Genomic DNA, 72,089 nt, shown 5'->3' with positions numbered 1-72,089 from the left:
TCCCCCACAGAGTCAGGAGTTTCCACAACCTTTACTTTATTAAAATAAATGAAAACACAAACCAAATACCAGACACTGCTGCCGCTTTCAAGCTGGTTTGAATGTCTGTCTGTTCACTCCCGCCTGTCACCCTGGGCGGCTCCTCCTTTATGGGCAGAGAGGTGAGGGAGCACACCTGATTAGCATCAGGGCTTAATCACCTCTCTGCCACAACTTTATTTGTACATTTTTCAACATATGGACAAAAACAAGCAAAAAACAAAGCACAAAATAAAACAACAACAACTAAAAAAGACTCAGACATGTCTGGTTAAGCAACTGGAAGTTAGATGATAATGTGTTCACAGGGTCACAATGTCCAGATGCATTATCAATCATCCTCCACTTCATCTAGAAAGGTGAGAAATGGCTCCCAGATTGCAAGAAACTTTATTAGAGAACCAGTCCTTTGACATCGAAGTCTTTCCATCCTGACAGCTAAAAGCTGTTTGACAATCCATGTTAGAAAAGGTGGAACTAAGGGAGATTTCCATTCCCTCAACATGAGTCTCTTAACTATTGTCATGCCTAATACCAGAGATTTTTCTACAGATTTGGAGAGGCCATCAGTTAAAAGGGAGCAGCCAAAGATTGCAAGCTCTGTATCTGGCTGGAAAACTCTTTTATAGGCCTTGGAACAAAAGTTTTTGGTCCCAAATTCAGCTAATGAAGGACAAAACCAGAAATTTCTAGATGCTTTTAACAGAGAGAAACACAATAAATCCAACTGCTTGAGCAGCACCACAGCGCTTTACATCGTCAATCAAATTCCCACACCAATTAAGGCGGCCGCCATAGAAGGCGTTCAAATCCATCCGTTGGGAGCAGTTCGGGGTTCAGTGTCTTGCCCAAGGACACGTCGACATGTGTAGATTGGGAATCAAACCTGCAACTTTCCGACTGGGAGATGACCGCTCTACCTAACAGAGCCACAGCCGCAGCGCATGGCGCATCGCTGGTGTATGAGCCCCGATGCTCTTTAGCATGTAGCATGTAGCACGGCGCTACTGGATCCAAAGCATAAAGTAGTGAGCGACATTGGGCTAACTCTGCTTGTATAAATGTCTGCTGGCATTGTACCAACTATCTTTCACCTTGTTTTGATATTTTAACACAACATAATTTACACTCTGCCTTACTTTCGCCATTCTCAATTATTTCTAAAGAATCTCCAAACCACGGACGTCGCTCCTGCGACATAACGTGCATGAGGGCGGGGCCAAAGTAGTCGTCCCTGATAGAATTTGGACCACCTGCTGCGGAGCGCGTGTGCATTCAGAAGGGTGGAGCTACAATTTCGTGTTTAGATTTTAGATTAAATTATTAATATTTCAAAATGTGTATCATTAAGATCTAGCTTCGTTGTCAAAGATGCTTGGTAAAGTAACACGTGATATTTCTAGCTAAATAAACGCGTTTGCTAATTTGTTCATTACACGTTTCCCCAATTTAACAGGATCCATAGTACCTCTGAAAAGTACTTATCATACCAATAATTTATATAATTTATATACTAGTTGTTTTTGGTATATATGTTCTGGCAGGTGCAGTAAATCAGGCTGAAATAATGTGTATCCCCCTATAACTTTATCTTGATGATGAAATTAGTCCTTACTCACAAGTTTTGTGTTGCACAATCAGAAATATCTATAATAGCGATATTCCTATATTTCTATAGTATAATTCTATAGATTTTATGGACTAAGACACATGGTGTTATTACTATAATACTATAGTATTATATCGGACTAAGGTAACCAAAACTCTAGAAGAAATGTCCATTGTTGAGTAATACTTCTATTTATAATAGTTGAAATATGTCATTTATAAAAATTTCGATCTATACGAGGTAATTTCTGTCAAACCTTAATAATTCTATTTAGGGATGTCCCAATCAGATCGGTAGATATCGGATGGGGGCCGATATTGGTGATTTGTGAGTGATCGGGAATCGGCAAATCCAGCCGATCACCCCACCGATCTAAAAAAAAAAAAAATTATTTTTCCACGTCAGCTGCCGTAAAGCGAGCGCCGTTTGCGACCTGCCGTAAACTGACGTTAGCAGCCTAAAGCCATTGAGTGGATACAATGTCAGCAGTCTGAAGGTATTTTAAGGTTGACAACGAAACCAGTCCAGCGACCAGTTGTACTGTTTGCTTCACCACAGTCCTGAGAGGTGGAGCACCAGAGCTTCGTTTAACACAACTCATTTTATAAGACATCTAAAAAGTAAACATGCGGCGGAGTACGCTCAGCAAAGACGATCATCCGTGGAAAAACAGATGACGTAATCGCCCCCCTCTTCCCCCCACCGCGGTCCGCAACGTCACCTTATAACCACAACAACCACGGACTACAAGCTCCGGTCGAGCTGCAGAAGCTAGAAGCAGGCGGAGCGGGGCCATAGACCTATAAAACTAGAGTTATATGAAGTGGTTTATGTGTTATGTGCAGAAGTCTACTTCTAAATTTCTATGTGGTCTGTCTTCTTCTGCGTTTTTGTTTTGTTTGGTGAGTCACAGCGCCCCTAAAGGCCTGGCATGTGTACTACATGCCCTGAAGCCTCGTGTTGAGCCGTGTTTATAGTGAGGTGTGGACGGAAGTTTTTTGGGAGAAGGCCAGGGAGAAAAAAAGATTGTTTTTTCGTTGTATGGATGTACACTCAGTTTACAACAACAACTAAAGAAAAACCGCACCGAAGCAGCAAACTCGGTGCGGCTTTAAAATAAAGGATTTTAAAATAAAGGATAAGTACCCACAGGGGAGCGATATGGTGAAAAAAATAAGCCAGAAGGTTCCTCTAGTTTGAAGGGAGACTGGGATATTCTGAATAAGTTTTTGAGAGAACTATGTTCAGAGTACTTTTGTAAAACAGGTTTTACCACTTTGAAGTGGAATTAAGTGTTTATAATTCACATTGAAATGTAAATGTTTTGTGACAATTCAGGTCAAACCTCTCATACTGCTTTAAGTTAAACTGGAATTTAATACACAAAGAAGTTACATCGCCTAAGAGTATTTATGTTTAAGATTTATTTATTTATTTTTATTATTGTATTTGCACCTTTTTAGGACTTATTTTCAACCAAACCAGCCAAATACACTTTGAAGTGGAAATGGGTTCTTCTGATTGGTTTTACTGAATACTGTTTATGTTGTAGTTTTTTATAGTTTATATGTTAGTCAAACTGATTCACTGGGTTTCATTTTTAATTTATTTTTTTATTTGCCACAAAATCCAGGTGAAGTTGTTTAAGTTAACATAAATAAGAGATACAACACTGCAGAGTGTAATTGGGATTTTTTGTTGTTATGACTGAATAACGTTTAAATAAGTTCTTAAGTCATTCTGAGAAGAATTTTAATTCAATAAGTGAGTTTTACAATACTTTCTAGCTATACAAAGCTTCTGCCAATAGTGCTTTTAGCTTCAGACATCTTAGTTGCTCCAAAAATCGACTATTGAGTATATTTGCAATAGCAATGTAAGTATCGGATCGGGAAAGTATCGGTATCGGCCGATACTCAGTTCTGAAAAATCGGATCGGTATCGGGGGAAAAAAAGTGTGATCGGGACATCCCTAATTGTATTTTATTCTTTCAGCGGAGTCTCAGCTTTCCTCAGCTGGTTATGGTAAGGACCCCCTCATTAAAACAACTTTTGAAAAATGGCCTTTTTTGGTTCTTGTTCCGTTTGTAATTCCAAACATTAGTATTGCCACGGTGAGCAATATTAATATCTGGAGTCTTACTGCTTTACTTCTCTCCCACTCCAACAGGTTCGTCACGCGAGAGCTACAGTGGACCTGTGGTGGCGGTGATCATCTGCGTTGCCATACTTGCCATCTTCATCACCGGCCTGGCCGTTTGCCTCGTGGTGTACATGAGACGGAGAAAGACAAACGTCTCCTAACGTCTCTTCCAAGTGTCTCTGGGATCGAGTGCCACTTACAAAGCCCGTCTGATTTACATCACACAACTCATGAGAAACAATGGTGACAATAGTGATCGTTTGTGGCTTCTGTGTGACATCTGCATGACCCAATCATGGCATCATAACCTGGCGGTCAGCAATGCATGCGACTTAATAATCAACATAAATCATGTAGTTCATTGAAATGGCGACAGGGGCTGAAAAATATGTAAAACAGTGTTTTGTATTAAAAAAAAAACAACAACTATAGGATATTCAGGGTTTTCATGAGAATTATATTGAAACAAAATCCTGATTTATACTTTTGTAAAACGATTAATTTGTGCTCCCTTTTTGGTGGAACAGCTTTTTCAGGGGAAGGGAAAATAATTGTGTAAAAAATCGAAAAATTGGTTTCTGATCACACAGGTACATACGTGTATAGACAAGCCTGAATTAAGATTTTATGGGGAGTTCTCATGTAAGTTTAGATCAACTTTAAAGCACAGTTTTACATTCTCCCAAAAATGTCCATACCAAAGGTTTGAGGTTTTTATCTGTATGCCATGAGAGTTTAGACACATTTCCACTGTTCAGACCAGAATCAGTAGAATTTATTATCCGAGAGAAACAAAATAAAAACATGTAGAGGAAGATGTAGAGAAAAACCAACATGTTAATATGTAATTTCTGTCATTTTTTCCATCATAATAAAAACATGAAATCAAAAGAGATGCATTTCATTTTTTTTAATGTAATTTCAGTTTAATATAATTGAGTGCAACAGAACTTAAAGTACATACCACATCTGCTGTGTGCAGCAATGTTGTCAAAGTAATTGTTGATCTCACCAAAACATGTTTTAAAAATTCAGGAGTTCCAGCGGCTGGAATGAAGACGGTAACGATGACGAAAATGGCTTTCTTAAAGGCCTGGTGTGAAATGATTACACAGAAATTAACATCTGCTGCATTTAAGACAGTTGGGATGATAAAGTTCTTATTATTACCCATCAGTACCTGGTTAATCTGCAAGTGTATATAGTACTTAACTGGTGTTTAGTTTTATAAGTGTATGAATGCTTCTGGAGGTGCACAGTATCAAGCTGGTTAACTTTCGCCGCAAACAAAAATGTGTAAAATGTATAAGAATTAATTAATACAGTTCTGTGGCTTTTTTTTTTGTTTGTTTTTTCACCAAATGAAGATAATGCCTGCACACATATATTTACACAAGAATTCTGTGGCTTGGATGCATGTGTGCAGGTTTACCCTCATATGGACATGGCAACTGTTGTTTAAATAGCTTATAAACCTGTATTAGATTTTCTTCTTTCACACTTCACAATATTATATATATATATATATATATATATATATATATATATATGTGTGAAAATCTTGACAATGGAAGAACATTTGCCCATATTTCAGCCTAAACAAACTAAACTAAACTGACTCACAAACCTGCAGAGAGCAATGCTACAGTTGTTTTCATGTCTGCAGCTTTAACATAGCCAGCTGATTGTCCCCTCCTTATTTTTACTTTGACATGGTGACTAAATTCGATTTTTTTTTGTTGAAATAAACCAAAATACTTGAAAAATCTACCGTAATCTTGAAGCTTGTCATTTCTGAATAAACCATATGTGGATCAAGGATGAGCTACAACCCACAGCCTGGAGATTGTCGTTTCTATTTTCATGAGAATCTGAAGAGGTTCGGCTTGGATTGCAACACATTCTTGTTTGTAGGGACTTTGCCTTCATGTTGTTTATTCCAATTTTTCCCCTTGAACCAATCAAAAGCTTTTCCGGACTGAACTGTAGTCAGTGGGTTTAACCCTTTAGAGCTGTTGCCCAGGGTCTTTGAGGCAGTTGTGTTCATTTGAAAGCAGTTTTTGCAGAGTTCAGCACCCTCAGCGGCAGCACGTCCTCCACCCATTCATTCGGTGACGCTATCATGCGCTCCCACAGCGCCACCTCAAAAGCACTGGAGTCCATCCAGTTCACTGCTGCACCGTAACTTCTGCCTGAAGAGCAAACACAGTCACAAACACTGAAAACCTAGTGGGCTTTTGAAAAGTGTGTGTATTAACACTTTTGTGTTCGACACAAAACTGATGTTGTTGATTTCAGGGGATTAGAGGTTACTTTAATGGCAGTCAGCCTCTTCTTATTCAACATTCTTTGACTGGCGATTCGAATCTCAAATCCAATCTTCAACATTCTCCAAGTTGACATTTCCGATGTCTTTGATAGACTTTGTTTTACGATCATGTGTTCCTGATTTAAATCTGATGGTTTCTTTCTGTTCCCTTTCTCCAGTTTTCTTCAACCGACCAAACACATCAAGGTTTTAACCGGCATTCAAACCCGAGTCCCCGACGCTTAAAGACTTAAACCATGAGCCGCCAGCGTGTTAGTGTTGATTGGTGTCTCTTAATTGAATATATGAGTGATTATTTGTCTCTGTGTGTTTCCAGTGTGATGGACCAGAGGAGGTGTACCCTGCCAGTCACTGTGATTAATCCCAAATCTCTGCAGCCTTTATTTGGATGAATGAAGCACGTATTGAATTAACATTTCTGTGTGTTGCACACTGCATACAGTACAGGCTTCTTCGTACAATCTGGAAACATCCCTGTTTGCTTAGCTGGAGGATTCAGGTTGACCATAGATGTGAGTGTGTGTGTGGATGATGGTTTGTTACTTTGGGCCTTGAGATTCACACAAATAATATAATAAAAGCTGTCGTCTAATAGTACATACAGTAAATACGACAGATGAGCTTTTCTGAGCTTTTCACCAGATGCATCATCTCCAGCTCTCGTCATCTATTCTCACATTGAGTCACAGGATGAAGAGCAAAATGCTGCAACCTCTCCAGCTCCTCCACATGGAGGCTTCATTGTCTTATTAAGATTTTGTATGGTGCTAGCTACATTCCATGCTCACGTAAAACTTTCGCCAAGTGCTCAAATTCTCTGATAATTTCGGGGTGCATCTGAATAGTCCCTCCTACATCCTTTCTTATCCACTTTTCCTTAACCCAATGGATGACGTCACAGGGTTAAGGAAAGGTGTTAAGAGGCTTCCTAAAGGAGTTAGGTAAAGGAGATCATGTTGTTTTGACAATCACACCACACTTCCACTAGGTGATGCAATAATAATCTGATGGCAGCGCAAGCTGTGGTGAAAAAACTCAGAATTTCAGAAAATGAACTACTCAAAGCGCATTTCTAACACTTTCCATTGTGCCTCTAACCGCCGATATAATCTCATATATCACAAGGCTTGAATGTAAATCAAAGGAAAAGAAGAACTAAAGGTAAACAGCTGCCAGGTGAATAAATAACCAATCAAACTGAGAATAAGCTGCACAAAAACTGGACTTTACTGTGTTGGTTTAACAACATCCAGAACATTCCTATTTGGGATCTGAGTTCGAGATTATTTAAAGTTGTTCAAGGCAGATTATTGCTTTGGTAACTTAACATGATCTGCAATGAGTCATTATGAGTTTCTCTGAACGCTCCGATGAGCGGGTCCCTTTAAATGTTGTCGCCGCAAGGAATTGTGGGGCAGCATGAGCTGGCCTCCTTTGGTAAAGGAAGCATCAGTGTTTCCTAGAGTAAAGGAGGTTCTAAAGGAAGCATTGAGCCTCCTTTCCTTAGCTTAGTGAGAATTCCAACGCTCCTTATCAAGGCCGCCACTTAAACACTTCTGGGGGTTAAGGAGAAGTGGATAGTAAAGGAGATAGGAGGGACTATTAGAACACACCCTTCATCTCATCCCTGAAGCCCCTCAAGCTCCCTCGTATTGAAGATGGCTGACATGATGTGATGTCCTGTACCTGTTCCCGCTCCGAGCCTCAGACCTCCCAGCAGGTTGCTCGCCAGTCTGTCTCGGTCCCAGACGGTGAGCTCGACGCAGGCTTCCGTCAGATCGACGTGCCGGATGCCGTCGTACACCATCGTGTGGTTGAACACCGGATCCACCGTCCTGCGCAGCACGCGCGTCTTCTGGCGACTCTTCCTGCTGGTGTCTGGCAGCACAAAACTGATGAGGAGATTAAAACAAAACAAAACAAAACAAAACAAAAAAAAACCACATCAAATGACAATAAGCACATATAAAATTAATCTTCAGATGGATATGGGTGCATACCACTTCACATATGGATCAATGGCGGCCCGGATTGGAGGCAGGTTCTTGCATTCTTTGACCCAAATGTGAATCTCCCCGGTGCTGGGACCTTCTTTACCTGTGGATTTACAGAAATGACAGAGAATATTCAAAATCTGACACTTGATGGGATAAACAATATATTCTATAAAGCTGCTTTATGCTGAATAGCCAGTTTAAGCTTTGATGTATTATAGCTTTGATGTCAAGATGGAATAAAAAACACAATAAAAATTAAGCAATGCAGCACCAATAGTCTGAATAGTGGCAGTTGTTGACATCTCAGCAGAATGTATGTGAATCGATGTGTTATTGCATCTTTAAAATACACCAAAATCACCGATCTCCAGACAGTCAGTACAGCATGAAGAAATGCTGAAATGAGAGTTTACCATCGCGCACAAACTCATGACAATTCCAAAAACAGACTGAAGGAGCTTTCCTGTACATTTGATCGTGTCTGAAGGTGCAATGTGGGGATTTAGCGACATCTAGAGGTGAGTTTGCAGATTGTAACCAAACGATTACTCTCCTGCACACCCTTTCAAGGATGGAAGAGAATCTCTGACAAGAAAACGTGTCAAACATATGAATTATTAGTTTTGTGTAGTTATACTCAAGGAAAACAAAGCCCTGGTTATTATATGTAATTTTAACAGACATTGTTTGAGCAGACCTTCACTGTGGATGATCTGTGGCAGGAAACGTATGGCTAGTCTCATCTCTCCTCGCCCATTGGATGGAGCTAGAGTGGATGTGGCCTTGACACAGAGGAGGCATTGCATAAACAGGTCATCCTCAAAAAAAAAAAACATCATCACCATGTGATAGAATCAGGAAAGAAAAAGAAAGAACAGACTTATATTAACATTGTTTATTTGATAAGGAAACGTGTCTGTGCACCTACCCTTGCTTTCAGGGCTAAGTAGTTCATCTGGGCGTGGTCGAAGTCCCACTTGGACAGATCCACGTCTACCTCACCCAGGAAGCTGTTCCTGCCAAAGGTGTCGTGATGCCAGACGGAGAGAATGAGCGTCTGGGTGCGGAGATACTCCATGCGAACACGATACTGCGAGGACAGAGAGGAGTGGGCTGCTTTTGTTTGTCGTCAGGCAAGCTTTTAGCAGGGGTGGGAAATTGACTGCGTTGGCACGGCATCGGCGCTCTCTTACTCTGAGGATCTCATTGAAGGTCGGATTCAGCGTCTTCTTTTTCACCGAGGTTTTCCTCTTTCCGAGGTTGGCCTTGTCGGGAACCAGGTAGCTCTTGACGTACCTTCAGAAACAGAAGACTTGAGTGTTTTTGTCGAAGCGTGAGACAAGTGGATCCCGATGGTGTGTGAAGTTCCTGAATGGAAGCCGTCCCTGACTGTGTGTGAGAGAGGGCGTTAACACCACTGAAGAAGAAATAATGCTCTATAATAGTTGAAACAGTTATACTTTAATTAACGTTTTAAAATTGACCCTGTGACAGTGAATTGGATAGATTTGGTACAAAAGATGGACAGAAGGAAAATAAAATGGATGTGAGACTGATCTCATTGGAAACAGGTTTACGTTTAAGGCCCCGTTGACAAGACAACGTGTCACGTGACAACACCTGATCTGTTAAAAAGAAAGTGGTGCGTTTACACTGCAGCAGCGGACACACTGACAACGATGTAGTTAGTATGCCGGGCCACAGGAGGGCGCTGTTGCTTGTTTTTGTAATGAAACCACACAGACCTGCGTGCAGAGAACAATATGCTATAAACGTGAATAGAATCGAGAGAACCCAACATTCGTATGGACTGAGCAGAAGGCACTATTTTCATCGCGAGGGGAGGGGGGAGATTTGCGCAGTAAGAGCGCTCCTTCGCCTTCGGCAGTTTCTGCAGGGAGGAATCGCGACCAAGAAAGAATCTTTCCCTCTTGGAAGCTGAGATAAAAACTTTGCGGCTACAGTGGATTAATGTAAACGGACCTTGTAAAAGGCCTGAGTTGATACTCACGGATCAGAGCGACCCCTCTTCGGTTCCACGGCGGCCAGGTCTCCACACTCAGCCACAAAGATGTGAAACTCCCTCAGCCGATGAATGTAATTGATGGAGAACTGGATGTGTCCTTGAACCTCCACATTCCCAAAGTCTCCACTGTACATGGTCATTACACTTCCACTCAGCTGAGTGCAAACAGAGAGGGATCCGTTAATAGAGTGTGACGATAGCCAATATGACAGGATAGATATATGAGGGTTAAATAGGTTTAAGAGGGTTGACCAATCATCATAGGCATGATGCAAAGCGAGAAAATGTAATTAATTCACTTTTTGGTAAATTTCAAATTTTTTTCGGTGAGTATTGTTTGTTAAAACAGAGATCGAAACACTCCTGATTAATGCCAAAAATCTCCATCAGGACTCGATGCAGTGAAAGAGGCAGAAGTGGAGTTAATAGCATCAATGACAGGTCTGCTCTATTCAGTGTCTCAGACTTGTAGCTGTGACATTTTGGTTATTGAGCCAGCATGCACAGAAACAGGACGAACTTGAAATAAAGTCACTGACACAGCACAGAGCTTTTAGGAACCATTTCATATTACAACGGATTTTACCTCGAGTTTCATAGTGTTTCGATAGTTTTTAAAAATGTTTTATCTTTTTTTTTTAACATGAGTAATAAAACATATTTACTTTTACTCCCTACATTTGGAAACAAAAATCTCTATTTTTCTGCTCATAACATTTTTTAAACTCTAAAATGTACAAAAACCATGAAATTAAGAATGATGAAGTTACATTAATAATGGATAATTGCCACAACTTTATATTTTTAAAAAAACATCCCAAAATAAATGTTTTACGTGGAATTCAAAGCGTTTTATACAAACTCCAACTTTTTATTAACGAAATAATTTTGTTTCTGACTGTACTCCTGTCAAGCTGTTATATCTACATTGAGAAATATACTACTATAATAACATCAAATATTGTTTTAGAATGAAATTATATGATCATTATATTATCAATAATATTAATCAAATCTAATAATCATAATAATAATAACCAAAAAAAGTTATCATAATAATGACTTTTTTACAATGAAAAAAGTTATTGTGTATTTTATTTTGTACTTCCAGTTATTTCTCTCTTTTACTTAAGTGAAGAATTTGAATCAGTATTTTTGAAGTTGCAGTAGTTTTCTTTAAGATATTTGTACTTTTAGTTAGCAGCTGACCCTTTTTTTCCAATTTCTCCCAAATAATAATAATGTTGTGATTATAATCACAGAAGTTCAAATGTGCAATATAAATGCACAGTGTCTCTTTTTGGGTACTTTAGTTTAGACCAATGGAATAATCAGAGTGCATAATATTGTGCAGTTGCTGTTAAGGATGTGACAACAGACTGGTTAAACATTTCATTGAGAAAATAATTCCAATTTAGAAGTATTATTAAAGTTACAAATTGCTATTTGGGTCATTTTTGCACTTAACAGATATCATACAAAAGTGTTTATATCCTTTAACATATCTTTCTGTCCTTGTTTGTTTTCATGAGACGCATTCTGTCAGTCCCAGAGACACATTGAAGAAGGTTTCCGTCACATAGAAACGGTTCCTCGGTGCAGAGTGTGAATGAGCCCATGCAGTAGCTGTGTGGAAACGTACAGGAGACACAGGCTTCATGCCAGAGGATCTGTTGATGTTAGTCATTGAACTGCCCATCGGCAGTCGCCTCGGATGGGAAACGTTCTCAAACATGGCATCACTGCCTCCATCGGCATTCTGAAAAACAGACAGCAGGAACGGCGAGCTCCGTGCACAAGGAAGCAGAGCAGGATTCATCCAGCTGGATTTAAAAAAAATAATAATGATGACGTTTTACCTCATTCTGGAGGAACGAAGGCACTGATTTGCTCATTTTCTTCAGGTGGTCTGAGTCAGAATATAAGGACGAGGAGGACGAGGGGATGGATGAAACTGAAGAACAGAAAAGAGTCAGAATCTAAAATTAATCTTAAATATTTGCCAAAATATCAACCTTGTTACCATTACTGATGCGTCTGAGCTCAGAAGCTGGGTCGGGTCGTCTTTCTTGTCCTGGGACAAATTCTAAGAAGTGAATCTCACAAGTTTTTCTTTTCACGTATCATAATAATAATAATAATAATAATAATAATAATAATAATAATGTATTGTAGAGATGGAGACATGCTCACGGGGTGATAAAGGTCCTGTGATGTCCTCCAGGCTTTTCGCCAGATTCTTGGGTCGTATTTCCGCTCGCCACAGAGCTTTCTTCACAGGATTCTGCTCATCCTCCTTTTCACCTGCAAGTTTGGAGGAACATGTTGTGGCTTCTTTTTGTGGAGGTAAATGAAGCTGCAGTGCACGTGGTGAACGTGGTATAGAATCTTTGTTTTTAACTCATAACACCCAATTAAAACCCAGAACTGATGTGTGTACACATGTATTCAGGTTTCACTTATTAGAACGCCTTTTGCTATTCAATTGATAAATATTGGAAATAGCTACAAAAAGAGGATTCCAGGATCGTTTGAAAAAACGCAAAGAACTTTTGACGTTTCCATTGGGGGAAGTGCTGCTAATTTACTTTTTTTTCTTTCAGATGCTTGTTTACAGGTCTGATTGTACCTAAATGAAATGAAAATACTAGTGTTAATAGTGTAAATTAATGCATGAATATGCAAACATGGAGTACGAACAGAGAGAAAAATGTACTTTTATCTAATCAGCTGCACTAAACTTGATGATGAAACTAAATTAATTCACAGATAATTTGTTTTAACAGAATGAAAAGATAATGATAACCAGGTGAGACGTATGGCTCAGTGGATGTCTCAGTGTATTGAAGGAGTTTGTTTGCCGGCCGCCACCTCTCACACACTGAGCGTGTGACTCGGGTATTTGGCTCTAATCTCTCCAAAACTTTTCTCACGCTACAGTCATTACAATGCTTGACTTCCTGTTTCAGTTCAGATACCGAAGCCCCGTTGACAACGTTTCATGTGACAACACCTAATCCGTTAAAAAAAACCTGCAGCAGTGGACACACTGACAACGATGGAGTTAGTATGCCAGGCCACGGGAGGGTGCTGTTGCTTTTTTGTAATGAAACCACACAGACGAGTGTGCAGAGAACAATATGTTATAAACATGAAGAAAATAATCAAGAGAACCCGACCTTCGAATGGACATTCTGTACGGGCTGATGACAAAATCGAATTCTATCAGGGATGAGTCTCAACTATTAAACTACCGATATGGACGATAAAACTAGAATACGGACCGCGAGTCACACCACTATGGGTCGGCCATCTTTGTTTACAGGCACTTGAGCCAAAGGAACTATTTTCAACGAGGGGGGGAGAGATGTGCATGCGCAGTAACAGGCTCCGTAGCCTCCAGCCGTCTCTGCAGGAGCGATTAGTGACCGTGAAAGAATCTTTCCACCTTTGGAGCCGGGATAAAAACTTTGCGGATACAGTGGATCTGCACACTGGTGTCGTGTAAACGGACCCCCCAAAAGGGAAGAAAGTTTTGTAGATACACTAGTATTTGTTGTCGTGTAAACGGGGCCCGAGTCAAGGTTTCAGTTTATCCTCAATTAACTTGCAGAATGGTTGCACGCTAGAAAATACGATGGAGTATCGTCCCCTTGTTTTTGGATGAGAGTTAGTTAGTTTTCATGGCAGCATCACCGATGTCTCAGCTGCTTTAGTGAAACGCCAGCAGTCGTGTGTGTTGGGAGCAATGCTGCTCTAAAACAAACTGCTCAAGTCGTCACACTATTAAAACCAATTTTGTTTCCTTCTTTGTAGTTCCAGTAAAGTTGCAGCTACGAAGGGCCCGACCCACAAACCAAACACGGGCCGCTGACCACAGGTACTCACTCTGTTTGCAGAGTGTTTCCTCTGCCAACACAGATAACCTGCACACGGACACGTAGATAAGGATACTGCCGTATCCAAAACACAGCGACAGTAAAGCGTCTCAAGGTGGTTAACTTCTTCACAGCTGGCGCTTCAAACAGCTTGATGCTTTGTGAACCGAAGCAAAGAGATCGGAGATAAACTATCTAAAGCTTTAATGTCTACTTACTGACTAGAGGTTCAGTTCTATTTTAGTTCTACTTCTTTTACAAACTTAATGATGCAGCTTCATAAAGTTTTTAGAAGAATTTAAAAGAATAATCACAACGATATATTTCAGGTTTTACTAATTGCACGACATTCTTTCTGTGCGAAGACGTACATATATGATGACATTTTTAAATTGGACTCTTCTTGATTTTGAAAATCCATTTGTCTTTATTTCACCGCTATTGATTGTATTTAACCTTTGTGATCTTAGAAAGATTTTTATTGTTTATGCAACTTATTCAGATGTTTTATCTATTTCATTACACACCATTTTGAAAAATTTGGAGAAACTGAAAAGTATTAATCATTTAGTATTAATTATAACAGACTTTATATCAATTGATAGTGTGTTTTCTCAGTGGTTTGATGACATTAAACAAGGATTTCTTGAAATACGGTGGCATGTTCAAGGATAAAAGAGCAATAAGTAGATAAAGGGTATAAATAGCACAATTTTCATTAAAACACAAATCTTTACAACTTAAATAAAAAAATACAATAAGTGTAATTAAGACAAAGACCTTAACACATGTTCTGGTTACAGAGACTTCCTTAAAGTTGTCAAATGCTCAGGTGTCTATTGTTGAAATGGATATATTTACCTTTTAAAATGCCAGATATCAATATAACAATGTCGATGTGGGTTTAGGATCAATTGCTTATAGCTTTAGTTTACTCAAATTTTCTATAAACCATAAAAAACATTGTTTTTATTGTCCATCTACCGAGCATGTGCAGAAGAACTATTTACTACAACTGTGGTGTACAGTAGTAAATAGCAGCAGTGTTTCAAAAAAGTTGGGTTCCCCCCCCGTTTACACGGAGTCGGAGTGTTTTCAAAACGTTTCAGTGGCTCAGAGCGCTGTTGTTGCATAAACGGACCTACAAATTACTACCAACGTTTTCTATTTTCACTTGAAAACGATTTTATGTGAAAGAAGTCTCAGGGGCCTTTCACATTCAGATAGTGCGGGACTCGGTTCACCTTCATTTGGTTCAGGTGGCGTTCACATTCACTTTAGAGACCAGATCAAACCGCCTGGAAAATGTCACGCAATTACAACAGCTGCTGGTTTTGGGGCGCTGTCGCCTGAAACAAACACTGACCAGAGAGGAAGTAAAGAAGAAACACGACTCATTGATTGGTCCGGACCGAAACCATAAGTCTCGCCGCTTTAGCCCATGGTGGCAAGGCTAGTTAGCTTGTGACTAATGGGATCAATGAGAGTCTTCCTCACTAATTCTTCCTCTTTACGTCTTCGTCTCTACGTCTTCCTCTCGACTCCACCTCTGGCTGCGAGATATTTTCCAACTTTTTCTTTTTGTGTCTAATTCGGATTCGCGCGGCTAGCTTGGTTTATTTCCTACCCAGAATGCATTGCGCACTACGTCACGTCCTCTCACCCCACCTGGCAAAAAAGATCGTTTGTAAAGGAAGTGAGACCGAGGTTTTGAAGGGGACCAGAGATCGCTTGTTCGCTCCGGTTGTGGATCTGGATGTGTTCATGTCGCCTGAATGAAACGTTTTTCCCTGAAGAGAACTCTGGTCCGGATCAAACAAGGGAATGTGAACTCGTCCTTATTACCACAAAGAGAAGACACCGTAGATCCCCCATCAGGTCAAAATAATGAGGCGGAAGGAGGAGGGGATGTGTGGAAGTCTTCCACATATAATCAAACACTGGGTCTTAAGATCTCTGTTACTGATTCAATATTTGCTGGTTAATGCAGAAAATGTCCTGATTTTAATTACATTAACCAGCCCAAGTATTTTGGCCGTTTCAGGCATTGTGATGTCAGGGGATTAGTTTTGAGATCTGAATATTCGCCACTTCCCCGCAGCACGGGGCTGCTCTGTGAAGATCCTCCCCGTCAGCCTCTCCATGATTTCCACATTGCATGTCCGCAGACAGTGTGTGGACCGCGGGCGATACATGATTGCATCCATACTACGCTCCTGGTTCACTTCCATGGCGTTCCATAACGTAACGTAACAATCCCGAAAATATCTCCACTTCTGCTACCCAGTGTTCTCCACCTTTCCTAAAGTAGTTTATGTTTCACTTCAGGAGTTCTGAGCCTCTGGATCTTTATTTGCTTTTAAATTGTGATTGTTCAGACGGGGAGATGGAGGATCTCCTCACACAAGCGTCCAGTAGCTCTGGCGCAGGATCAGTCGGTGCGCACAGATCGCACGGTCGACCGCAGAGGGTCGGACCCTAGAGCACAGGGTGGATGACAATTTTGACGTCACACATACTCTGCGTACACAAAGGTTTCACTTTCCCTTAACTGCAGAGAATATAAGGCCCGTCGGCCAAAACCGACCAAGAGGCTCCAACCTGGTCCCACCAAGCGAGGAGGTTATAAAGGACTTATACAAGTTTGTTTTGACATTTCATTGTATTTTGCACCAGAATGTTTAATTAAAATTGACTTTATGTTGACATTGTAATAATTTTCAGTACTAACTGTTTGATCTTGTAAAAATATAGGGTTAGGGTTAGGACAATATCGTCACATACACTGTGACCACAAGAAAGAAAAACTTTCAAGTGTAAATTTAAAGGTTATTATATTAATATTTTACCAGTCTGGTCCACTCAAGATGAAACTGGACTGTATGTGGTCCCTGAAGTAAATTATATTTTATTTAATATTTATTTTCCATACATCTTATATACACATGTATGTATGTATTTATATTGTATACATCTTGTATTGGTTCAGTCATGTGCTTTTAAATAACCAAAACATATTTGGTGTTTGGTTTGTTCAATATCAACTGGTCCTACAATTTGTCATCATTACCTGTCCCTCCGAAGAGAGGACACCTGCCTTCAGGGGACACTTGCCCTTGGATTTTAGGGCGTCCCCACATCAGAGGTTTTACTGTACTACACTTAAAAAAAAAGAAAGAAAAGAAAAAAAGATGGCTCTCACGATTTTTTCTGGATAAGGACCAGCTTTCTGATGTGCTGCTCAGTGACGACTCCATCCCCGTATCTGAACTGCTGTAGGCCATCCACAGGTGGCGCTGGCTCACCCTGCTGTCCCTCCGGCTGTGACGCTCCTCGCCGCTCACCGGTGTGCTGGCTCTCACCGGTCCCCCCAAGCTGAGCTCGTACCCAGACTTCTCCTCCGAGCCCTCGTCCTTGGCGGCCGGGGCGAGCGAGGTGTGGACACTGGTCCTGTCAGTCATGCCCAGGTAATGGCGGTAATCGGTGGGAACAAACGCCCGAGCGCGTGGGGGAGTCAGAGCCTCCTCCGAGGATCTCCTCGATGCGCCGCCTTTATCGGCGCTCTGCCGCTGCCTCCTGCTGTGAGAGTGGACGGGGCTCACGTCGATCCGGAGCTGGCTTAGGTCTGCCTCGTCCGGAGCGCTCAGGGCGAACATGCTGGTGGTGCGGCGCAAAGAATTACCACGACCGTTCGAAACAGTGAAGCTGTCCTTTCTGCTCTTGAGGGGCCGGATCTCTTTTCGGGGACTGCTCTGTGGCTTCAGGGGCTTGTCCTCTCGACTTGAATCTTTCAGGCTCCTCCTGGACTGCTGCCTCTGCTGACCCGGCTCTGCTGACACATACAGGCTGATCTTAACGTCGTTCTGAACTCTTGATCCAGATCCCGTCTGATTGTCATGCGGCGACTTTGATCGACCCTGATGAGACGGCGATGACTTCATAACGGGCGCTCTGGGTTTCTCAACAGCGGCGGCTAAGCGGTAAATCTCTGCGTCACCGCCTTTGGACTCTAACGAGGGAAGCTGACCGCCTGTCGGCTCTTTCCTCTTAGGGCTTTTCGGTTTGTCATAAGGAAACAATCCCTTGGAATCCGACGTGGCCTCGTCCCAGAAGTCACGCAGGGTGTTGAACTGCGAGCGGCTGGCGCTGAGGGTCGGAGAAACCTTCTCTAGTCTCTGATTCAGAGGGGCGACTGTGAAACTGGGGTGATTTCTGTCGGCGTATTCCTCGTCGCGCTCTGAATCGTTCCCCAGTGACCTCAGGTCGTACTCTGACTTTGTGAATCTTTTGTTCAGTTTTGCCTGATTGGCGCCACGTGGAACTTTTCCATCGTCCGCGGGTTTTGGTTTGCCCGAGTAAAACATGGGCCTGTTCCTCTCCTGCTCCCAGAAAGACTTGAGCTGCTTTATCCTCTCAGCTGTACTCTCTTGCCTATTTGAATGAGAAGTATGCACACGCTCTTTACTCAAGGTTTCGTCTTTAGCTTTAGGAGACGTACTCTTGTCCTCGGAGTCTCTCTCTTTTCTATCGTCAGTTGCTTCGCTGTAAATATGAGCTTTGGTGGTGATTTGCACATCATTGACACTTTGCTTGTAGTCCATATACGGGCTGCTTCTCGACCACGACAGATTCTCGGAGTCTAGACTCGGCAGTGGTGCAAGGACGATCGTCAACAGCTCCTCTCTCATTTCCAAAGTGCTGTCAGGCGGTGGATTCGGTCCTACTGCAGCGACGCTCTCAGACTCCAGGCTGTCGGCTGTTTTTAACGCTGGACTGCGTTTGGCTACATGTGACGTTTCCGTTTCTGAGCTTCGGTCAGCTGCTTGAGGACTGGAAAGCAATTTAACATAATCGGAGCTGTACGTTAAGTCATTATTGCGTCTCTGAGGTGAATGTGTCACCGGATTGTCTACATGCTTTTGGTCATTAGGGTAAAAACTGCTTCCCACGTTTGCATGTGGACTGATCGCCAGCTGCTTCTCCCTCTCGTCACTTCGACTGGAGGCCATCTTGTCATGAATCCCTCTCTCGCTGTGTATTCTGGGAGCAGAGAAGATCTGGGACTCTTTCTCAGCTGATTGCTGAGCTGGCTTTTGTCCTTTGTCGCCCGGTGTGACGACTTTGCTGACGAGTATCTTCGGGCCGACGTTGCTTTTCTCCCAGAACGACTTCAGATGAGAGATTTTTGTCGGCTGGTTCTCGTCAAGACGGTTTTCTCCTTCTTGTAAGAGCTCTCCTTCCCCTGTATTGGTCTTCACCTTTCCTTCGATAAGCTCCTTGCTGCCTCTCCTGCCTGACCCTCTGAACTCTTTATCCTCCTCAGCAGTCTGTCTTTTTATTTGGCTCTCCTTCTTTTTTCCAGCGGTTTTGGCCATGGGCTCCTCCCCTCGTAATGTGCCGCCCTCGGCGATCTTTGTGGCTTCCGGACCTTCATCAGAGTTCAACCACTCGCTGCTGTCCACGCTGCGACTGAACCAGTCCAGCACCTTGGCGATGGAGTCCTCCTCCTCTCCGTAGGGGCTGGTGGCCTGAGTGGAGAGTTTAAACACGTGTGTCTGACTGGGCTTCTGGACCGCCTGATCGGACTTATCGATGAAGTGAAGATCGTACGATATCGGAGGATCTTGACCTGAAAAGAAAGGTGGAGAGGTTTATATGGTAACTGACGATATGATTGTATTCAGTTTCCCAAGCAAAAGACAGAAATAAAATCATCACTCTCAATCAAGAATGAAAAGATGAGTGTTTTATGTGTTTTGTAAAAACCCTGAAACGTCAGATATATACTATATTTTGTACGAAGCTGAGCAAACTAGCATGACTGCACATGAACCCAACACGTAGATTGTAGTTTCCTGATTTCCAGGTCATATTGTATCTCATCAGGAGGTGAACAAGACTTCATCTATAGTATAAGTAACAAAGAAAGTCATACAAGGTCAGAGTACATCTGAAAAGCCCTTTGTCCTACATAATTACATACATACTGTTCTTTAGAGCATTTATTAAAAGTTATAATCTATACTTATGAACTTACTGGTACTTGATTGACACTTTTTTAACTAATACTAGTACTTGATTGATTCTTTTTAACTATTAATGCTAATTTATTGATAGTTTTTCACTTTACTGGTACTTATTTCGTACTTTTTGATTAATAATGGTACTTCGTTACTACTTTTTTTATATTTCTGGTAGTTTATTGATACTTTTTAACTATTAATGGTACTTTATTGATATTTTCTAACTATTACTGGTTGTTTATCGATACATTTGAACCTTTTACTGGTATTATATTGAAATTATTATTTATATATATATATATTATATTGCTTTTTTGTGCAATTCATCCACCCCCATACTCTGTACATGTCCACACTTATAGGCACCGTGTGCATATTTTTCTATTATATTGTATTTTTTATCTGCTTTTCTAGTTCCTGCTATGTGTGCTTCTTTCTCTGTACTATCCTGCTGTACCACTGCAAATTTCTCCACATGCGAGATAAATAAAGGGATATCTTATCTTTACTGGTATTTATTTGATACTTTCTAACTATTACTGGTACTTTATTGATAGTTATTACCTATTACTAGTACTTGATTGATAGTTTTTAACTATTAATGGTACTTTATTGATCATTTTCAGCCATTACATGTATTATTATTCAACATATTATGCTTCCTCTCCTAAGCTTTCTTTCAGATCTTGAAGTAGATGATAAATACTAGAAGTTACTGACTCAAATGTACTTGTGACTGAACTTACCCACAATGCTTTGAGGTAAACTCAGCTCCTCAGGGGTGATTGGCTTTTCCATGTGGCGGCTGTTTTCTTTGTCATGCAAGCTGATGGTGGGTAGGCTGAAAACATTTAAAGCTGGATGTTCTCCTTGTGTCTGATGGTCTTGTTCTTCACTCCTTAGCTGAGTTTTCCTCCTGGTGGAGCTGTTGCTCCTGCTGCACACGGCTGGTCTGAAAAATGCAGCAGGTTGTGAGAAGCAGAGGGAAAAATTAAAAGTTTTTTATGAAATATACAAGGCGAAAAAGTCGATTGTAGGACAACTCGTCCACAAAACTGCTACCCTGGAAGACTCGTCAATGAATGAGATTTAAGTATCCTGTTAAATGTACTTTTACATGTTGTTATTTCTAATTGATATTTTACATATTTTACATATATCTGGTATGTCCATATACATTTAGTATCATATGGCTTTGTTTCTCTTTGTTTACCGTTCTCTTAATGGTAAACAAATTGAACAAGCGCATGTAAATACATTTCTAGGAATTACTTTAGATGGAAAGCTCAGTTGGAAGCCGCATATAAATATCCTGAAGTCAAAATTAGCAAAAAGTATTGGTATAATGTGTAAAATCGGATCAAAATTCATTGAACTTATTATATAACTCCCTCATTGTTCCATATCTGAGTTATTATGGGGAAATTATTCTATCTATCTATCTATCTATCTATCTATCTATCTATATACAAATCCTGTTTTCAATATCAAAGATTCTAAAAATACACAATATTGTCGACCTCAAGACACTAGCATGTTTTTGTGTCAAATGTACTTAATAATCCTTCCAAATGTGTGAAATATACTTTGAAATCCAATCCTTCAAATCAATAATGCTGAAATCACATGGACGAGTTGTCCATGGTTGCAGTTTTATGGACGAGTTGTTTGGACGACAATTCGGCCAACTGTTTTTGCAAAAAACGGTGAGTAAAACTGGCCTTTGAACTTGGACGGGATTTTAGTGAAAAACACAAAATGGAGGGGAAACTCATCGACAGCGCACGGCGGACACACAAACACTCATCAGAAATGTTCTAGTTTAGTAATAATGCTATTTTGTGTCCGACTGTTATCTGTGATTGTTAACAATTATGCCTCATGTCGATTCTAGTCTGTTGCAGGATCACATGGACGAGTTGTCCAGGGTTGCAGTTTTATGGACGAGTTGTTTGTGGACAAGTTGCATGTGGACGAGTTGTCGGTGCACTAAAAGGCTCCAAACCGACCTGTCACTCTTTTCAGAGGATGTGCGCCTCTGTCCCTCCAGACTGGAATGAGATGAGAGTTGAGAGGCGTCACATGGCGGCTGCAGGGGACGTCCATCTGCAGGTCTGGGCGGCTGAACAGGCTGAGATATCACATCAGACACTGGAGCTGCACTTTTTGGAGGCGATTCTTTTTCTTCTCGGCTCTTTGGGCAGGACTGCTCGGAGCTCCCGCTTGACGCCTGCTGGAGGCTTCGCCGCGGGGCGGGAACGACCCCAGCAGCCGACCCCACTGGAGCGTCGAGCCCCGAGCAGGTACTTTCTGTCTGATTACTGGTCCGCCTGGAGAGAAACGTCCTTTTCTTTGGCACGGGCCTGAAAGCTACAGAGGAACCCTCTGATGTGACAGAGCCGCCTGACGTCTGACTGGAATCACCCGCCGGACGACTCTTCAGTGGAGGGACGGGCTCTGAGGAGACGGACACGGGAGAGGAGGACACATGGTCACTGCGCAAGTTTGTGTTTCGCCGGCAGAATAAAATGTGCTCATGTCACTCAAGGTCAAACCTGTCTCCAGAGACTCCGGGTACTGACTGCTTGAGAAGTCAGAATTATTTTCCGGAGGCTCAACAACGATCAGAGAAGCTCGGTTGAAAGGGTTGTGTCTTGGCTGGAAGGATCAAAAAATAAAAAGAAGAAGAAGGAAATTATTAATACCAACAAAAGATGCAGAAGAAAAAATTACCGTAATTTCCGGACTATAAGCTGCTACTTTTCTCACACGTTTTAAATCCAGCGGCTTAAACCATGACGCGGCTATTTTATGGATTTTTATGGGTTAACGTGTTTCATGCCCCTGATACGTGGGTGATGCGTTCAGGTGCATCACGTAACCACAAGCTTTCTTTTTCTTTCTTTTTTTGGCGGGTGTGCGACTTATATTCAAGCGGGGTCAGTTGTCCAGAAATGACGGTGTTTTGAAAACAGGTTTTGTAATGTTTACGCACCAGTCTTGGGGAACAAACTGATGAATCTCGATTTTCTTTTTCTGCTTCACTGCGGAAACAAAACACACAAATGTTTAGTAACTAGACATATTCCACTAATTTTCAAAAAATATGGTGTAGCGGTTAGCTGAACTCATATGCACAGTTTTAACATTTTATTCCACATTTACATGTAAACTTTATTTATGTATGAGTTAGTTTCTTGTATTCACATATATTTTAGTGTACATTTTGATTCTCCATCAGTCTTGAATATTCAGATGAATTAATGATCCAGCAGAGTTATTATTCTGTGTCTGCTTCTTTAAGATTACAATCGTAGGGGCCTCTTTTTTTCTTTTTATTATTTGAAATATTGTGGCGCAGATCTAGTCCGGCACCGTTGGGAGCACGTACAAAAAAAGGACATCAAAACATGTGGAATATTAGGGACTAGAATGTTGTGACTTCTGATAATAATTCAACAAACCTTTTCCACAAAACCTTTGCCAGTCAAAGCAGAGGGGATTTTGGTTCACATGGGAGCAGGTACACAAAAGGCACATCAAAATGTATATCAAATTTGGGGATAGTGTGCTATGACTGTTGTTGACAATTCGGCCAACTGTTTTAGCAAAAAACGGTGAAAAACTGTCCTTTGAACCAGGACGGGATTTTAGTGAAAAACACAAAATGGAGGGGAAACTCATCGGCAGCGCACGGCGAACACACAAATACTCATCAGAAATATTTTGTGTCCGACTGTTATCTGTGATCGTTAACAATTATGCTGGTATTTCCTCGTGTCGATTCTGTTGCAGGATCACATGGATGGATTCCACTGGCCTCGCTGCAGAGCAGAGCCGCCGCCGCCGCCAAACCTTCAGACTCCGCCCATCTCCCGCATGGACTCACATGGAGTCAGAGAACAAACACATATGATTCATGCTGCTTCTTTTTACTCCGATTTTTCTACTTTTAAATCAACTTTTCTCTACCTAATGTTGCACTACTTTTTATTTGCATATTGTACAAATTTCTTTTATACATAGAAACTAAAATATCTGAGCTTGTATCTTAAATCATTTCCGTTCTTTAGCACTCTTCAAAGAGCGAGGAGCGACTAATCAGTGTTCTTGTTTTTAAAGTTTTTACAGTTAATGCCTTAAACTTTATTGCACTTTATTGTAACATTACAAAATCAGCATTTTAAAACTTTTAAATTATGTCTAATTATTGTATCCTGTTAATTGTGTCAAAACAGTTTTATTATATTTTAAATTAATGTGATGTGTGCTGTGGACCTGTTGGCCAGATCACCTTTGTAAAAGAGATATTGATCTCAATGGATTTTATTTTCCTGGTTAAATAAAGGTAAAAAAAAAAAATTACCCCTTTAATATTCAAGGTCATCGGACTGTACCACTCCTCCGTGGCTATCTATCTATCTATCTATCTATCTATCTATCTATCTATCGATGTGAATATGACAATAAACTTAAACTTGATTTTCACTTGTTACTTTACTTTTATTTCACAGATGCATTTTTGTTTTTATTTTGATTATTTTTTGATATTTTCCCTCGGCTTCTCGTGTTGCTTCCTTCGGTCTTAACTCTGCGTGAGGAACCCGGGTTTGAATCCCAGTCGCAGCAGGAAGAGCAACCGAGGTCAAATCTAGCAAAGTCTACAGTTACAGACTATTTTGAAAGTTTGATCATCTTTAACATTGTAGTACAAAAAAATAAAAGGGTTCAACATAGTTTTGTAATTTTCAGTCAAGTTGTCTTTCCAAAATCAATGCAAGAAAAAGCCATTTTTTTTAAAGATATAGTCACATTATTTTATATTGCACTTAAAATAAAGACAATTTTCTGCTTAATCTGTGTTATTTTTCCTATTTTCCCATTTTTAGATATGCCCACATCACCTCACTGTTCGCTTTGCTTTTACATATACCTTACATGAATTCATTTCAAATAGTGTCAGATAGTACTTCACATTATTACTCCGTGTTTTTTCCCCCCACATCAGAAAACTGCAGTTTGCATGACTGGAGCTCGTTGGCTGGTGAATAATATGAAACGAAATATCAAGGATAAACCGGCGAGCATCTCCAAAAGGTATTTTAACTCCTGAACGCAATGAATAAAGTATAACTGCACCAAGTGCTTGTAACATAAAAGTAAAGTGATGCTCATACTATAAATTCCTGAGTGGGTATAAGTGTTTGAGCCTCGACACAAAAACCGCCGCTCGTCCAAATCAAATATTTACTGTACGTCAACGACTTTGTTAAATACGAGTCCGCTGAGTCACAGAATCTCTTAACGTTAGTTAGTTTTTTTCACAATGGCTGGTTTGTCCTGTCGACTGTGGAAGAGTGAGGAGTGAGGAGTGAGGAGTGAGGAGTGTCGTAACTTCTCAGTGTTTGTGAAAGAAGATTGACCATCGACACTCGTCAGGAGGAGAGCGAGTCGATGACACACACACACACACACACACACACACACACACACACACACACACACACACACACACACACACACACACACACACACACACACACACACACACACACACACACACACACACACACACACACACACACACACACACACACACACACACACACACACACACACACACACACACACACACACACACACACAGTGGTTGTGGTGAAGCGTTAATGTCTGCAATGTGGCAGATGGTTTGAAGACGTGACCTGACCAGTATTTTCTGGTTGGAGTTGGAGTTGGAGTTGGAGTTGTTTGGAGTTTGTACAGGAGGATTATATCTTCTGGAAGTCGAGGATGTTGTGTTTCACTTGTTTACATGATTATTGCCTCGTTTGGTCGTTAGACACCTTCCAGAATCTAGAAGTGGACCTGAGATAGTGACCGCTGCGGTCAATAAGTTTACTCTGCCTGCTCTGGTATGCGAGTGTTGACTGCAGAGATGAATTAGTGAATGACATATAGAGGGATTACTTGGTCTGCTTCGGCTGCCGTGCCTCAAAACATCTGGCAGGTTTCTGCGGGGCCACGATGTCTGAACTCCGGCTGCTGGATATCCTGGATCTGTCCACTCTCAGAGACCCGTCTGCAGCAGGAAGAAGCACATCGTGCATTTTAATCTCTTATTGAGGAAAGTTTCCTTTCTTTCTGACAGCCAGCCCTGAAGGAGAGAACATCTAATCCACTTTCCAAGCGTCAGGAGAAGTGCTGAGGATCCTGAATCAGAAGCTGTGCAGGTGTAAACAAACCTAAACTTGCCGCCTTCCCCTGTTTCATAGAGGCCAGGATGATCTCGGAGCCGTGGATCTTGTCCATGTGCCTCTGAGACTTGGCCTCGTAGAACCACTCGCCCGTCAGGTACTTCAGCTTGCTGTCCGTCTGCGGCCCGCCGCTCAGTATTTTCTCCAGCTTCCTGTTGAGGGGAAAAAAAGAAGAGGCACAATCAAGAGAATGTGTGTAAATGCTGGATTTGAGAGGTTTGGCCCTTTATCCGCCACGTTAATCCAGCTGAACGACTTCAGAGACAAAGAAGAGGACAAAACACGACAACGCTTGCTTTGGGCTGCGCCGAATCTGACACCGAGTTAATTCAGGTTTGAGCTGCACTAATCTCCAAATATGAGGCGAAACATAAAGCGGAGAGCAGACAAAAGGAAGAAGGAACAGCCTGCCGGGTGTTTCACAGTTATTCATGCAAAGAGAAGTGTGGACATGATCGAGTGCAATTACTGGTTTTTCATCTGTTGCTTCCTGCTGCACATGACCCTTATGAGGGAAGGCATTCGGAAAACATTTCCTTCAAGTTGAAATTGAATCAAAGAAGAGGGTAAAAAAAAAAGGAGTGAGCAGGCAGACTCATCTTTCCTCCTGACGGAGAAGCACACTGGTCATGTGAGGGAAGGGCAGCACATTATTACCGGCCGCTGGCTTAATCCTTTTACACCCGACTGGCGGAGACCCGGCGAGCGTTCAGCCTCAGAAAGACTCGCCCGGCCAACTCCATTAAGACCCGCCATGAAAAGCACATTGTTTGGTGGCACTGTTGACTTTTAAATATGATTGGAAACGCATCTTCAAACCTGAAGTATTTGCATTGTTCTGTTAGTTTACAGGCATCAGAGTGGGCGGGTGGAGGAGCAGTTAGTTTTTCTAATAAAGAGATGATCCTACCTGTAGCTAGATCTCTTTTTTTAGGACTTTTTCTACATTAACTTCAGTAAAAGTGGTTTGTTGGTTGTTTGAACACCGATAAGGAGGATTTGCTGATGCAGTTGAAGCATTAAAGCGGCTCAAAGTGAAGAAGTAGATGAATTAAAGACATTAACTTGCATGAATACTGGCTGAATACGAAGACTTTGGTTGAATTTCAAAGTAAAAGGAGGTTTTATTATAAAGTAGAGCTGGAGTTAGTATCCATATTGAGCTAACAGTGAAACAGCTGATTAAAGAGTTGTTTATGCAGGATTACTACAATTGATGAGATTTACAAAAATGTACAAATCTTCTTGCAGTTTGCCAATTTTTACCCCCCCCAAAAAAAATCACAATTAGTCCACTTTTTTCTCTCAAACGAACACATTTTATTGTCAGACGCCAGCTTAGTAGTGGATCAAATGTGCACAAAGGAATGTTTAACAATTTGGGGGGTGATCTTTTTTTGTTATTTAGAAATATTTTCTGTGCGATTTTACCTTAAATCAAAATATCAATAAGGAACAAATATATATTCTTTTTTTTTTTTTTTCTACTTTCAAAGCCAAAATATTCCCAAATAACAAGGTTAGAACTTGTAATTCTAAAGTATTTGAATGAGTGGGTTAGGTGGAACTATTTTAATCTGTACTAGAATCTGAGGAGTTTTGCCAACTTTTCTCAGCCGACAGGGACATGAAGCTTCTACTCTCGTTTACAAAAATCCAGTTGGTGGGATTTTCTCTTTCTACTTTCCATCCACTGTGAAGAACCTAGAACCTTCCTGCATGAAGTGCAAGAAAGCAGTAGTACTGAAAGGAAGCAGAGTCAGAATACATTTGTTTACTGTATTGATCTAAGTGGCCATGAGGCTCGTCACTGAGTTTCTATTCCTGCCCTGCAGACCAGCATGATCCCCTCCCATGGCTGTAATCTAATTACTCAGCTCACATTCAGGTTGTTCATTTTGTTCTTTCTCATCCAAGGAGTTGGCGTCTGAATCGGCCCGAGCTTTTATTGTGTTATTCCATTATGGACACGCAGGCATTATTTTTGAGCGTCCCCACAAAGACCTCGTCTCACACCACGAGTGATGGAAACACTCAGGAGCCGCTGATTAAATCCAAGAAATGACATTAACCCGACAACATGACTTTAACTTGAGTGTCGGACCGAGAAGAGTGGAGGATTTCATTTAGTTAAACAATAAGTTATTTTATCATCATCAGCTGTTTGGACCTGACTCTCTCCTCCTCGGCTTTCTTCAGCTCGCCGTCTCTCCTCAGCACCCTCATGATCATCTCCTGCTCCTCCTCCGTCAGGTGGCTCAGGTCGATCATGGCTCCTCCTCCTCCTCCTCCTCTTCCTCAGCTGACAGGTGTAGAAATGTTTGACGTCCACTCAGTCTGTCAACCACAGCAACGTAAAGGTCACTTGATAACTTTATATAAAGATGCTCCTTTTGGCTTTTACTTTTACATTCAGATTGTCTAAAAACTATAATCCCGCAGGATTAAGTCAGTTGACACAAACCACAGTGTCATTCATCGATCTGTAAACCGAGCACATCTCCAAACATGATCATACACAGAAAAGGTATTTGGAACTATTTGCACAGTAATAAAAATAAACTTTTCCCTGCTCAAAGCAACGTCAGTGATTCTATCTTGTGAAAACTTCCGCCTCTTGATCTTCAGTTTCTCACACATAAACAATATTTTACTACTTTATTTTATGAAAATAAGAAACTTTGAAAGGAGACTTAAACCGTGCGTTTTCAACTTTTTGAGACGATAAAATGAACTTACATATTTTCAGTTTATTCGTTAGACACGGAAACAAGAAAACTTTTCTTCTTCTAATTAAACCTGATCAGTCATATGAACACATTCCATTGAGACCAGGCACTCAGGTTGGCCACCTCGATCATCATCTTATACTCTAATGCAACAATAAAGTTTGCATTTTTCTCCAAGTCTCACAACAGAAAAGTAAAGTAGTAAAACAGAAAATAAACTGACCTGCTTCGACATTTCTTTGTGCGGCTTCTGATGCATCAGAGATCAAAGTGAATTATCAGCAGTGCTCCTCAGAAAAACACACTTTTGTTCCGTTTACTGAGATAAAAATGAACTTTAAACGAGGAATGGGGCACAAAGTTATAACAACACAAGTTTAGCTGAAATACTGAGAGCGTCTTTTCTTACCTGGTGGGGACACCTGCAGTCTTTACACGAGCTGTTGCTTTATTCCAAGGATGAAGTTAAAGTTTACAGGAGAGAATAAAGGTTTTTTTGAACCTCCTGCTCGTCAGGTCTGCTGCGCCGCAGAGCAGCGCGCGTGAGGGGGCGGATACGAGCGCGTGCACGTAGAGGTGGAGCCGCAGGGTTTTCAGGACTATTTTTAATTAACTTATGTCTATTTCAGTATTAACTGTCATGTTTGATACAGGTTTTCAGGTTTAATTGCTTGAAATAAAAAGTTTAATTTTCAGACGTCGAAGTGCCTGCGGTGTAATGACTTGCGTTGTCCAGCAGGGGTCTCCAGCTCACACATGTAACACTGTTTGATTAAAGGGTGTGGAAAGTATTTCAAACAGCAATTATCCAACGACAGCTGCGTTTCCCCTCCTGCTGTGTACTTTGACAACATGTTTAGTGGTCAGGTGACTAAACTCTGACTCAGGACTCTCCTGGTTCAAATGTTCAGGGAGAAGAAGATGAAACAGCCTGAAATCAGACTGACTGAAGCTGAACATTGCTCAAAAAGCGCCCTCTATGGGATATTCTGCTGATCTTTTAAAACTATGTAGATTACCAGAATCCAAATTCACATTATCCGGTAAGAATTGTTACTACACCAGATAAATTTCCATGAATTATACAGTATTGGTGCAAAATAAATATTCGTCTATTATAAGATCACTCATCCCTTGACAGGACAGCCGCTAAAATCATTTCCTACACACAGAAACACAGATATGTTACAATTTAGAAAAATAAAATGAAATAACCCTCATTGGATTTCTGTAAAATGACATAAAATCTTATTACCACATCCTATAAGACAGTTATTAACTAAACTCAAAAGGTGATTAACCGATATAAACAGTGATTAAACAAAAGCCAAGCTGAGAATAATAATAATCCATGACACTGTATTTGAATGTGTCGAGGTTATTTGACGTGTGGAGGCAGTTTTGTGGGCATTAACTGAGCAGGCTGTTATTTTACTCATCCGGCCGCTCAAGATGAAATTGGGCTAAAAAATTAACTTTTCTGTTTCATTCAGATAATTTGGAGACACCTGAGGCACTTTGAAGATTTACTTTTTTCACAAGCAGTTGGATTTTCTGTCCTGGGTTCTGCAGGACGCATCAGTCTCCTGGAATTGAAGTTTGACTCAAAATCAGTGCAGTGAAAACCAAAACCATCGTCCTATTTCTCCCCCAGACAGAAATGATAACTCCACACCAGAACCCGATTCTCCTCCACCTTACATTCACCACAAGAAACCATCCAACGGCACCAGTTTGTGGAAGCTGCTCTTTATTTGTAAAAGAAAGAAAAGACTTCAGTCGTTGTCTGCTACACGTTCTAATTACATAAAGAAAATATCTGCGGAGACAAACGCAGAGAATATCCTGAATCAAACTTAGGTAGAGTCAAATTTGATTGAATTGCTTTCATATTTCATACATCTTTCACCTTTTTGCACTCAAAGAACAGTCAACAGTGTTTATGTACACGGAGCACCGATCAACAGTGCTCCACCGCTCCGCCCTGCTCCTCGGGATCTTTTATACAATTAAATTTACATCAAATCTGTGAGCTCACCCCTCCCCTAACCCCGCCCCTCCCAGCCTTGGCCCCGCCCACTCGGCTCTCTGAGGATCTGTAGTGAGGAAAGATGTGTGCAACATGAAGACAACTCTTTCACATTCAGAGTAAAGGCAGCCTTGATTACAGTCAGTGAGTCAATGGCATGCCAAGCTTAAAGCAAATGGAGCCCAACACCCAGTGCGACGCTTCGGATTGGTGGATGAAGTGTTTGCCGACTATTCAGGAAAACGGATCCATCGCAAAAAAACAAAACAAAACAAAACCCTATTAGGCACAGAACCGACTATATACTGATAACTGACTCGTACTCTAAGCCCTGCACTTTAAGTACAATGGAGACTGTGAAATCTTCGTCTAGTAGAAAATTTTCTTAACACAAAACTCAGAATATTTAGTGCTCTATCATTCCGCTTAATAGGTGTATTTCATATAATATGTTTTTTTTTTTTTAAACTCTACCTCTTAATGATAGTCGGAGATCCTCGTTTTTAATGCTGAAGCACTCCCACATGTGTTCAACGTACTGTAGATTTTACATAATTTTTTTTCACCCCGCCCCCGATCTTAAACCAATAATCATAAATAAATACAATCAACACACAAGGAATGTCTATTGTAAACACGGTAAAAAAGACAAAAACTAAACAGGTGTAAACGTCATTAGCATCACTACTTCGTGACAGTTAAATAACTGCGGGGAAATGGATGACCGATGGTCGGATCAAGAAAGGGAAGGATCGCTCTACTCTTGGCTCCGCCCCTTCCCCCTCCCCCCCTCCAGGAAACATCCAGCCGTTACATCCAACCGCAGCATCTCCAAATACATAATATTAAAGTTTCTCAGCAGCCGAGACTATCGTTACAGGTCACACTGTAAAACAGACAGGGGGTCCTCTTTAAGGGAGGGGCTAGACAGCAGCGACGTCTCAGACTGGTTACAGGATAATGGGTGTGAGCGATCGCCAAATGTCTTTTGGACGCGGTTGCCGCTGTTCGGGACAACACCGCCGTGTTCTCGACATGTCTGTATTTGTGGGGTGTGTGTGTGTGTGTGTGTGTGTGTGTGTGTGTGTGAATGCTTCTCTGAAGAGTCAGACCGCTGATCAAGTGCTTCGTCTTCTGGGAGACACTTCCTGTCAAATCACATGAACTGCATCTGCAAAAGACGGCGAGGAAACAGAGTCAGGAAGAGACGACGACGATACCTGAAACGTGAAAAATGATCATTGTTTGCTAAACTCTCCCCTCGTCGCCGCTTTTTCTCCAATAGTGACTTTGTGCACAAGTCTGCCGTACCGTGACGCGTATGCACACGTCAGTTTGGTGGTTTCAGAAGGAAACTTCAAATTGAAAGAATCTAATCGTACATTTAAGGCGAGTTAAATCAGACAATGAGCAGTGAGGGAGTATTTCCCAGCATGCCTTTGACCATTTCATTCATGAGAAGACTTTATGATAAAGAAGCATTTTAAACGATAATCTTTGGGAATGAATACAACTTGTGCTTGACTGTCTTCTTCAGGATTATCAATAGGAGTCACTTCTCTTTTGCTGTGTGAGCAAAGGTATGCATGTGGCGAGAACGTGCGGAACAACAATAATGCAATTAAATCAATAATGCAGGAATTTGCCAACAATAAAATTAAAAATTACTTCTTTTGTTTTAATTAGGATTGATTGAAAATGTTGCATCGTGTGTTTCTTCTGTGACTAAAGAGGAGAACTCTCCTATCGACTAAAACTATTTCTGATCAGCAGACTATTCAAAACCTGCAGTATATTTCCCAAAAATACATACCTATGTGTGGATTATTACAATTTTGGCCGCATCTATTAGATTTAGAAAGAATTAATGTGACATCAGTCATGTAATAACTTATTGATCTTTTTACATTATAGGAGAATAGCAATAGAAAATTAATACATTATTGGCCGTTTATTACATTCAGGCCGACACGACAACATTGCAAGTGACAGGCAGTTTTGCGTTTACACAGCAAGTTCTTGAAAACGATGCTCTTTTCCATAGAAAGGGCGGAAACGCTGAAAATCATGATGTAATTTTCATGTTGGGCCACTAGTGGGTGCTGCTGATTGTTTTTGTAATGAAAGCACACACACACACACACGCGCACAGAGAGCAACACGCTATAAATATTAACAGCGGAAGCAAACGCACATTCTAGTGGACAGACGACCAAGTTGGATTGTTATTACGGTGACTGTCAAAATAAAATCACCAAGGTCCAGGAGAATCTGGCCTGGGAGTCTTGACATGACGGGAGCAAACGTTATCGTCGCTCCACTCGAGCAAGAACAGAAGAATTTACTACGACTGTTTTTGTGCATACACAGTAAAAGTTTTCTGGGAAAATTGCAATTTCCCTGTTTCCATGGAGACGAGTATTTTTGAAAAGTTCCAACTAGTGAGCAGTTTCCAAAAACGTGTGCTTTCAGTGACTGTGAGCACCGTTGTTGTGTAAACAAACAACCAAACGTGACAAAACTTTTCCATTTTCACTTGAAAACGTCGTCGTGTTGAGACGTGACAGACGGCAGCCTGATGTTTAAAGTGAATTTACTTTGCATGAAAAGCACTTGCTATTAATGCCCATTAGAGTCAAATATTATCTATTTTTTGAAATGATCTTCAACTGTTTTTTAACATTTCGTAGTGATAATTGCATCAAAAAAAAGTATTTTGCCGTTTTTTTTCCAATGAGCAGATCTGAAATTTCTAACAAATACTTATACTACAAGGTGGGATTTACACTTAAATGTCCCGTAAATAATCACTTAGTGATGACTGGAGGAGCCAGAGTTTAGCAAACAGGCAGTGAATTAAGGAAAACAGGTTTGAGCAACACGTGACGACAATGGAAGAACAAAGTGATGATCCTGGTTCCATCTAAACAAACATCAAATCCAAGCAACAAAAGGTCGGCGGCAGCAGAAGCATGTGAGGATAAAATGCAGACAATGAAAACATAAGAAAGAAAACGGGCGTGTTTGGGCACCAGTTCATGCGAGTGCGTCCGCAAGCAAAGAGCATGATGTACCTAAAGAGATGCTCTACAAGAAATCCTTGAGAGAGAGGTGTGCAAACGGGTCCTGTCCAGGGGCTCGGAGAGGACTCTGGCTGGAAGGACTAGAGGCTGCAGAGGGCTATTTCAGGAAGAAATACAGGGAGGTGGAGGACCAGAGGAGAAGTCAGAGTCAGTACGGAGACTGGAGGAGGGATGAGATTAGTTTGGAGAAGCTGTGATGATTGAAAGATGGGTTAATGATTAAAAAAATAAATCAGGGGGAGGGGGGGGTCAAAACAAGGGGATGATTCACAGTTCTGTTCCCTTTCAGTGAGTTGAAGGGCTGTCATCATCTTCAGCAGCGTTCACACCACGTTCACACCACGACAGAGCCGACTAACTCCACATCACGGCACAATGGATACACCTGCTGACTCCACCTGAGAACTGAGCAAACGGCGAGCGTGTGCGCCGCAGCGGGCCGGCCGCCACGCACCCGCCCTGCCGCCGCCGCTCACCCACCTGAGCGCTCGACACCGAGCCGAAGGGGTTGGGTGGCCTCATGACGGGCTGGCTGTACATCATGGTGGGCGGGTTCATCATCCCCATGGAGCCCATCGGTGGCGGCTGCAGCGCGTCCAAAAGAGGACACGTTAGGAATCAAAACAACACTATTATCTTCACCGGCGACATTTATCAGACAATTGACAATGTGGAATAGCCAGAGGGCCGATAGCCTCGGAATTCACAATCATAATAATCTTGAACAAGTGTCTCTTCATTTCCTTCTTTTATGTCGGCAAAATCTGTTTATTTTCCCAAGCACAAGTGATTTCAGATTTTTTTCACAACACAAATTCACTTTAAGTAAAAAGTCGGCCATCTTTTAGCTCCAACGCTCAGGCCACGTTTACACGTACCCGGGAATTATAAAAAACTGACATTTCTCTGCGCATTTACACATAAAAGCAGCTATAACTGAACACAAACGACGACTCCTGAAAACTCTGGCCACAGTGGAGTTCTGGATAAACACTGTGTCTCCAGTTGCATCTGAACGATTCTGATTAGCTATCGTGGCTTCATGCTTCTTGCTACACTGCCCCCTACAGGTTTGGCTGCTCATAGCAGCTCTGAACCAGGTGTGTCCGTGTCAATGAAGATTTCTTTTTCTTTTTTTTTTTTTAAAGGAGAAGGGGAAATATCAGTTTTGCTTGGACACTGCGAGCATGATGGTCAGGTTTTTGACTGCACCCCTAAAGCAGAAGATGAAGCATTGCATTGCCTAATATGCTTCCATATGTTGGGGTGGCGGGGGCTGCATTAACCAATGCAGTCCGGTAAACAATAGCTGCTATGTGGCTAAGCGAGCTTATTGAAGTCTCACTTTTCCTGCCAAAATCATGTTTTCCATCAGTTTTAAGTTTACTGTTTATTTTGTCTTCCCTTACAACTGAGTCTGCACTCGAATCATCTCGAACACAACCACGTTACCACCATGAGTTCAAAATGTTGTATTTCATTTATAAACCCTGAGAAAATTGGCAGTTTTAAATCATCATCTCTCTAAAAAAACATGAATCAGGTAAAAGCATAGCACACAACCCTTCTGATGTAACAGCAGATCAGTTTCTCTGCACATACAGAATACCAGGATGAAGGACTCACCATGCCGTATCCCATCATGCCTGTGGGCGTGGTGGCAGGGAAGGCCATGACTGACGGGGGCTGAGGAGACACAAGTGGGTCAAGTCAGAATCAATGACAAGCGTTGCTTCACCATGACGATACAGGTGCATGTCACAGAGACTAAATGGATTAATACTTTTGAATAGAACTAACAAAACAGTGTCTCAAAACATTATCGGTCAAAAGGTTTTCTTAATGTTTTAAATGGAAATTTCTGATTTGAGGCTGGTGCAATGCTTTAAAAAAAAAAAAAATTATTTTATGTAAATATTGTATTTACTATAGTAATTCCTGCTTTTGCATCTTTATTCTTTCCTGAGAGAATGAAGCTATGATGAGTGAAAAATCCTCGCGGTTGGATTAATAAAGTCTTCTCTTATTGTGCAACATGACATCCTGTGACGGTAACAGGGTGTCTGATTTGGTTGTGGTGTGATTGTGAGTCGCTGCTGTTCAAGGTTTCTGATTCGAATGTAAACCCTCTGCAGGACAAACCTCTTCCTGGCAGAAGAAATCCATTTCTTTCTGGCGTTATTTAGTTTTAGTATATTTCTAATTCATTCTTTGGAGAGCCGCAGGATTATATATATCGGGCCCACTACCTTTGTTCCCCAATCAAGAATCAATGTTGTTGTTATGCTGATGATACGTTCATATATACATACATACATACATACAAACCTAATTCTTGCTGACATTCAGTCTGATTTTATACATTTACTTCACAAAAGTAACTCTTCCATAATAGAAACTGACTTTTTGCATATACTTGATAATATAATAGCATTTGTTAACAAAAAGCCCATTAACTTATATGTGTAAGAATCATAAAATTTGAAATGTAGATAGATGTTGTATAAATACAGAATAAAAAAAAGATGCATAAGCTATTTAAAAGCATTTTTTGAGATTTGTAATGTTTATAATTTATTACATATGTATTATATTTATATACAAAATGTTACTTATAAGTAAAAGTTTTTTTTAATTGCCTTTGTTTTTATACTTGAAGAAAATAAATAATGCCACTTTTTTGTCTTATATAAGGTTAACTTTTTAATGAGCAGTTCCAATGTTGCTTTAAAAACCTCTTAACTTAGATATGTAAAAACCATGCACTGATGACATAAATGTTATAATGATCACATACATGCTGTAAAAATCTATATTAAAAGAAATAAGGTTTATAAAATATTTCAAAGCATTTCTTTTGTAGTTGATTAAATATACGTATTTGACGAAAAAGGGTAAAGAACTAGAAATATTTTGTAGAAATTATTAGTGTTTTTCCCACTTGTTAGTTTTAATTATTACTTATGTTTAAGTACAAAATGTTTAACTGCAGCGACGTTGTTTCATGTGATGCATCAGTTTATGACAAACTGCAGTTTTGTCCTGTTCTCTTCATTTCTCCCTTTTAGCTCGTGGTGGATTTTTTGTTATCAAAGAAACTGTCTCTGCTCACACTCGGTACGGTGAATCTACTTTTAATCTAGTGGGTCACAGTGTGGTTGACTAGTTTTGTTTTTACTTTATATCTCTGCCTGATAACTCTTTTTAATTGTATGTTTGGAACAACACCTCTATAACAACACTCGTTTTAGTTACTCATTCGCTTGAATATCTGTTATTTGTGCAGAAGTTTAATATTTTTCTCTGTGTTAAGTTGTAAAATACATGACGTGTTCAGCACAAGCCAACACCGCGGTCACGACAGCGAGCATCACCAGGGAAACGGGGTTCCAGGTCGTGGAGGGCGCCGCCTTGGGCTGCCAGTTGGTGCCCCCGGTCATCCTCTTCTCCCCCGGCTGGCTCCAGTGGATGTCACTGCGGATTAAGACGGAAGGCGTTAGCACCGGCTTGTGACCGCCCTGAAAGCTCGGAGCGAGCGGCGCAGCGACACGTCGCTTACTTTTTCATCGTGCCGTTCCCAATGCCGAGGTCTGGAAGGGAAATGAATGGAGCAAGCGTTAGTCCAAAAAAAACCAGGTCCACCTCCGCGCCTAATGAACACGTGCTTTAACTGGCGCGGGCGGGCGGCCGCAGAGCGTCACACTCACTGCCGACAAGGTTCGCCAGGGAGGAGTCGAGGTCGTCCGACACCAGCTTCTCTGGCTGCTGACTGGACAGCAGGTTGGAGCCGGCCAGAGTCGGCTTCAGGATGCTCCCGGTGATATCTGACGAGACAACAGAGAAACCTCTTATAAATCATTGGGTTTGAAGAGAGCAGTGACAAATACAAAGCAAACTGTTTTTCCATTGTATTACGAGTCAAGACCGTTATCATTCAGACATTGTATTGCTTTTCTTTGGAATCAAAACCACAGAGCGCCGACAGGAAATGAGAGGAAGACGCTCGGGGGAGCCGCACGCAACAAAGAGCTGGGTCAGATATGATCGGCTGGGAAGCTGTCATGGTGGGCACCTGGTAATAACTGGGAAAGGCTCCTGTCACAATCCAACATAAACAGCAGAGAACGTCACTCTGAGAACCCGGCAGCTGGATGAGACTCTTTCAAAACCACAGACTTGCTGATTTCTTAGGTCAGTTTGCTGGATTGGAAAGAGGCTACCTGGTTTTTGGGGCTGAACCAAACCAATTTAAGTTATTACCGCTCAAACCCTTCCACTCATCTCATGGTTTGTGTCAAGAGCTGCCACTTTAGTTTGAAAATTAATGTGGACACGAGGTGAAAAGTTCATGTTCGAACTGTAATAACCTGTTTGAATGTCATTATAGGCGGTTCAGACATTTTGATGCTGTTTAGTTTGTGAAGCTTTCTAAGTCGATCACGTTGATCTGTTTTGTGCATTACTGACCGACCGAGCACAGCCGTCCTGAACGTCACCATGACAACCAACAGCTGAGAAGCAACTTGATTTCAGTTGATTTGTACAACCATCTCAATCTCAACGGCAACAAACCTGCCGGCTCATCAGGACTCAATTCAGCTTGACCATGTTTTACCTGTGGCGTTGTTACTCTGAAGCTGTCGGAGCTCCTCCTGTTGTTTCCTTTGTTCATTTTCTAATCAGGGAGGCTTTTCCCAGCACCAACTGTCCTTTACAATACTGAAGCACGCCGACTTGGAAAAGTGTCACCTGTTTATTTTAGGATTGATATGGAATTCTCCTGAATTTTTTATACGTTTTGATGTGTTTTTTTTGTTTTGTTTAGTTTTTTTATGTACAACTCCAACTCGCTCGCTGAAAATTAAACTGTCTTGAAAGAAATTATGTGAAATGTAGGATTGGGTAATAGTTTCCATTTTCTAAAAGCATTTTGATGATTTAAAAGGTGAAAACACCCAGGGAGAAAGTTTTTCTCCCCACAATTAGAGGTAAATTATCATTCAGCGTTGCCACTATATGCAGTTTTGGAGCATTTATAGATACAATGAGAGAGAGATGAAAACAGACAAGATGTTCTCATACTGGTGATTTGTGAGCTAAAGCAGTGTGTTGCAGGTGTTTCAGCTGAACCGACGTCAGGAGCAGAAACAGCTCGGTATGTAACAAATCACAAGACTTCACATCTGTCTGAGATCATTAGCTTCCTCTTATTGCTTTAATTGACCGACTGCGCACGTTGACCTTTCGGGTTTCCTTCCAGAGGATTGCTTTCATTAGTTGGAACACATTAATAATGTTTCTCAGTTTTCAAAACAAAAAAGAAAAGCTGGTTCTTGAGTTGTATTGCACACACCTGCAGTTATTTATAGTCACCATTTTAAATCTAGCTATACGCAAAGGGGGAACCCTCACCGTCTGAATTGAGGCTACTGCTGCCTGCTGCTTTGGCTCCAAAAACTGACTCAAAGTCCACTTGGAGTCCTCCTGCTGGCGGCGGTGGAGGAGGCTGTGGCGTCGAGTATCCTTCAGGAAGAGATGGAGAAGAAGAAGAAGAAAGCTGCAGTCACATGCGTCACATGGGGTGAAATGAGTCTGAAAGCTGATGGCTGCGTGCTTCATCTCCATACGTCACAGAAAACTGGCTTGGAGCTACGTCTGGAGGAAGCCTTCAGTACCTCTGAATAGACCTGCTACAGTAGAGGGCTCAGTGGGGAAGGGAGCCTGATGTGGGAGGTGCTGGGCAATGTTGGATACTGGACCACAGAAGGAGTCTGACAGGCCACGTGAAGCAGCAAGGCAAAGAGAGGAAGAAAGAAAGAAAAAAAAAAAAGCAGAGAGACCAGAGGCTTTTTAAGGTCAGGCCAGAGAAACAGGTGGGAAACGACAGCACTGCAGGCAGAAAGAAGACAGCTAACATCAAACATTTGCATAGTTGTTGGAATTTGGGAATTTTAGGGGAACTACAACATCTGCAGGAGAATAAAAATGTGCAGAAAAAGTACTAGAGCATCCCAAGAGAGAGAGAGAGAGAGAGAGAGAGAGAGAGAGAGAGAGATGTTAAAGGAAGAGTTTGACATTTTACAGATAGAATCAAGTCTTGTTTGCAGGGCATTACAAGAAATTGTACCACAGACTGTGTAAAAAGACGAACAACACTTTCTTAACTTTCTCCCACGATGATACGAGCTCAGCCTCCGCTTGAAAGCAGATTCTGAGATCTCGTGAGCAGTGGGGCTGCCATACATGGCTCACCCAATCAGGAGTATGAACAGATTTTTTTGATTAAAAGATGAATTAAAGCTGAACTGATTCTACAAAGATTTAAAACTAGAAATATAAAAATAAAACCACAGCTTAACATTATGTACATTATTTGTTAGTTTGGCTCACATGTTAGCAGAGAGTAAAGATTTAAGATCAGTACCACTTTTAGCTCAACTTCTCTTGTGTTTTGCATCTTTCCATATCATTAAATCACTATTTGCTCATAAACCTGCATGACTTTCTGGAAACAGTTAACATTGTTTTGAGCTTTTTTTTTTTTTTTTTTACATTTTCCATGTAAAATAATTTAACGGTCTAAAAACCACTTATATATCCATCCATTTTCTCCCGCTTATCCGTTTCGAGGTGGCAGTCTGAGCACTGTCACCCAGATCACATTGCACCAATTAAGAACCTTTCCTGTGGGTGGTGAGCCCACGGGAAGGTGGTGCCCGGCATGGGAAATGAACCCACTACCTTCAGATGTCTCATGCTCTACCAACTGAGCTAGCCGGGGGCTCTAGAATATATATATATATATATAAATATTTATAAAAAAAAATTGTAATAAATAATGGGACGAAATAAGTATTTCCACTTAGAAATCTGTTCTGTTGCTCGTCTTCTTATGCAGTCAATGGTTAAACTGTGAATGTGTGTCTTGAGGTTCCGCTAATTATCAAAGCATTAAGAACAGGTGGAAAAAGTTCGCCTGGAGCTCCTAAATAACAGTAAAATCCACCTGTGAAGCTCTGAACAGTAACAAAAGGTCTATTAAGTGAAAGTTTGAGAACAAGGCCTCCATACAAACTGAATCTAGAGGCAAGTATGAGCTAAAATGTCAAACCTTTCCTCTGGTATTGATTTATGTCCACATTTCTACTTCTATAAATATGACAAGAGGGAAGAATGGCTGTGGGGTATTTGCATGGGACCCTATGTTTGCCAGCAAACATAGGGTGGTGGAGCCATCATAGTACCTGAGACGGAGTGCTCTATCCGCACTGTGCGTTTGTAATTGGTTGAAACTGACGAGTTTGTGTCAATAAAGGGATTGTAACGATCTGGAGAATCAAAAATAGTGTTGGTGAAAGAAAAACAGGTTTCAACTTAAAGCTTTACGGCATGACTACACTACAAAGAAACACTGAAGTGAGTCTCATAAGAGGATAAACGGCAGCTGCACAACAAAAGAGCGATTGGCTTCCGAGGACCAATGAGAAATTAAAGCTAAACCGTAATCTGAGCTCGGCATGAAGAACAGAGACAAGAAGAAGAGCTTTTTAGACATTTGCACAGACAGATAATCAACACTGAAACTACGGCACGAGCAAACATGCAGGCAGCTCATGCTTATAAGTAACTACAGAGAAATGAAGAAGATTGACAAGACTTCTGAGGAGGAACAAAATGAGTCGTTACCACCAAACATTTCATGACCAGATGTCCTAGAGGAAAAGCTAACACCGTCTGAAGACACGACAGGTAAGTGAGTGGCATCGACAACGAGTTTTGAGAGGAAAGGGTTAAGGTTTGGCATGGATTCATCCCCAGCTTCAGCGGAGGTGAAAGGATCTAGGCAGGCAGAGGGGAGAAAAACAAAAAGAGACAGAGAAAAGAGAAAAAAAGACAGAAGAGAGTGGAGAGGAAGAGGCGGGCGTCAGAGTCAGACCACAACAAGAGAAGGAGAGCATGCAGAACAACAGTCCAGGAACGTGGATGTTGGGCGGAGGAGCCGGGGGACGGCGTACCTGCCCAGGCCGTGGCCACGGGAAGCCCCGAGGAGCCAGACTGCATGGAGGGCTGGAAGGTGGACTGCAGGTCAAACAGGTCGCTCTCCATCTTCACCGCACTGCAGGCAGGAACAACATGTCAGCCCTTCATGTCAACAAGACCCGAGAAATGAACCTAAAGTAAACTACAGCCGGGGGGGGGGGGGGGGGGGGGGGGGGTGAGACTGCGTTTCAACATAAGCAATAATAAGTGTTGTCGAGTACTGTAAATACAATATGATTTCCAATAAATACAAACAGTTTTGTAGATGATGGTAGGGTCTTTGCTTTTTGACATTCTCTGTCCAAATGGCATCGCTCAATGTATTTAAATCCTCAATTATCTCTGTCCGTTTCGTCATCTGGACCCTCGCTAAGCTCCACACACTTTGTGACCTTCAGCACTCATATCTACCAAAGTGGAGGACACATAATTGCAGTGTGAATGCATAAAGAAATTATTTTTTGCTGTTTAATCGGTCATTTTACATTTGCATTATATTGATTTCACGCTGGTGACAGTTTGGTTTTTGTATTTTATGATCAGAACAGCCCCAAAGAGATATCAGAAAATCAAGAGTTAAACATTTAAAACAATTGTAGATCTCTGCATGGCTGGACTTCACTATCAATGTTAAGTTAAAAGTATAAATGTATAAGTAAGCTCGTGATAACGATTCACCACCACCACACCCACACCTACCTTCCTCTCTCCATCATATCAACCAGCTTTACTGTCTCTGCCCTCACTTCACCTTTTCTACTCTTCATGTTGCCAAAAGCCCCAGAAGCAGTGATTATTGGTCTAATTTGATCCACATTATTTACTTGGCAAAAGATTTAGCCCAGATGCTCTTCCTGACAGAACCTGAGCTTTAGAAGATGCGTCTCATTATCAGCTAGATCAACAAAAATAACACGGTGCAATAACATATAAAAATTCAAATGTATAAAATGGTTTAACAGTGTTGGTGGAGACTGAGTCAAGAGGGTTTGTGGCACCATATTGCATATTTCCAAGTTTGTGTGGGAATTCATCCCATCCTAGATGACATGTTCTCATTGCTCATCAGCTTGACTAATAAATAATTTATGAAGTCGCACTGAGAAGAGAATGTATTAGCAGACATTCCTTGCTATTCCAGCCTTACATTAAAGATAATTCGGTGAATTGTTCATAATCATCCTCATAAACAGCCCCTGGAGCACGGGGCAGTGCCGACTCTCTATAGGTAGAGCTCCTAGGCTCAGTAATACTGAAAGTGAGTCATTCAATCCTCACCGATCGCATCGCTACCGGACACATTTCGTTCGTTTCGACCCGGACCCCAAAGGGCATTCCTTCATTCATCTCCATCTGCATCTCTGCCATTCCTGCTGTAACTCTCAGGTATTCCCTTGTTTCATTCTTCCCCAGTATTAACAGTTGGCAAAGGACGCTCATTCACTCAGTTAATTCATTAACTTCTTCATTCCACTTTTCCCTGCATCTCTCTCTCAGCCCCCCTCCCCACACTTCAGGACACTGATCGACTGCGACCAGTAAATCAACTGAGGTGCTGAGTCGTCGTTTATGTGGACAGAGGCTCTTTTTGTCTATGAACTTTCCTGTGTTCCTGAAGGAAATTTCTTTTTTTGTCTTTTTGTTGTAAAGAAGTTTTCTTTTTATGAACTGAATGAACAGAATTTTTGTTGGGACTCCTAATTTTGAACAACAAATACAGTATTTGCTTTGAATTTAATTGTTTGTGCTTTGGTGACTTCTGAGGTTATTCTTATTTGTTAAGCTGTGCATGGTTAAATGTATTACTGTTGTGCGTTTTTAGGTGGGAAAAACGTGTTTGGTTATATAAAACAAATTAATCAAAAGGAAAAACCGCAGACAAACATAAAGACTTGTAGGATTTCTACAATGTACAAATTAGAAAGCTTCTTAATTCTGTTGACCATCAGTGTGACAACCAGAAACATTCAAGTTGAGATCACTTAACTCAAGCTACAATCCCACAGTTTTTTTCTGTAAAACTGCTATACTGGTTAACTGGACATTTGAAAACAGATCAGGAATGAAGCAGGACCCATTTGAGCAGCTGGGTGTGGAGAAAAGGTCGATGGCTGGCGCTGTGCTGATGGTGCCCCCGGTGGTGGAGATCGGAGATGTATCAGTGGTTGCGAACGATGGCCTCTTGGAGAGCTCTTTCAGCCTTTGTTCCTGCAGGAGCGACAACAGTAAGGCACGGCCGCCTCCAAACATATTTAATATAACGGAAAAATTTCTCCCGCTAACCTTGAGGGCTTTGAGCCGAGCTTGTTCCTCTTCCAGGGCTGCCTGCTTCTCCCGCTCATCCACTTTGGTGAAAGACATCCCTGTGCTGGCCAGCGATGACACTGCGTTGGACAGAGTGCTGGCCCTGCAGAAAAACATTCAAACGTCACCACCTCATGCAGCAGAGAAAAAAAGAGATAAAACCAGCAGGATTCAGAAATACAGAGAAAGAGGATGAATGTACCTGCTGGCTGCAGTCGAGTCTTTGACCTTCTTGCCCTCCAAAGAAGCCAAATGCTGCTCCAGAGCTTCGAGAAGGCTACTGGGAGCCTGTCATGGGAGAAAACACACAGTCAGCGACTTCTTAAGACACCGAAAATGTAATCTGTGTGGACATCAAGACCATATAGGGCAGTGGTGGGCAACCAAGGCGGGGCAGAAAACACTACAGCCCATGAAAAACAGCTTGCGTTTATCATCCGAGCGCAGACAGCCAATTCATTTCCCCGATTTCCTCACCAACTTTGACCTATGAGGTGACCCACCACTGATCAATGACGGCATTCCAGCCAAAAAGCTACTTCGGATGAGAGCAACATCTGTGTGGGATGACGTACTGCACCACGGCGCTTTCAACAACCTGGGCGTTGTTGAATCGACCATGTCTAAGCACACACAGGGCAGCCATTTTACGGGAAATGAGCTACGCTGGTTTGAGCCTCAAAAACACGACCAGAAAGTGAAGAGACTTTACCACGGCGAGTGTTTTTTCCTTCAACTGTTTTTGCACCACGATGTAGTGGACAGAGTCAAGAGCAGAGGCATGCAAAAAGACAACACTGAGGCAAGTCACGCACACAGAAGAAAAGTGAAATGATAGTACTTACACAAACTGTGAACTAAAGTGGAAAGATAAGGGGGGGAAATACAGAATATAAAGGTGGTGACAGTCAAGAGGGAAATGCATTTTTACCTGCAGCTCTTTGGGGTAAAGTATGTCTGTACAATTGGAGGAGCACCACAGGGTGTGCGGTGTGTTTTTTATAATTAGGGGAAAGGAAACTCTACAGTGTGGTCTTGACACCTTTATTTACTGTTGAAATAGTAAGAAAAAAGGTGATGTGAGAAGAAAAGGAGGAGAATAAGAGGTTGAAGAAAGATCACCTCCGTTTAGCAAACATGCGCCCCAAGAAGAAGGAAATCATGCAAAGTGTTTTTTTTTTTTTTTTCTAATCTGTGTTGGGTTCACTAGGCTCTAGTTAGGACAAAAACAACGCTGATGGGCAAAACAAAGAGCAGTCAGTGCTGGAAATAAGATTAAAAGGAAGCGGAGCAGGACTTCCTGTTTAGAGTGGGAATCTGGTTGCATGTTGCAGGGTCGTTGCTCACCTGTGAGAGGTCGGGGATGTCGCCTCGATCGATTCCCACCTGCTGTAGGGCAGAAAAACCCGAGGCATGTTTAGCTTCTCTGCAGGCTGTTTGGAATCTTGTAATCATAAAAGAGAAACGTTTGATTTACCTCCGCTACTTTGAGGAACTCTGATATCCGAGTCATCCGGGTGAGAAACTTCTTGTAGATGTCCAAACCTTCTTTACACTGCGTCTTCTTCATGTCAAAGTATTTCTCTGTGTTAAGAATAAAATTATCACATTTATGTTGGAATTCGCAAAATGAACCAAACAGGAGGTTAAATGTGAGAGTGGTCCTTTAAAAAGGCTCACCGAGCAGGTTAATGATGCCTTCGTTATAAGCGGCGAAGAGCCGGATGGAGTCTTTGAAGAGGAGCATGAAGGCTGCATTGATGACACCATTAGTCAGCTCGTTGGCATTGACCTGCAAGGAAAGCAATCAGCGCAGACATTTATCTTTCAGCTTTGCAACGATTTGTTGATGCACGGAGAGGGGAGGAATAAAAAATAAATAAAAATCCAACAAAGCAGCCACTTCCACAGCCGGAGCTGCAGATCGGCGGGAGGCTTCACCTCAAACTCACATTGAAATCGAGGAGGGCGTCCATCTGGTTCTGAATGATGGGGATCGTCTTCAGCAGCTTCTCTGTATTCATGGTCCTCATTACACCGTCCACTCTGCATGGACACCCGGGGAGAGTGAGAGTGTGTGAGAGAGAGAGAGAGAGAGAGAGAGAGTGTGTGAGAGAGAGAGAGAGTGAGTGAGAGTGAGAGTGAGAGAGAGCAGATCTTAAAACACAAGAACAGAATGACTCCCGCTTTACATACACTGACTGCAGGGCTCCAAACTACAGTGTGCCAAAGGGAATAATGTGAATCTGCCAAAAAAATATTTTCCACGACCCAAGGCAATTTCTGAGAGCTTGTTTTGTGCAACCAGCAGAGCAAAACACACAGGAAAAAGTTGACAATCCTCAAATGTGAAAAGAAGTTGGAGCAAACAAATATTTTAAAAGTCTCATTAAGTTTAAATGAATCGAATGATTCTTGTGATTTTATGTTCTAAAGCTTTATGGCTGTTAAACGGCGGAGAGATTTGCTATTAAACTGGAAATTTTAACATCAGGCCAAATGATGTAAGCACAAAACATGCCGGCTGGATACCCAAAAATAACATCAAAATCTATACAAAACATGTTCATCACTGCATTGGGTCTGAAACTGTTTAAACAGGCCCCCAGATTGCCGTGCGTCTTGCCCAGATACTTTGCTTTCCTCTCAGTTAAAAAATATTCATTTGAGGTTCATTGGCGTCTCTAAAACTGCCCATAGGTGTGAACCTGAGTGCGTGTGGTAGTCTGTGTCTCTGTGTTTTCCCAGTGATGGACAAGAGACTCGTCCAGGATAAACCCCGCAATCACTTTTACTCAGCTGGTATCGGCTCTGACACACTGACGTTGAATTAAAAACGTAAACCTGTGACGTTTGGTCTTTTCGGAGCTCTTTAGCTTGTCTTCACACTCTAATTGGACTTTGGATGCCAACGCAGACCTTTGAGTCCAATCAGACTGGGTGTGTTTGTTTGCTGTGAACTGGGAGCTTCACTATGTCCACTAATCTTATCACCAAACTAGTGAACATCCCTTCAGTAAAATGTAGAGAATCACAAAAGTTATATACTGATTTTGACATTTAACAGTAATAAATCTAGCAATTCATCTTTTAGTGATGTGTTGATCATTATTTGATTGGCATTAGTTTCATACAGTCAAAGATGGATACCAGTGCACATAAACAAGTCAATCATTCATAAAACATCCTAATCTTGTTTACAACTTCTACAAATAAGCAACTTCACTGATTTTACATGTTCTTTAATCTGGACCGACTTCATTTAATTAATTTTTTTTATTTTGAACATGCATAAACTCAAATAAATGATTTCTACCAATCGTCCATAAGATATTGCACCAAACAAACAGTGAATAAATAACAGCAGAGCAGTATAATCTGGTTGCATTTATGAAAATGGAAACAGTATAACTTATTAGACTCCACCTCTTTTCCATAAATAATATTGTTTTTAGCATCCACTTAATACTCAATTCATTTAAACATGTTAAATCCATTACATCAAGACTAATTATCTGTTGAAAAGAAAAATAAATGACATACATTTTGTTAAAATAATGTAACGATATATAATAAAGCGTAATCATAATTATGGAAGGACACGATTTATGACCTTGATAAAACACCAGCAGTAAATAGCAGTTATGAAGGAAGGAGTGTGCTGCAGACAGTGAACATGAGCTCTAATTTGACTTAAATCTTAATATAAATACAAGTAAATACATTGTGTTATGGTAGATTGCAGACAGAAATCGTCAAAACTCCTGAAACTCACCCACGTTTCACTTTTGTGAAGTCGAAGGCGACCTGTCTGTATGACACGGCTTTCTCATTCAGGTACCGACTATACCTCCTGATAAACGTGGACATGTCGTAGCCTGCAAACACAAGGTGGGAACTTAGTGAGGACTTGTCATTACTTTTTTTTTCATTTAAACCAGCTATGGTCAAGAATGTACCTTGTAACCCACTTTTGTCCAAAAAATTACTGAGGTTGAAAAGTGTATTCCTCGAAGCCAAGTACTGCACGAAGCGCTGCGGGAGAGAGGGAAAGGTTTCTCCGTGACACAGGTCTTCTCAGGCACAACACAGTTCACTACGTCATCAGAGTAAATGGTAAACATCAGTCAGAAAGCGGCCGAAGCCCCTCACCTCGTTACCGTAGACCATGAGGTGGTGTGTGGTGATGAGGGACTTGAACACGACCACCCAGCTGGTGTTGGTGGTCCGCTCGAACAGCGAGTCGGCTAGCTGGGGGATGTTGACGTTCATCTCGTTGGTGCAGTGGATCAAATCTGAAAAAAAAAAAAAAAAGACAAAACATAAATAAATAAAATATATCACGAGCTGATCATCAGAAAACTGCACATTTGTAAAAATCAATACTTGAAGCTTTAAAGGGATCATGATATGCAAAATTCACTTTCTAATGGCTTTACAACAGTAATATGCAACCTCATACCTGGGAATGACTCCAGAAGTGAAGAAAGTCTGTTTCAGTTTTTAAAAAATGTGTTGCTCCAACGAGCCAATCACAAATCAAACCCTATATAGTGGCATCGGGGGTTTAGCCAATCCCAATCAGGGTAGGCCCTCCCTTTGACCCTCTCACAATAAGGCAGTTCTGCTTTGGCACATGGCACCACGAGAGAAAGTACTTCCTTTCTTGCTTACTTAAAACGTGTTTTTATTTGTGTAACATCAACCTTGATGTTTTAAATTACATTTTCAGATCAAATTTATATGAGGAATTGGCCCGAATTATAGATGACTATATTTTGAGACCAACATCTCTCATCAGTCTTCATTCAAAAAGCATCTTTCAGACAATTTAACGTAACATAAATGTAAATGTTTTTGCCAATCGTACACGTTTGTCATATATACAGTGAGTACGGAAAGTATTCAGACACCTTTAAATTTGTCACCCTTTGTTTCAGTGCAGCAATTCGCTAAAATCGAAAAAGTTCATTTTATTTCTCATTAATGTACCCTCAGCCCCCCATCCTGACTGCAAAAAACTAATGTAAAACTTTTTGCAAATTTATTAAAAAAGAAAAACTGAAATATCGCATGGTCATAAGTATTCAGACCCTTTGCTGTGACACTCATATTTAACTCACATCCTGTCCATTTCTTCTGATCCTCCTTGAGATGGTTCTACTCCTTCATTGGAGTCCAGCTGTGTTAAATTAAACTGATTGGACTTGATTAGGAAAGGCACACACCTGTCTATATAAGACCATACAGCTCACAATGCATGTCCAAGCAAATGAGAATCATGAGGTCAAAGGAACTGCCCAAGAAGCTCAGAGAAAGAATTGTGGCAAGGCACTGATTTGGCCATGGTAACAAAACAATTTCTGCAGTGCTCACAGTTCCTAAGAGCAGAGTGGCCTCCATAATCCTTAAATGGAAGAAGTTTGGGATGACCAGAACTCTTCCTCGACCTGGCCATCCAGTCAAACTGAGCAGTCGTGGGAGAAGAGCCTTGGTGAGAGCGGTAAAGAAGAACCCAAAGATCACTGTGGCTGAGCTCCATGGGGAGATGGGAGGAAGTTCCACAAAGTCAACTGTCACTGCAGCCCTCCACCAGTCGGGGCTTTATGGCAGAGTGGCCCGTTGGAAGCCTCTCCTCAGTGCAAGACATTAAAGCCCGCACAGAGTTTGCCAGAAAACACACAAAGGACTCCCAGACTATGAGAAATAAGATTCTCTGGTCTGATGAGACCAAGATTGAACTTTTTGGAGTTAATTCTAAGCGGTATGTGTGGAGAAAACCAGGCACTGCTCATCACCTGCCCAATACAATCCCAACAGTGAAACATGGTGGTGGCAGCATCATGCTATGGGGGTGTTTTTCAGCTGCAGGGACAGGACGACTGGTTGCAATTAAAGGAAAGATGAAAGCGGCCAAGTCCAGAGATATCCTGGAAGAAAACCTCTTCCAGAGCGCTCGGGACCTCAGACTGGGCCGAAGGTTCACCTTCCAACAAGACAATGACTCCAAGCACACAGCTAAAATAACAAAGGAGTGGCTTCAGAACAACTCTTTGGCCATTCGTAGTTTTTTTCTGTCAAGATGGGGTGCGGCGTGTACATTAATGAGAAATAAAATTAAATTTTTCATTCTTTGTTTCATTGCAGCCATTTGCTAAAATCAAAAAAGTTCAAGTAGTCTGAATACTTTCCACACCCACTGTATGAGAGTGGAAAATACAAATACACACATCCAAACAACCAGCGCAATGAAATTTAAGAAAACTAAACTGGGATTGCCTTAAAGAGTTGAATTAAAAAAAGCTTATAAAAACTGCTGAGACAATAAACATAAGAAAACAGCCAATACAAAATAGGAAGGTAAAACAAACTTTAAAGAAAATTGCATATATTATGTCTGGTAGCATTATTAAGATAATCATTAAAAGTTGATTATTAGTTGAGTATTTCAACATGAAGACCTCCTACATCTCCTGAGAGCAAAGCATCTCGACACTGTCACTGGAGTTGCAACGTTCCTGAACGACTCAAATCTATTAAACACCAACGATGGGAACAGTCAGTTTCCTCTTAGCCGCTCGTTGTTTTCTCTCTGTGCTTCACACAAGACAGAACCCCAAGAGTTTTTATACGAAGGTTAATTTCAAAATGGGGTTCTCTGTGATAAGAGCAGAGGGATGGCTATTATGTTTACAGTGAAAGCAGATCAGAAGGTAAAATTAGTCCAAACATGCCAAATGAAACTGACATAGACTAACTTAGACATGCCAACATACTTATTTTTCCAGTAATCACTTTTGAGTTAAAGTGAGTTACCTCCAGACCTCTTAAAAATAAATCCATGTAAAAAAGGAACAGATCTCAGAATATGGCTCCCTATAAAAGGAAAAATATCCCATTGTGACTAATACAGCAACAACTTCATTTCCCACTTAAATCAAATTATTTTGAAAATACACAATTTCTGTTGAATAAATGGTGATTTAATGCACAAAGTTCACACACTTTGCAATTACTTTAATTTTAAAAATTGATTAATACCCCAATATATGTGCTAAAATACTAAAATAGTAAAACCCAAAGATGTGAAATTTATAGGTCATATGAAGATGAAAAAAATATTTTGAAAACTAAATTGTGAAATTAAATTGACTTTATAGTTACTAATAAGAGTTCAAATGAAACAGTCCTTAAATGTACATAAAGTATTAATAGAAGCATATAAGTTGGACTAAAAAGGTATTATTATTATTTATAGAATTTTTGCTTCTCCATCCTGATCAAATTTTCTTTGATCCTATACTTACATTTTCCTTGGAATATAGAACTGCAAAATGGCTTCATGTTATACAAAATTACATAATTTCCATCTCCTGGATGTCCTCTTTTACAGCTCTGCTGTACAGACCTGTGAAACTGGCGAGCAAGAAACACTGCTGATTTAACTGAGACGTGTCAGAATGAATCCAGAGGATCAGCAGTGATATGAGGGGAACATCTGAGCTCCAGATGTCTGGAGGAAAACTAATAGTAATCACAGCTTGTTTTAAATGATCTTGGATGTCGCCACGTTGTTGTACAGCTTGAATAAGGCGTGGCTTAAAATCTAATGTGGAGACAGTAGAACATATTGTGGAATCAAAGCTTTAATAGCATCAGTCACATGGTGACATTTTTTTTTTTTCACCTTGTCAGACATTGATATACAGAACTATTAAAGCTCCTCTAAATGAGAAATCGACTGAAAACACCACACACTATCCCTGGCTGTCGCTTTTATAAAGTCTGGATTACTCATCAGACTACGGGAGCCTCCTCAGTTCAAACCCGGCCCCACAGAATAGGCTGGTGTTCCCTTTCTACATGGTATATTAAACTGGTTGTACTGGACAGATATTTGATACATTGGTACTGCAAATATTGTGAGAGGTTGTTGAACTGTTTTCACCGTATACGTAAAAATATTTCCTGCTGCGGTGGGTCAGTTATAGCTAATAGCAGCTGCCTGGGGGAAAACAACGTGCTGAGCTGATCGACTAGATTTGCCAATAGCTGATCAATTGGAAAAATATCACGATCAGGTATTACTAGAGACAGTGTCGTGTTGATGTGGTTGTTACTGTTATTAAAAAAGCATCAAAAGAAATAATAATTCTGTGACTAGTTTAACTTTTGAATCCGAAACATTTTAATCCCAAAATTTACCAACTGAAGCATTTCAACTTTTTATTTGATGGATTTATAAATAAATATGTTTTTATTAGTTAAATATTTCTTTATTGCACGGGCAGAATTATTGATTTCAACTCTTCATATTGGTCACCATTAATGTACCTTCTTATTATACCCACTGGTTTTGTGTTACTATCAACGGAGGAATAAATTCCACTCGAGTGAATACAACTCTATAGTTTGATAAGTGGATTGACAAATAAAAAGAGCTGTATTTACATTTGAGGTCATATTGTTTGAATGTTAATAAAATACAGTGTTACATCACTGATCTATGTCTCAGTAAATCCTTTCCTTGTTTAAATCAGTAATGAAACGGGTGTATTCTGATGAATTCTGGGATATTTGATTGCTTCAATGGTTGCCCAGTGGTCAAAATAAATATTTCTGTGGGTTTTGACATGTAAAACTAAACAACACCACAAACATCTCCAATATTTAAGTTTGTCAGGCAAGTGACCTTATTTGGCAAGTCCTGCTTTTCTTCCTAACTAATCATTGAATGATTACATGCCATGATAGGTATAATAATGTTTTTTCCTTCTCAATTTCCTTTTTCTCTCACCTGATTGATTGACAAGTGTTGAAGATTAGAAAAATATATTCTTGAATAAATAAAACATTGCTTGAGGATAGAACTGAACCCCTAAAAACAATACGTTTTGTTAATGCATCTTCTTTTTTGGGGGCAAATATTCCATTATAGAAGAGGACTGGAGTGTTTAATAGATGTGATTTATCCAATTTTATCTCATTCAGAGAGTATTTTAAGCTGGGAATGATGAAATATGGGTGATTTCTGTTTTTACCAACCCAAAAAAAATCATTAAATATAAATTGCAGCTAGGTTCATTTGCAGTTACTTTCTTGAAGTCAAACTCTGGGGGTAAAATGGTAAAGAATTTCAATAGATGTCTTATAAAAGGTTAAGTCCTCAAGCATGTGAAATTTGCTCAATAACAAGCAACGCATGTAAAATATTCAGACACAGCTTACATTTTCAAGGAAAAACTCTATAATAAAAAAAAAATTGAAAAAAATGTTATGAACCATGTAGATTAAAACAGCTGAATTTTTCTTTTATTTAGTAGTATTAATAAACTGATAACAGGCTCCTTTCCATCTTTATAATAATTAATGTGTGGTTAATAATTAAATGTGCCAAACAAATCTCTTTAAAGCTTCTTTAACTGTGAAGACGACTTGCTTTTTCTCTGTTTAACGCAATGACAAAGTACTTAACTGACGATCCATTTCCACAGTTTAATCTTTCGTCAGTGTGGTGCCAGGCACATGAAAAAAATTATCATGGAAAATTAATTGTGGTTTACCAAAATGAAACTGCAAGAACAAAATGACCTTTTTCACATGTAGATGTGTAATTTAATGTGAATTGTGTGATTATACACCAATCAGCCAGAAATTAAGACCCCCCTGCATAGTACTGTGTAGCTCGCTCCATATAGAACAAACAAATGGTATAGAATGATAGAATACCGTGTACTCTGCCACCATTCTATAAGAACCGGCTTTAAATTAACAGAAACACGTAACAAAAGTTACGTTTTACTGGAGATGCTTCAGCCAAGTCCTCCAGCCATCATCATTACACTCGTCCATTTTTCCCCAATTTAGTTTAAAGACTAAACGTCCTCCCCCTCGCTCGTCGGCACCAGGGATGTTATTCGATTACTCCAATCAGTGCTTTATTCATGCACAAGGCTGCTTACCTGCCCAGAAAACCGACTAAGTTTGCCAATATCTTTAACAAAGTAGTATGTAGGCTGAAAAAATGTAATCTAACCACTCCCTTGGAGCAACCATATTTAACTGAACTGCAGTCAATTCGACATCATTTACCCAGAGACACTGTGATTGTGATGAAAATAACTGCTCATCACCTTAATGACTAAGTGAGGCATGTGTCTACTTTGTTGAAGGAAGTGAAAGGAATATGTTGAGCCTGAATGCATGTTGCTACATTACGTGTTTCTCATTTTTAGACAACTCGACTCTTCTTAATATAACATTTTTGCTGCCATTAACTCATCACTTAAGAGAACACACTGTTGGGTTGACACCTAACAAAGCCAATGTGCTATCTCATAAAGAGATAATCAGTATTCATCAGTTATGACTGATTGCTTATACCCACAAAATTTGTAAAAAGAAAAAAGAAAAAAAGAATATAACTTCAGTGCTGCTCAGTATCTGTCGAGTTTTTAAAACTTGTTTATCATTTTAATTCATGGTGACGATAAAAGACAGAATAATTGATAGCTTAAACAATTGGTGGCATCTGTGTACTACGAACCTGAGTACATAATCCATTCAGAAGTCCTGATTATAATGAGGTAATAGTTTTTTTAAAAGTCTAATTTACATTACAGGAAATCATGCACTCGATGTATCAGTGCAATCAGGAAATCACTCCAGCAGAAATTGTAAATGATGACGTTGATTAGAATTGTTAACGACAACAAAATCTTCTGCTAACAGACCCACACAGAGCGTGAGACATTTTCACATTAAACCATACTGCCCCACTTCTTGCACTCATATGTCTCATTCACGTATCAGGGTGAATGACGTCCATCGGTGCTAATGACCCCGCCATTCACAGCAGTGATCAGTCTGATGGGGTAATTGGGCCTCCCTTTCTGTCCTATATTTGACTTTTCAAAAGGCGGGGGGACTCTAAGTAGGACAAGATAACCTTCCAGAGAAGAAGAAGCAGCAGCAGCAGTTAGCATGGGTGGCTGAACTGCCCAGAGAGGAAGAGGAAGAGGAGGAGGAGGAGGAGGAGGAGGAAGAGGAGGACACACTGACAGCAATGTCATGCTACAATCAGCCTTCTCACTACCCCCCCAACTGTTCACATTAAAGATTTCCAGCTGAATTCATTCACAGGACACGAATGCAGTTATGACAAAGCGTGATGTTGCCTATCTGAGATCAGCATTTTACCAATTAATCTCCTTCACATCTCAAAACTGTGTTTGAAAATGTGCATATATAAAAGAGTGTCACCAAGACTTCGTGCAGATCACATAGTATAATTTGGAATAAGTGTCATAATTAGTACAGGAAACTTCATAAAGCAAGTATAGAAGATTAAAAGTTGATGTCTGTGTAGTTTATAGATTTATTTCTAGGTTTATTTACAAGTAGCACTAATTATAAGAAGGATTATGTCAGAATGGCTGATAATTGGTGGAAGAAAACATTTTCTTTAGAACAAATGTGAGTAAACTGGCAAATATGCAAAGCATATTTCTACAAATTTCCTAAGGAATCTTTCTCAAGGGTTGTCTTTTGTATTTTCTGTTAACAATGTAGGCATCACCACGTTTCCAGATCCACAGCAATACTGCTTGTTTTTAAACATTTGTACCACATTTTTCATGCACAGGTGCTTTATGACTTTTAACAAATGGAGATTTCTATTGTTTGTACTTATTGATGTACAAAGTGTGAAAACAGACACTGTATAAAACGAGTACTCTGCTTGTACAGGTATTAAAGGCCCAGTTTCAATATTTAATATGCATAATCAAACCAAATGAATCAGTAACATTGTTAATGATCCATTAATCAGTAAGTGAAGCACTCATCTGGTTTGTGTTCATAACTGTGAGGCCTTCTTGCTTTTCATTGTTTTATTGTGCCTATAAACTTTGGAGGAATATTGATGCCTTCTGGACAAACTGAAATGTTACATAACAAATGGCCGAGAAATCTGAAGTGATTGATTTTACATCTCGACCTGAGGTCATGTTTGTGTCCGCCTCTTTGTAAAGTGGCATCTGCATGTTTGAAGATGCCATCACTACTTAAGATTAGCATCAAGAAACTTTGATCAGCTGTAATATGAGGGACGAAACTGTGACTTATTTTACATTCAGAAAGCAAATATGGAACCCAATAATCAGAGGTAACACAATAAAACGTTCCGTCGATTCATAATGTTAAATCAGACAAGCAGAAATACAAATCCTGAGTTTGGTTTTAATGACAAGCGAATTGGGTTTGTAGCATAGCAGAAAAATTTGACCTGAACATTTTGTTCTTGCTCTTTTATTATTACAATACATTAACTTCTTCTTCAACCCAATCAGCGTTCATAGACAGGTTAAGGTCTGTTAAGGTTTATTTTTTTATTCCTATTCAACAATTGAAAAAGCTTATCTTATCATGACACATAAACCCTAATTAAACTTTACAACTTTGTAGCTCAGAAATTAGTTTTTTTTTCGGTATTTGATAAGTTGTTTTTAGAGAGAAATAAGAAACATTTACTGATTTGTGTGACCATTACTGGTGAAGTTCCAGCTTATATGTTACAAGCCAGCAGCAATGTAGTTGTTTGCACTTTTGACTCACAGTGGGAAGATCTTGCTTTGCTCCAAGTATTTAGGTTTATTGCCACAATCCAAAGACATGCTCAATTCACCTCATACACATAAGTCTGAATGTGTCTGTCACCTTAGGTCCAATGTCTGCCGAGATCAACTCTCGGTGTAGATAAAGTGGTATAGACGACAGATTGTACTGTATTTAAGGTAGTTGCAAAAAAACCCTGTGTTTGCTGGCTATTTTAAAACTAAATTAACAGACAATCATGCAAAAATTTGCCAATTGTGTTTAAGGCATTTCTGGCTTTTTAATGCACTCTGGTGCTGGTCATTACCCATCTGTCTCTCTCATTAAAAGTACTGTCAGCTCCCTAATGAAGCCATACAATTCTTGAAAATATTCTATAAAAGAGTGGCTATTATTGGGCCATAAAAAATTATTGTTTCTGCTGTGTCAGAGTGGAGATATCATAAAGAAAACAAAAAAGGCCATTTAAACTTGTGCATTGCTCATCCTGGCTGCCGACCAAACCGAGCCGTCCTCACTCACGAGGACGTCACACCGCCGTCCACGCAGGCCGTCTGCGGTGCGTGTGCCCAGCCACGTCAGTCACAGCTTACGTTGGGACAAGCCAACAAGGGAATCGCTGCCAACTCATGTCACCTCAGCAGGGGAGTCGCCTGAGCGGCACTACAGGTGAGAAACCTGCAACTTTTCCAACATCCAGTCAGAGAGAAACACTCTCCTATCCAGTCAAGATGATCGGTTTTAATTGTTTCAAACCACAAAGCACTGCCTGAAACATCAAACAGAGTCCCAGCATGCACAAGACAGCTGCTATAATGATGAAGATACCGAACAGACTGGAGAACAGCTTCTTTCTCTGAGCTGGGAGGACGTGAATATGTGTACAGGTCACAGGTGTTCAACCTTTATAACTTCTGTTACACAAGCAGACATTGCACAATTTCAACTACTCAGGTGAACACACAAGGCCTATCTTAGGATTCAGGTCCTTCATACAATCAGTTTCATCGGAGCTGATGAGCATTTGCAAGTGCAGATCGATATGCAGAAAACCTGCACAGACTTTCATGGGCGCATCAGACAAGGATTTAAGGATATGTGCTTTCATCACTTTTGGTTTTCATGCCCTGTGTGTGGGGAAAGGTGACACTCACTGTTACACCTGGTGCAACTAAACTACATTGTGACCTTTTAAATTTAACTCACAAAGTCACCTCAGTGTGTGTGTGTTTCCTCAGGAAACAACGGGGATCACGTTACCCAGTGTCACTACAGATAGGAAATGCCTGTAAAATGTTAAATCAGGGCCTCAGAGCACAGAGGCCCATTAATATATGACTTGTTTTTAATTGTTTGGATGATAGTGAGTAGAAAATAAATAAAAAAACAGAAGTCGTGGATCTGTTCAGGGATGTGCTGCTGTGTAGACTGAAGCTACTAATCAATGAAAAGGAGAAGGACGAGACAAAACCAGACAGCTAGACAGGCTAGTTTGACAGCAGCAGATGGCAAAACGTGAATAGAAATGTATTTATAAGCAGGACTGAAGGCAGCCAGTTAAAATTAAAGGTGGTATTTTGGTTCAGCTTTCTGTCAACAAGGCCTGAGCTCAGTATGGCTTTCAATATAATCTCAGTTAGCAGTTAGCGGAGTTAGCTTAGCCTAGCCTCGACTCAGGCTTTGCGGCCTAGTTAGCACCACCATCGCCATAACTCACTGAGCGTGCAGTGCTTTAAGCTCCCAAACACTCCTTAAAAAACAACAACAACAAATATACTCACAATCCAAGTGTTTCTTTTTGGGGCCCATGATTTCGTGCGTAGTGGCCTTGCATACTGTTTTGGACACGGCGGATCCCGTTACACTGTGCTGGGCTGCAGTTATCCTGTCGGTAATGCTCTGCCCCGACATCTTCGCTCACTTCAATGCAACAAAAGACTTTTTAAAAAACCAAACAAAAAAAGAAACCTGACGCTCCTCTGGATTCTGTCCTCAAGTGTTTGTGTGGAGGAAAAGAAACTGAAATAAACCCTCTCCACCTCCTCCGCAGCCTCACCGGGCCCCCCCTTTTCTCTCCACCTAAGTGGGAATAAAAAAAAAAATCCAAACTAGGCTATGGCAGACGCGAACCAGGGGAGGGCGGAATAAAGACACAACAACAACAATAAAAAAAGGGGGAAAAATTTAAAAATCTTTTCCGTCTTGTTGCGCCGCTAGGATCCGACGGGATTCATTCGGGGATGCTGTGGTCGCACGGTCCGCTCGCTGACTCATCCGACCCGGGTCTCTACCGCGCTCTCATCCCGATGTGGCACCGCCAGGTCCCTGCGTCTCTCCTCCTGCCTGCTGCCTCCGCCGCGCCGCCAGTCACCGCTCCTCCTCCTCCTCCTCCTACTACCACTACCACTACCACTATTCTTCCTCCTCCTGCCGCTCAGACTTTAAAGTGGAATGAGAGAAAAAAGACCACCGAGGAAGGGAAATGGCTGCTCGCTCCTCTTCCCCCAATATCAGACCTTTGCGCGGCCGCCTCTCAGGACGGAGCAGGTGCATCCAGAGAGGAACAGAGCGCACAGTCACCGGGCCTGGAGGATCTGTGATGGGGAAACAGGCAGCAACAGGCCTATCTATCTATCTATCTATCTATCTATCTATCTATCTATCTATCTATCTATCTATCTATCTATCTATCTATCTATCTATCTATCGATCTATCTAAGTTTGTGAGTTTTTTAATCATATTCACTATATACAATTACAATAAAAGTGTAAATTTACTGTTTATATATCATAGACAGATAGATAGATAGATAGATAGATAGATAGATAACTTTATTGTCATTCTGACAAATGACATCAGAGATGCACAGCAGGCCGAAATTTCGATGCAGGGTCAACGATAAAAACAGAAAAAGTACCTGAGATAAAATACTTAAAAATCCCAGAAATAAAACAAGGTGCCTAAGAATAAATATATTCTTATATATCAAATGAAATCAAACTTTATATATCCCGCACTTTTCATTCAAACATTTGTAGCACAAAGTGCTTCATATGCTATAGAAATAAATAAATGCATGCGCGCGCACACAGACACACACACACACACATACATGCATATGCACACACACACACACACACACAACCCACCTACCCCAGCTGCCCATATCAAAATATAAAAAACTGGCGTAAGAAGAATATATATATGAAACAAAAGTACAAAACTAAATAAAACAACACAAAAGTACTGCTTCCACCTCCTTAACACACTCTGTTTACTGACTAATACGTTTCCTTCTCTATCCTATATCTCCTATCAGTCTAACCTGTTGCACTGCACATCCTTTCCAGCTCTATCTCTCTGTTTAGCCAGATGATACGGATCCGTTTCTCATCTCATACATCTCCGCTGCATTTTCCCAGTCCTCTTGTAAGGCAAGGCAAAGCAAATTTATTTATAGAGCACCATTCGAGCACAGGGCAATTCACAGTGCTTTACAAAGAAAAGTGGAGTAAATAAAATAAACAACAACAAAATGAAGGAATAAAGAAAAACTTTGGAAAGATATAAGAAATATATTAATAAAGAAATACATTAAAGCTTTAAAATAAATTAAAGAAAGACTGCATAAAAGTTTTAAAAACAGCATACAAAGTAGAATAAAGAAGATAAGAGTTCATTAGAATAAATTTAACAAGGTAAGTAAAATCTATTGTTAATTCGAAAGCCTGTGCAAATAGGAATGTTTTAAGTTTAAAATAAGTGAGTGTATCAGCAGTCGACAGGTGAGGCGGTAGGAACTAAAAGCTGCTTCACCTTGTTTGTTTCTGACTGTTGGAACACTGAGTAAACCTCTTCCTGAGGACCTCAGAGGTCTGGAGGTTTGATATTCTACAAGTAAACCTAAGATGTATTTAGGCCGAGACCATTCAAAGCTTTATAGACCAGAAGCCCGGTAGCTCTTCACTACCCCCAAGGACCTGTTGCAATTCTTCCCTGCAACAGTCCTCCTTCTTCAGCTTCCACCTTTTATTCTTTGGCTCTGTCTTCATTCTCTTCCTCTTCCTCTTCCTCGTTTCTAACCTCATCTTACAGACTGCCATCCCATGCTGCCTTGCTCCACTCTGTCCTGGCACCACTTTGAAGTCTCCAATCTCTTCGAGGAGCCGTCTCCTGCTAAGGATATAGTCCACCTGTGTGCACCTTCCTCCACTCTTGTATGTCACCCTACTATGTTCATCACTCTTCTGAAAATATGCATTCACCATAGCCTAAGTCTACAACCATCTGTCTTTCTGCATTCTGCAGTGATGGAGGAGTAGACACAATGTAAGAGGAGCACAGCAGAAAACAGACTGCAACAGGCCCGATACAGAAAAGGAGGAGTCACAACACTGTATGGATTATTTAGCTTTTTCTGAAGTTATACAGCCCATATGAGGCAGCTTCTGTCTGCAGGGTTTCTGATGTTTTCATTATTTTCAAAATATAACGTCAGAATAAAACATTCCAAACTAAATATTCAGACACTTGCAAACATGCATGCCGAGATGTTTTTGTAAGTATTTTTTCAATATCTTAGATTTTGCCCCTTATTGACCAAGTCTCTGTGTAAACTGATATTAATGCTGTAAGTCATTGAGGCACCCTTCACAGTTCACTCATTGAAAAAGAACATTTCCATCCAAGCCATCTATGTGCATTTTTACAGAGGAGACTTCTGAAGCTCAGAGATGGAGGATTTCCACTCCTCCAGTTGGGGTTATGGGATGGAAAGAGAAAAGAATAGAACCGAAACAGAGAGCCACAAGCAAGACAACAAGCCGACATAAGACTGCAAGCTAATCCACTTTCTGACTTTATGAGGGCGGGAGACACAGATATCGAACCTCCAGTACTGCTGTCAGAGACTACGGGAGAGAGACCGAATATTACTGACATGTAATGGTGACAAATGGAGAGAGAGAAGAACAGAGAAGCTCAATAAAGGAAGAAGGCTTCAGGAAATCTAAACCTATAGCTGCTCAAATAGAAATGGATTCATAGTAGCCTGAAACAGTCCTAACTGTAAGCCTTATAAAATAAATATTTAAAGACTGATCTTAAAACTAGAGACTGTGTAAACCTCATCCAACAACAGTGTGAGATGGTCAGTCAAAATTAACAATGCCTAAGGGCTTGTGCTAGAATATCATTTATTTATGGCTTTCTGTTGGACATCAATAAATATTTAATGAATTATGGCTAATAAAGAGGATTCTGGCGGCAGGAGGTACAACCCTGATTTAAGGCGTGGTCTTTCTGTTGAACCAAGGTTTTCTGGCCCTGGCACCACGGGAGAATCTGGAGGAAGTGGATTAATCTTCAGTCATTACGACATATTTTCAGAGGCATACCATATTTATGGTTTGGGACATTTATGATCAAATTAGAAAACTAGAACTACACTCGGCAGAGCGCAGACCTTCACCAACGGCACATTTGTCTGAGGAACCGAGTAAGCATTGTTAGCATGATATCTGCTAGCTCATATAGACGCTAACTAGGCAGGTTGGGTAGCTACATCACTGTCACTGTGTGAAACACTGAGCAGAGAGCGTCTCCATGGCAACAGATGCGGAGCTCCTTTGATCTCCATGAGGTGCCTCTCTCATCCGCTTCGTATGGAAATTTTATCGCAGTTTTTTGGGATTTATTTGGAAACGGTTTGCCGTTAACTTCCTTAAATCTAATCGACTGGTCCTTGGATGATGAGAAATCATCTCCGAAAATTTCATGCAATTCGTGTGAGTAGTTTTGGCAAAAGTTGTTGAAATACATACATACATACATACATACATACATACATACATACATACATACATACATACATACATACATACATACATACATACATACGTTTCAGAGTGGCCTTTTATTGTGGCCACCCTAAGGTACACCTGTACAATATTCATGCTGTCTAATCAGCATCTTGATATGCCACACCTGTGAGGTGGGATGGATTAAGGAGAAGTGCTCACTAACACAGATTTAGACAAATCTGTCAACAAGATTTGAGAGAAATAGGCCTTTTGCATACATTGAAAAAGTCTTAGATCTTTGAGTTCAGCTCATGAAAAATGGGAGCAAAAACAAAAGTGTTGCATTTATATTTTTGTTCAGTATACATACATACATACATACATACATACATACATACATACATACATACATACATACATACATACATACATACATACATACATACATACATACATACATATGTACGTACGTATGTAGGGATTTTGTATCTCATAATAATCACTAGGTACCATGTATGCAGTGCAGTCCACCCATGGGGTACCATTTATGTAGCATTTTGGTAGTTTGGCTATCAATAATTATTAATAATTATCAAAGATAGTTATTAATTATGTTATTGAAAATTTAATCTGATCTGTATCAGATACCTCCGGAGCACCACCTGTTTAACAGGAAATGATTGCTAATTCAGTTATATCAGTCTCATAATATATACTAAACATTTAATTAGGAATTTGAATTAATAGTTAAATTAACTACAATTACAACAATGAACAGTAAAGCTTGAAGGATTTTGGAGTTCTTGACACAGAAGAGGTCAACATTTCATTCACCTTTGTGCACATTAATAAAACTGCAAGTATGATTCTAAAAATCAAATTTATTTACAATGAAAACAAATAAAACACAGATTCTAACTACTTATATACAGCTTGGAGTGTGTAGGTGTGTCTGTGCATGTGTGTGTGTGCGTGTGTAGAGAGAGAGAGAGAGAGAGAGAGAGAGGTGGAGGTAGTGTGTGATGGAACTACAAAACAAGATGGTGGATCACAATAAACTACATTCTAAATGGTGGTTATCAGAGAACAGGAAGTCTGTCCTCAATCTAGTAAAATAGAACATAGAAGCAAGTCTTTAGCGTCTGCTTCCTGTGTGTCTCTCTGTTAAAGGAACATTTCTAGAATGAGTTGATGTGAATACGATTTGTCTTGTAAAACGTCTGGAGTCGTCAGATGGTGTTCAGTTATGTGTGTGATGTTGTCTTTAATGTGAAATGTGTAGGATTGCGAGTGAACAAGTTAGTAAAGAAAAACTTAGCATGTAGACCCTGTGTGTGTGTGTGTGTGTGTGTGTGGCAGAGCTAACGTTGGTTTACAGGTTGAAAACTACTCCTGATGTCATTATCAATAGAACTCAATCACTGTAATAGAATCAGCACATCTTCATAAAAGTTAAACAGTTCTATGCATAGCATCAGGTTTAACTAATCTCAGGCATTTGCCCAGTTGGTTGTTACCAGATCCTTAATGTCTTTGAAGGAGTTTGGTTGTTGTCCAGGCTGGAGAGAAGCTGCTGCCTCCTGTAGCAGTTAGCACCTCATGCTAACTGTGGTTGGCTGTGTTCAGCAGGCTGAGGAGAAGAAGAAGTTGATGATTTAGGAGCCGTCTTTCTTTCCAAGTTGTTCCCGTGTCCAGACCGAAAGAGCTGGTCGCTCGGGTCTGTGGTGCTTTTCCTGCTTGTTGAGGTAAAACACAAAGGTTCTGTGAGGTGTCGTTTTCCAGGTCTCGTCCTGGAGAAACTGGTTGGTTTTTCCCTGCTTAATGGGAGATCAGATGCTGGTGCTGGTCTCTGGATCTGAGGGAAGGTCTGACCCTCGTGGTCGGTCAGATGAGGAGTTGCATGCATGGGGCTGCAGTGGCTGAGATGCTCAGGGACAAATGAAGATTGTTCTTCATTGGAAATAAACCAACTTTCTGTGGTCTTGTGAGATCCCAACATATACATACACAACCTTCTCAACCAACTTTCATTGGCGAAGGTAATTACATCAGGGCACATATTTTGCAACAGTTAGAACTTCAGCAATTACATGACCAGTCAAAAAAAGAATTTCTCAGCAGAACATTTCACAACATTAGCATCAATTCCAGGTTTACAGTTTGCAGTTTTCATGTTCTCCCTCTGTGTGCTCTGGGTACCAAACATTCCTCCCACAGTCCAAAGACGTAAGTGTGATGATTTGGTGTCTTTAAATTGAACCTCAATGTGAAAGTGTGTGTGGTCGTCCGTCTCTCTGTGTGAGCTTTCCAGGATGTATACTTTCTTCCTCGGTCAGCTGCGATCAGCTCCAGTGGAGTTTGATAAAGCAGCATGTCATTCAGTTGTATTCCGTTGTATTTCAATTCAAGTTGGTGGCATGCATGATCCCTGATTGAACTGTTCTTGAGCTCGACACTGAACTCTAAGTTGCTCCAGAGGCGTCTCTGCATTTTGTACGGCAGCTCAGTGTGTGAATGCTAGAGATCATTTAAAGATGGTTGTTTCTGCTCGAGCATTCAAATTAAAGTCTATTCAATATTTAGTCCAAGACTTATTTTTTGAGTTAAGTGACATGAATGTAAACAAAAGTCTCCTAATTTTTGATGAGTAAAGTATTTAAGTATCTTCAGTAACTGTGACACATGAGTACAATATAATTAAAGTTCTCTTTAAACAAGCTGTCTAATGCTGTCTGTATGTTGGTAGTTGAGCCGTTTGTTTGCTGCTTCCTCTCACTGCTAATGTATAAATCCAGCCGTCTGAGTTACTGATGTACAGTAGCTTCACCCTAATTCAATGCTGTCATCAAACTCTCAGTGCTGACAGCTCAACCAGTCTGTCAACAGCAACACAACAATAATAGAAACTCCACTGTCTTTTCAAATACGACATACGGAAATCTATTCTTTTATCCAAGCAAACTGCCAAACAATAACAGTGTTTTAGTGATAAAAGCAGATTCCTCAGAGAAATAAGGTAATATGGCAATTTATTGTCATTCTAGATATGGTCGACCCAAAGATGTGACTTCCTCAGACTTCCTATTATTCCTTTTTGTGATGAATTGATTGCTCAATTCTAACAGGGTTGTGTTTTATTAGAACCATCATAATTGGGCCTTGTTTTCCACTTTTGTTTTGGGGTTACTGTTGATGTGTGTAAACTGAAGGACGATGACTTGTCATGTGGTTCCTAATTGTTTTTCTTTGAAGCCCTCACCCACAAGAACATGCAAAAACAGCAGTCTTCAAAATGAAAGCAATGGAGCTGTGTCAAAGAGCCTTATCAAGATTTTCTTTGGCATGTGCAAATCTTTGTGTCCTCGCCACAGAGGGGGTCCTGGGCCCCCGGTTAAAAGCGACTGAGATAAAGTGTGCCGTGAGTGCTGAATGCTATCAAGTGAAAATCTATTCAACATTTTAAAATGGACCTGATGTCAGAAATTACAGTTTTGAATATGTTTTTTTTAATGCATTAATTAATTTTTTTTAAAGGAAATCAGAAAACATCGTGTTCCAGACAACTTTTTATTTTTACTTCATTCATATATTTTCTGTCAATGCAGAAACAACATCTCTTCAAATTGGCTGATGTGGCTAACGTGATGAATGGCGGACCACTTGCATGGCAGATTTTTCACATTCAAGTCTTTTTTAATAGAACAGATGATGAAATCTGAAGGAATGTAAAGCGTGGTTTAAATCTGATTTGTCTCATAGAACACAATGTGTGACATTTGATGGTGTCAAATCCCCCTATCTCTGCAGCCATGCTGGACTACCTCAGGGCTCTACCCTTGGTCCTTCATTATTTCCATTATATATTAATGATCTCCCAGATGTCTGTCCGGGGCTTAATATGCTGATTCTATGTAGATGACATGGTGATCTTCACTCAGGGAAAGGGCGCAGTGACAATTGCTGCTGGCCTCTTAAAGTCTTTATAGAGCTTGAACTAGGTTATGCTTTACATTAAAAAAAGGTTTTTATGATGTTCACCAGTGAAGCTTATTACAGAAAGAGCTTCCTGCGTGAGTCTCACCAAGCAACCGTTGACACAAAGCAGGCTCTTTCTTTGATGGGGAAGAATTGGAGATGGCGACAAACAATCTTGGATTTGTGTTGGACTCCAACCTCAATTTGAAAGAAAATAAAACCCCCACACATGAAAAAGTTAGCTAATATAACAACATTTAATTTACAAAATTTGAAACGAATTCGGCTTTCATTACAGCAAAAGCCGTTAAATCCAACCTCCACTGCATGACCCTCTCTCACATTGAAAACTGCTTCACAACCATGTAGTCTGCTAGTGTCACTGCTCTGAAACCGATTGAACGGCTTTATAAAAAAATAAAGAAGTCATCAAGGTGTTTGACAAAAAAAACCCACAGCCATTTCATCATTGGGCAATCTTAAAGAAATTTCCATTCCTAAGGTTTGACGATTTCAAATCATGTAATAGTGCTTCTTTAATGTAAATGTCTTTGCATAGGATGCCCCATCCCTGGAGTATTTTATCAAAAAGAGAAATGGTATTATTATTACAAGGTCAACCACCGGGGATGATTGTGAAGTCAAATTTAGAAAGTCCTCCTATAACTATCAGAGAAAGCTCCAACTTTGTTGGTTCTAAGAGACAGTATAATGCACAGCTGATTAACACTCAAACTGGTGAAGATGAAATAAACCTGGCTCTTTAACTATTAGCTGTATGACAGGCTCCGCCCAGAAAGCATTTACTGGATTGATAACACTTTAGATTTAACCCAGCTAGAATTAATTTATCATCATTCATCATTGTCTTTGTTGTGCTGTATTGCTTTTATACGTCTGTAAATCTGGAAGTGCTTCTTTTATGTTTGGGAGAACGGACGGAAATTTGCCTTGTGCTAAATCTGGCTTATTTCCCTGCAACCTTGTGTAAACCCATGAGATTGTATGTTCATTAATATGCACGGTCCCGTATAAATAAATGAATGAATGAATGAATGAATGAATGAATGAATGAATGAATGAATGAATGAATGAATGAATGAATGAATAAATTAAGAAATACGTTTGCCACCATTATATTCTGCTGTATCACTGGTTATGTTGTATTTCAGTAGGTCTGTAGCTTTTCGATATGAAGTCGGATTCATATCTTTTTCCTCCCACTAAAAGTCTGAGTGTTGGATTCCTGTCTTGTCAGCCACGTCAGCGGGTAACATGATGACACAGGATTTTGTCAGCTGATGCCTCTCGTCTGAGCTCTACAGGCTGTCAAAGGAGCTCACTTTTCCTTCTCCTGTCAATCCATCTTGCATCAACCTTGACTTCTGCTTGAAACAAATCTCCAGCACACATGATGCATCCATAAATTACCTGAACTTTGCTTTACACTTTTCTTTATAAAGTAAATTCTGTAAATGGACTCACTTCTATAGCACCTTTTCACTCACAGCAGCCCCAAAGCGCTTAACATAGTTCATCACATTCACACACCATCGGAGGCTGCAGCCGTGCAAGACACTGCCACTCCAATGGGGACAGAGTCTTGCCCAATGACACTTTGGCATGCAGAAATGGGAATCAAACCTGCAACATTCCGATTGGGAGACGACCACTCTACCATCCGAGCTATGCCACTCAATCTCTCAATTGCCAGGAGTAAACAGATTCTATATATGAATTTGCAGAAAAGGACATTAAGTGAAACAAATAAGTATGAAAGAAAAATCAACAAAATGGGTGAACCAACATTAAAGACCATAAAAAAGTTGCAATTTGTTTGGTTTAATCTGACTGAAAAAGTGTAATACTGTACATCTGCACCTCACTTGTACTGTTGCCCAGCCCAGATTTAAGCTGTTCATTATTGTTGATGTTGTTCTTTCTAATTTATGCACGCATAAGTATGAGCAAAGCATTATTAAAATAGAATCAATTATCACATAGATACATGGATTCATGCATTTCATTGCAGTTTTTTGTAGCTATTGAAGTGGGAAGTAGTGAGTCAGTACTTGCAGTTGTCTGCAGTGTGTCACAGTAACCACAGGGAGGCAGCACAGTGACATATTACTACCATACATAAACTCTTCAGGGTTACTTGCTCTGCATCTAATATGAACCCAAACTGCCTTTTGATGGTGGTATTTAAACTGAATGAAAGCTTTGAGTCTCTAATGTGACTGTTCTTCATAAATAACACAAACCTGAATTAAGATAATCCAGTACCTCATGTTAGATTCACCACAATCATTATTTTACAGCCTCACTATTGATTTACCCTAATCACCGAGCCAAATCTTGGGGATGCAATCTTGACGATTTAGTCTCTTATTTTCGTACAGCAGAATCAGATATTGACATGGTTTAATCTGATAAATGTTTAATCTCATGTTGATAGACTTGTTTGCACAACAAAAGAATCGCCCTTCTAATTCAGGTGTGTTAAAACCTGCAAACAACTTACATAAATTTACATAAAGTACACATCCTAGGAACCGTTTTCTGTCAATATAACATCTTTAATAAACTCACGGACTAAAATATTATGCTTCTCACGTGTTGTTCTTTAGATATAGTTCGGCTTTATGCATAAACAAAAAGCCCCCCTTTTGTTTGTGCGTCTCAACAAGGAATGTTCTGTATTTTCACACTAACAAAATAAACACAAACCCCCTGACAGCACACAGACACAAACAACTAATCATCTATTTTCATTTTCAGAAGAGATAACTTTGAAAAATGGGTTTTAAATCAACTGCATTAGCAGATTACAATAATTTTACAATTGGCCTTTTCTGTCTGTACAATAAATTGTCAGTGGTTTAAAATGTAAAAGATTTATATTGGTATTCGACTCTGCTGGGGTAGAATAATAAAAATAACAAGGCTTTTGGCTTCTGGAAACGTTAGTCACTGAGGATCAAATGGCAGCGGGGCCTTTGATGGAGGCTTCACTCTCCCGCCTGTGTTAAAACTGGAGCTTCAGATTACCGCCGCACTCTCACGGGTTTTGTGCTGCAGCCCAGATCGTGTGATTTAGATGTCTGTTTGTTGAGTCTGGATGTTTCAGGTTGATCAGATAGAGACGCCTCTATCAGGCAGATCTAAGTTTGGCGGTTGGTCGGGAGCCATTAAAAGTCTCTGAGCACGACGACCTGCAGGAGGCATTGACAAATCTCGGGGGAGATGCATGCAGACTGGTGGTTTTCAAGCAAAGGATAAAGAAAATCTTCCTGCAGAAAAGCGTCATATTCGACTGATCATGAGTTGGAGGAAACTGTTCATTCCGAGTTTATTATTTCTGAGCTTCTGCCAGGAAAAACCAGAAATAAACACGTCATTGTTTGGGACAGGCGTTTTTTAAGGGCAAAGAGGAGCTTGAACCACTTTGCCCCACGAACAATTTCACTCACAACAAGTGGGATGTATTTTTTTGAAAGCTGGACTTTATAATGTGTTTCATGTTGGGCTGTTGGGATCCATTAGTTTGATGCTTTCAATTTCAAATATCTTTATCTGTAGTCTGTTGCCACATATTTTCCTCAGAAGTCTATTTCAGACAAAAACGTGTGTTAAGATCAAATATATGGCAGCTTGAGCCTTTCTTAATTTCTTCTAAAAATAAATAGAAACACTCATGGTGTGAAAAGGCAGCCCCCTGAACCTCATGGCAGAGCCCTCCGTTAGGCGAGGTCTGCACCCACACTTGGAAAACATATGGTTATCTGGGTCCATGTGAGTGACTGACTCCCACTTTAACCTTAGAAAGTCATATGAGTGAAACGTGAGCTCAGGAGTAGAGCACGTGGCCATACATTAGGTGAAATAGGTCATCTGCGAGGCGGGATTTGTAAAATAAGTAGGATAGTAATGAGTTCAGGGAATGTATTCATTTCGTGGGTATGTGGCCATTTGATCCCGCTTGCTCTAAATGACACTTCTCTCCTTGTGAGAGGTTCAGATTTGATTTCAGCCCTACCTCATCAGGGAGGCAGGTGAGCGGCCAGCTGTGCTTCTCGGGGTTCTGCTGCGACGGCGGGCGGGCGGCAGCTCGGCATGGGGCCCGAACACGTGAGGCCTTGACGAGTCAGAGCCGAGTGACGCACAAGATGTGGTGTGCTGGACAAGGGTAACCTGGACAATGGCTGGGAAAAAAACTATAATTCATGCATATAATGTTCCCATGTGCCCATGGAGAAACATGCACGAAGTGTTATAGATACTTTTCTCTTTGAATTTAATATATAGACACTGAAAACGTGCCGGTTTCACTCAATAAACACAATCAGAATGACTCATCTTGTCAAACCTCTATTTAAGTGATGATAATACTTGATAAATCAATCATTTTCCTCTTGACACTTTACGTTAGCATTACAAAAAGGACACAGAAATATAAAAAAAAAAGCTTTGTATGATTAAAACAACCTATCAGTCAATTACATGTTATCTGCAATTGCATCATAAATGCAGGTATAGTGTTATTATGTGTGACCGACAACTGATGCCAATAACAAAGACAAGCAGCAGAATCAATTTAAAAGGTGTGAGAAGAACTCGGTGATAAAAAAAACTAAACTAAAATTAATTTAAAATGGCAAATTGGAAATAAAACAGATCAAACAAAGCTTTAAACGTGGTTAAAACATACCAGACGTACACCTCTCTCTCTCTGTGTGTGTGTGTGTGTGTGTGTGTGTGTGTGTGTGTGTGTGTGTGTGTGTGTGTGTGTGTGTGTGTGTGTGTGTGTGTGTGTGTGTGTGTGTGTGTGTGTGTGTGTGTGTGTGTGTGTGTGTGTGTGTGTGTGTTTCTATGCTTAGCCTTTGCCCAGAGTTAGCTGGGATTGCCTCCAATCCCCCACTATATGCTCAATTGGATTAAAAGATATAGAAGATGGATGGACTTTACTTCTACAGCTCATTTCATATTTCTGCAGTCACTAATTGCTTTACATAATTAATTAACGGTGATGGCTGCCGTGTGAGGTGCTTGCACAGCATTGGGAGCCACCCAACAAGAACTCAACCCACAATTGGTTTAGAGGACAGTACACTGTACTACCTGAGCCACAATTTGTACAGTTGTACAGTATACACACACACACACACACACACACACACACACACACACACACGCATATATACATACGTATAT

At 40.6% G+C, this 72,089-nt stretch overlaps 2 protein-coding genes across 7 annotated transcripts in view; one reads left to right on the top strand and one right to left on the bottom strand.

Annotated features, from left to right (window-relative positions):
* LOC308107861 (zona pellucida-like domain-containing protein 1) overlaps positions 1-4,678 on the top strand; it is a 6,862-nt gene extending 2,184 nt beyond the window's left edge. For both annotated transcript variants that reach the window (XM_080460431.1, XM_080460432.1), the window contains exons 10-11: positions 3,644-3,673; positions 3,819-4,678. In XM_080460431.1, the coding sequence (XP_080316557.1) occupies positions 3,644-3,673; positions 3,819-3,952 (164 nt within the window). In that variant the 3' untranslated portion in view covers positions 3,953-4,678. The remainder of the gene's footprint in view (positions 1-3,643; positions 3,674-3,818) is intronic.
* Positions 4,679-30,762: 26,084 nt separating this feature from the next.
* picalmb (phosphatidylinositol binding clathrin assembly protein b) lies at positions 30,763-59,512 on the bottom strand. Of its 5 annotated transcripts, XM_080460562.1 has the most exons (23): positions 58,880-59,512; positions 48,636-48,778; positions 48,443-48,518; positions 48,259-48,361; positions 46,436-46,529; positions 46,164-46,275; positions 45,961-46,067; positions 45,831-45,872; positions 44,686-44,771; positions 44,463-44,586; positions 44,254-44,387; positions 42,155-42,255; positions 41,826-41,978; positions 41,384-41,467; positions 39,815-39,910; positions 39,552-39,662; positions 37,847-37,963; positions 37,699-37,729; positions 37,514-37,613; positions 35,766-35,825; positions 34,620-34,724; positions 34,131-34,236; positions 30,764-32,227 (listed from the first exon to the last, which is right to left on the bottom strand). In XM_080460562.1, the coding sequence occupies exons 1-22, from the start codon at positions 59,007-59,009 to the stop codon at positions 34,144-34,146; spliced, it is 2,202 nt and encodes a 733-aa protein (XP_080316688.1). In that variant the 5' UTR covers positions 59,010-59,512; the 3' UTR covers positions 30,764-32,227; positions 34,131-34,143. The 5 variants fall into 5 exon arrangements, with proteins under 5 accessions (XP_080316689.1, XP_080316688.1, XP_080316690.1 ...); XM_080460563.1 differs by lacking the exon at positions 34,131-34,236 and having other exon boundaries at positions 30,763-32,227; XM_080460564.1 differs by lacking the exon at positions 41,384-41,467.
* Positions 59,513-72,089: the final 12,577 nt, after the last annotated feature.

Source organism: Lipophrys pholis (assembly GCF_963383615.2).
Source record: "Lipophrys pholis genome assembly, chromosome: 3".
Classification (NCBI taxonomy): domain Eukaryota; kingdom Metazoa; phylum Chordata; class Actinopteri; order Blenniiformes; family Blenniidae; genus Lipophrys; species Lipophrys pholis.
This window is presented reverse-complemented; position numbering and strand designations above follow the sequence as displayed.

Excerpts from the sequence above, each read along its gene's own strand:
- picalmb (XM_080460562.1), bottom strand. The coding sequence starts at position 59,009 with ATGTCGGGGCAGAGCATTACCGACAGGATAACTGCAGCCCAGCACAGT. Across the intron at positions 45,873-45,960 it reads AGTTCCTCAAAGTAGCGGAG|CAGGTGGGAATCGATCGAGG; the intron begins GTAAATCAAACG and ends TCTGCCCTACAG. Across the intron at positions 42,256-44,253 it reads ACACCCAGCTGCTCAAATGG|TGCGGTGAAGATGGAGAGCG; the intron begins GTCCTGCTTCAT and ends TCCTGCCTGCAG.